The sequence below is a fragment of the Xenopus laevis genome, chromosome 7L, assembly GCF_017654675.1.
Source record: "Xenopus laevis strain J_2021 chromosome 7L, Xenopus_laevis_v10.1, whole genome shotgun sequence".
Classification (NCBI taxonomy): domain Eukaryota; kingdom Metazoa; phylum Chordata; class Amphibia; order Anura; family Pipidae; genus Xenopus; species Xenopus laevis.
In genome coordinates this window covers 124,008,604-124,080,692 of record NC_054383.1, presented here as the reverse complement: position 1 = coordinate 124,080,692, position 72,089 = coordinate 124,008,604, and the positions used below count along the sequence as shown (strand labels likewise).

Below are 72,089 nucleotides of genomic sequence, written 5' to 3'. Positions count from 1 at the left end.
TTGTTCAGTGCTGGGAAACTGGGCTTTAATCTTCCAACTCCAATTACAGGAACAAATAACAGGGAGTCAGATTTATACAGATCAGCTGGGATTCTCATTGGAGGATTATTTTGTATTTTAATTATGCCGCAGGCCCTGGAGAGCTGGGGGAAATTTTTTATTTAGCTATATTACTTCAATGGACCAGTAACATAAAAAAATTAAAAAAAATTTGTTTCTACGTAACGAAAAAAAGACACAAGACACGTTTAACTTTAAATTCACAAAATCTTTATTAAGAAATAACTCACGGATTCTCCGCTTGCCCTCCTCTTCAGAAAAGGCGACAGGGCGACAATCCATCATGCGGTGCGCGATTTCTCCTCCCTGCCTTCTATAGGAGATAGTAGAAATTAATTTTTTAAAAAAAATGTTTTATGTTACTTTAAAATGCCTTTCTAATATGTTACATTATTCTGGGATTTGTAGTCCAGCAACAACTGAGTAAAGTGTGGTTGAGCAGTGCAGCAGGGTTTAGTGTCCCTTTAAGACTAAGTTGAGGTGTGGCATTTTTTTTCCACTAGTGTATTGGTGGCTACAAAAAAATAAAACTGGTGACAATATAGCATTACCATGTCTTTAAATGCAACTAAAAAACTAGAAAGTGTGTCAGTAGAAATGGTTGCAGTTCTAAAATGGTGAGATTATTGGAAAGTAACTCAGTGGGGAGGGAGAACATTGGTGGGTGGATCATGGGCAGAGTTTGGGATAATTGGGCAGTGGATCAGCAACAGTTTTTTTCATATGGGGCCCATTTTACTTGTTGGCAGAACCCACCACCTAGGGGTCCCTGGTGACCCGTGGGTGAATTACCAGCCCACTGAGAAGCCCCTAATAATGAACTGCTGGAAGGCTGCTGCTTACATAAGGGAGAGCTTTGTTTTTTTTTTTTTAAAGGAACATGGGGAGCACTGAACAAATTGCAATTGGAAGGGGAGTTCCGGGAGCCCAACTTTCCAACCACACTTCATGGCAAAACAGAGCTTGATCTTTCTGTAAACTGAAGGCCGACATACAGTTGTAACATGTTTGTTTAAGCTGTTATAAGGGCAGGATAATTCCCAGGAGAGCAAATAAGCACCCCATATCTTACCCTCATTTGCCAAGCCCCACACTTCAGGAGCTGACAGTGATTAGGAGGGTATTTCTAGTATAACGTGCCAGTACAAGTACTAGGGGGTCACTGTTGTGCCTATAGAAGTGCTGGAGGTCACAGAAGAGAAAAAGAAGAGTCGGTATCTCATTTGCATTCAGCATTTATTTATTAGACTCACACACACACCTGAATAAAATAGAGACTAAGACATTTTCTTTATAAAGTGCAAAAATAGGGTCTTTTTCATCATTACATAAGAACGAATGCGTCAACTACCAACCAGAGCAAAACAAAGTAGGGATGCACCGAATCCAGGATTCGAATCCGAATTTGCATATGCAAATTAGGGGCAGGGAGGGAAGTAACAAGGAAGTAAAAAATGTTTTCCCATTCCTAATTTGCATATGGAAATTAGGATTCGGTTCGGTATTCGTCCGAATCTTTCGTGAAGGATTCAGGAGTTCGGCCGAATCCAGAATATTGGATTCGGTGCATCCCTAAAACAAAGTCAAATAAACGATGCCTTACAATAAATCCAAAACAAAAACCTTCCTGCGTATTGCACCTGCATTAGGGATGGGGGAACAATCAGAAAGCAGGCTGGAAAAACAAAAAACCTTATTGGCAGATCTTTCTAAATGAAGTGAAACAATAGGGCTCCCTGGGGACGGCCAGCAGGGGGCACAGCTTTTCCTGCACAATTAACGGCTGCTCCAGTTGAATTCTGGGTACTTGCTAAATACTAATGTCCCTGCAATACTGTGCCCTAGCTCAGCAATCAAACCTGAATCCTGTAAAGCTGTAATTTGCTGGTCTAATCACAACCCCATGTTGCACCGTTTTTTGTATTTTTTTTCTTTAAGGTTGCACATTTATAGATCAACCTATGTTTATATGTAGCATCAGATTCACTAACGCTGTATTGTTTGCAAATATTCATATTCCCTGAAAGCAAAGGAATTGTCTTCCCAGGCAGTGCAATTACAATTTAAATAATATTAACCACAATAAGGAAAAAAATGGCAGAAATAATAATAATAACAATAATAATAATACAAATTAAATTAATGGAAATAATAATAATAATATAAATAAACAGGATGAAATAAATTAACAATAATGAACTGGTTTATCTCTGTTGGTCGTCATTGCTGGCTCTATACACGCTCCGTATCAGGAACTATGGTTGAACTTTTGTCTGGCCACTAGGGGGCGTGAGAGAGAAGTGCTTTGTACCCTGCTCAGCGGCACATATTCTGGGGTAGCACCATGGCCTCGGCACAGAAGGTTCCTATTGAGAAGGCCACATTGCCCGCTGAAGATTGCATGGCGGGTAAGGAAGCCGTCAGGAATGGCTATGGACAGACTGGGGAGAGTAGCCGTTACAAGTCAATGTCCAGGACATCAGTCGGGGTGCTGGATCTCTCTGGCTCATCCACAGATTTGGACTCGGAGATCCTGTTCCTCTGCGCCTGCTGCAGACTGGACTCAAGTGACATTTCAATCTGCTCCTGACAAGTTCTGAGAAGACTCTGAAATAGAAACAAGCAGGTCATATTTATGGTCATCTCTTCTGCATACAAAAAAGAAACGCATACAGAATGAGACGAAATTGCAATGTCCCTATCCCGCCCACATACATATTAAACATACTTCCAAACAAACATAAACTGTGTTAAAAAATCCAAAACATATTTCAGTATACACTCTCAAGCCAAGAATTTATAAATACAATAAAAGCCATTTTTCTAACTGCCACTCATTTTTAACACAAGAGTATTTCTTTATTTTTTTGTGCAATAGTTGTGCCTGATTGTGCCTGATATAAGGTTATATAGGGGCTCACTTTGGTACATAAGTCGTGCCAATCTATAACCTGTGCCAAATAGTACAGCCAGATAAGCTTCATGGAGTGGCTGGATTGAGGTGCATTTACATTAATCTCAGCCTGAATACACAAATGTCATTTTACCGGGTCACAGCGGATGGCATGTGCAAGGTAGGTTATGGTAGCCACGCTGGAGTTGCTCATTCCTGGACTTTGAAGCTGGAGGCCGGTCACTGCTGCGACTACACTGGCTGCAGCCACCATGGAAGGGGGGAGTGCAATAAATGTACAGTCTGTAGAGAATGAGAGGAACAATAAGATCAAAGGGGGTGCAGGGGTAATTTAGAATTCCAGTGGCTATTCAGCCTGTATATGTAAATCCCTCTGCAAATTCTAATATCCTTATAGCTTACAGTAGGGGGTACATTATCCCTTATAATACATGAGTGATACTCAGAGTTCCCTGTATAACTCAGCCTGCAGCCTTGTGCCTTTATATGGTCACAGAAACCCTCAGTGATTTCTAATATCCTTATCATTTACAGTAGGGGGTACATTATCCCTTATAATACATGAGTGATACTCACAGTTCCCTGTATAACTCAGCCTGCAGCCTTGTGCCTTTATATGGTCACAGAACCCCTCAATGACTTCTAATATCCTTATCATTTACAGTAGGAGGTACATTATCCCTTATAATACATGAGTGATACTCAGAGTTCCCTGTATAACTCAGCCTGCAGCCTTGTGCCTTTATATGGTCACAGAACAATCCCTCAGTGACTTCTAATATCCTTATCATTTACAGTAGGGGGTACATTATCCCTTATAATACATGAGTGATACTCAGAGTTCCCTGTATAACTCAGCCTGCAGCCTTGTGCCTTTATATGGTCACAGAACAATCCCTCAGTGACTTCTAATATCCTTATCATTTACAGTAGGGGGTACATTATCCCTTATAATACATGAGTGATACTCAGAGTTCCCTGTATAACTCAGCCTGCAGCCTTGTGTCTTTATATGGTCACAGAAACCCTCAGTGATTTCTAATATCCTTGTTTACAGTAGGGGGTACATTATCCCTTATAATACCTGAGTGATACTCAGAGTTCCCTGTATAACGCAGCCTTGTGCCTTTATATGGTCACAGAACCCCTCTGTGATTTCTAATATCCTTATCATTTACAGTAGGGGGTACACTATCCCTTATAATACATGAGTGATACTCAGAGTTCCCTGTATAACTCAGCCTGCAGCCTTGTGCCTTTATATGGTCACAGAACCCCTCAATGACTTCTAATATCCTTATCATTTACAGTAGGAGGTACATTATCCCTTATAATACATGAGTGATACTCAGAGTTCCCTGTATAACTCAGCCTGCAGCCTTGTGCCTTTATATGGTCACAGAACAACCCCTCAGTGATTTCTAATATCCTTATCATTTACAGTAGGGGGTATATTATCCCTTATAATACATGAGTGATACTCAGAGTTCCCTGTATAACTCAGCCTGCAGCCTTGTGCCTTTATATGGTCACAGAACAACCCCTCAGTGATTTCTAATATCCTTATCATTTACAGTAGGGGGTACATTATCCCTTATAATACATGAGTGATACTCAGAGTTCCCTGTATAACTCAGCCTGCAGCCTTGTGTCTTTATATGGTCACAGAACAACCCCCTCAGTGACTTCTAATAGCCTTATCATTTACAGTAGAGGGTACATTATCCCTTATAATAAATGAGTGATACTCAGAGTTCCTTGTATAACTCAGCCTGCAGCCTTGTGCCTTTATATGGTCACAGCCCACCTTTGGGACATCTACTATCCCGATCATTTAAGTAGCGGGTGCATTTACACCAATATACACAACTTTGAGAGAAAAAAATATACCATTTATTTGCTATGTGACCTCCTGGAAATCAACAGCACTTCATCACTGCCTAGTTAATAGCAGGTAATGACAGCGGTTTTGTTTAGGGTTTTCTTAACCAAGTTATGGCAGCTCCCACACATACTTATTAACATAACTTGCAGATTATTATTAATAATAATAAGAGTTGATGTCATTTGTGCAGGGACACTTACCGGTGGTGCACAGAGCAATGAAGGTCTCCGAGTGCTTCCTGACCTGACGTCTCTTCTCCGTAGGGAGACCCAACAGTTCCAAAAAGTGCGGCAGGAACTCCCGGGGGGTCACCGCTTCTATGTCCCACTTCAGCTTGTTCAGCACCAGCAGCTCCATTGCCTTTAGGATAACAGAGTAAACTTAGAGTCTGTAATGTGACTGGCACAGGCCTGGACTGGGAGTCAAAATAGGCCCTGCCATTCCAAGTACACAGAGGCCCAAATAGCCCCCTACCAGCCCACTATATGGTAACTTTCTATGGAACCATACAGCAGCCCCTCTGGCATTTGCCAGAACCCACAGATTGCCAGTCCGGGCCTGGACTGGCACACAGGGCCGAGGAATTTTGGAATCCGGATGAGACTGGTTTACTAGAGTATTACTAGAGTACCAGAGAATCTCCCAGTAGGTTCCAGACCCTATTGGGCCTTTGCCACTGAGAACTCCCATCAGTCCATCCTTATTTCCAACACGGGCCTATATAGAAACCTACCACATCTCTCATCTCCCAATTAATTCTGATATTGCCCATTCCCACACCTTATGTCTTATTCCCATCCCTTTAGATTGTAAGCTCTTTTACACAGGGCCTTCCTCGCCTTTTGTACCGGTATTGGTTGTGGCTCTATGTATGTAATTCATCTGATTTAGTTGTATAAACACATTTATTTTACAGCGCTGCACAATATGATGGCGCTTTATAAATACATGTTAATAATAATACTATTTGCAATAAGAGCAATAAGTAAGGACGCTGGATGATGTAGACTTACCAGCAGTTCTTTGTCAGTGAAACAGTAGTCGGAGTACATGCACAGGCTCTCGGCAGTCATGGGGGTGGTTTCCCTCAGTTTGGAGGCAAGAAAGAGGCACGTTGAGCCCAGAAGCTGCAGTCGTCTCTTCTCTACTGGCACCAGGGACAAGAACCTGTCCAGACAGTTGACAGCCAGAGGGAACACGTCTTCTCCGCACTTCTGGTCTTCACACACCTGAGAAAGGAACATACATTGGTGAAAGTGAGGAATAAACAGCAGAGGATCTGTACATCTGGTATATGGGAATTCCATGGTTACCCTGGTGCTAATATAAAGGCAAACTTCTCTTTTGGTATTACATGTCCTTTAAGCAGGGAGTCACAAACTAGTAATTAGATCTCATTTTCCCTCTGCCTATTGAGTCTTTTGTCCCTTTATCCCTATCTAAGCCATTATTATAATGTTCTCATGAATTCACCTATTCAGAAAAAGGTGATTATCAGCTTTCCACCCAACTGTTCCCATATAAAGTGACCTCCTCCTGGAGAGAGAAAGCGGGTCTCAGGCTTTGATCTTAGAGATACCAACATTTGGGCCCTGTGGGTATCACATAACAGCCCTCAGCACTGCTTCACTTCTCATCTTCATTACTTGGAATACAAGACAACACTACAAGATATTCTGCTGTGATGTAACAGTTCCTTATTGCAATTAGAATATATATATATATAAATATATATATATATATCCATGAAGGCATTACAGCATTACAAGCAAGCCAAAAGTACTGTAAAGGGTTTCGGCTTTAAGTCAACTGTTAGTATTTCATAGAATGGCTAATTCAAAGTAACTTTTCAATTATTTGTCTTCTGATTCCAGATTCTAAAAAATAAATGCTCTGTAAGGCTACAAACAGATTGTTATTGCTGCTTTTTATTACTCCTTTTTTTTCTTTACAGACCTCTCCTATTCATATTCCAGTCTCTTCTTCAAATCAATGTATGGTTGCTAGGGTAATTTGCACCCTAGCAACCAGATTGTTGAAACTGCAAATCGGAGAGCTGCTGAATAAAAAGCAAAATAACACAAAAAAACACAAATAATAAGAAATGAAAATCAATTGCAAGTAGTCTCAGAATACCATTCTCTACGTCATACTAAGGGGCCCGTTTACTTAGCTCGATTGAAGGAATAGAGGAAAAAAACTTCGAATTTCGAATGTTTTTTTTGGCTACTTCAACCATTGAATGGGCTACTTCGACCTTCGACTTCGATTTGAACTAAAAATTGTTTGACTATTCGACCATTCGATAGTCGAAGTACTGTCTCTTTAAAAAATTCTTCGACCCCCTAGTTCGCCACCTAAAACCTACCGAGGCCAATGTTAGACTATGGGGAAGGTCCCCATAGGCTTCCTAACAATTTTATGATCAAAGGATAATCCTTCGATCGATGGATTAAAATCCTTCGATTCGAAGGATTTAATCGTTCGAACAAATGATTATTCCTTCGATCATAGGAATAGCGCTAATTCCTTTGACTTCGATATTCGAAGTCGAAGGATTTCAATTTGGCAGTCGAATATCGAGGGTTAATTAACCCTCGATATTCGACCCTAGGTAAATTTGCCCCTAAAAGTTAAATTTAAAGGTGAACAACCCCTTCAAAAGGGGCAAAATGATCTATATGGGGGAGCGGGGAGAAAAAGGAAAAGCGAAGTTGATTATAGATGAGATGGGGAGACAGATAGATGTCCTTCATTCCATGATGGTGATGATGATGACAGACAGATGGATAGATAACAATAAATGATGAGGATAGATGGATATAGCAATAAAGGATGAGGATAAATAAATAGATAAACAGATAGATATATAGCTATATATGATGAAGATGATTTATAGATAGACAGACAGACAAAAAGATGACGATAAATAGATAGATGATAAAAAGATGTATAGATAGCAATAAATGATGAGGATAGATATAGAGAGAGAGAGAGAGAGAGAGAGAGAGAGAGAGAGAGATGGATAGATAGATAGATAGATAGATAGATAGATAGATAGATAGATAGATAGATAGATAGATAGATAGAGAGAGATAGAAGGAGATGAGAGAGAGAGAGAGAGAGAGAGAGAGAGAGAGAGATGTATAATGAACTAATGGTCCCTTCTATACCTCGAGCATCCAGCTAGTGAGCATGCGCCGCATGTAGGGCTGCAGGTGAGTCTGGACACAGTAGAAGTAAGAAGCAGACGGGATGTATCTCTCCTCTAATTCCAGCAGCTTCATCAGCACTCGGCTCTGCAGCAACACCGGGTCGGACTGGGCCCTCAGCTCTGTCTCGGGCTCCCAGCACAGCAGATTTCCCTCCATGTTTTTCAGTCTTTCGGTTCTGCTCCGCCTGCTAAAAAGGAATGAGTCGCCGGTCCCTTTAAACTTTGTATAGTTTGTCCCTTTAAACTCAGCATCTTATAGTCAGAGTGGAAGCGAAGCCCCGCCCACAACTCATTGATTGGCGCGTTCCAGCCAATGGCAGATGGATCCCTGAAAAGAAGTCTGGCGCACCTTGGGGAGAGCAGAGGGGAGTTGGGTTCCTAATACACAGTCGTTTACAATTGTCCTTCAATTTCTATTGTATCATATTAAACGCTTAGACTATTCCATGACTAGTCCTTTCAGCATTGCTGTGGCCAATTTAGTAGTCTCTTTCTATTGGATCTTACATCAGCCCCTCTGGTATTTGTCAGAACCAACAGATTGTCAGTCCAGCCCTGTAAAGCTCATGTGTCTGTATTGTATGTCTGTGTGACTGTATTATATGTCTGTGTGTCTGTATTGTATGTCTGTGTGTCTGTATTATATGTCTGTGTGTCTGTATTGTATGTCTGTGTGTCTGTATTGTATGTCTGTGTCTGTGTGTCTGTATTGTATGTCTGTGTGTCTGTATTATATGTCTGTGTGTCTGTATTGTATGTCTGTGTGTCTGTATTATATGTCTGTGTGTCTGTATTGTATGTCTGTGTCTGTGTGTCTGTATTGTATGTCTGTGTGTCTGTATTATATGTCTGTGTGTCTGTATTGTATGTCTGTGTGTCTGTATTGTATGTCTGTGTGTCTGTATTATATGTCTGTGTGTCTGTATGTCTGTGTCTGTGTGTCTATATTGTATGTCTGTGTGTCTGTATTGTATGTCTGTGTGTCTGTATTGTATGTCTGTGTCTGTGTGTCTGTATTGTATGTCTGTGTGTCTGTATTATATGTCTGTGTGTCTGTATTGTATGTCTGTGTGTCTGTATTATATGTCTGTGTGTCTGTATTATATGTCTGTGTGTCTGTATTGTATGTCTGTGTCTGTGTGTCTGTATTGTATGTCTGTGTGTCTGTATTATATGTCTGTGTGTCTGTATTGTATGTCTGTGTGTCTGTATTGTATGTCTGTGTGACTGTATTATATGTCTGTGTGTCTATATTGTATGTCTGTGTGTCTGTATTATATGTCTGTGTGTCTGTATTATATGTCTGTGTGTCTGTATTGTATGTCTGTATGTCTGTATTGTATGTCTGTGTGTCTGTATTAAATGTCTGTGTCTGTATGTCTGTGTGTCTGTATGTCTGTATTGTATGTCTGTGTGTCTGTATTATATGTCTGTGTGTCTGTATTGTATGTATGTGTCTGTATGTCTGTGTGTCTGTATTGTATGTATTGCTATATTATATATCTCTGTGTCTGTATTATATGTCTGTGTGTCTGTATTGTATGTCTGTATGTCTGTATTGTATGTCTGTGTGTCTGTATTGTATGTCTGCCATTGCTACTTTGCCTGGGACCCACTTTCTCTTCTGTCTCTGAGGCCACACTTTGGTCCCTATATATGTAATGTATGGGCCGCTGCTCCCAGCTTAGACTTATATACTCATTAAAGGGTCTTTCACCTTCCTTTAAATTAACTTTTAGTATGATGTGACTGAGAGTGATATCATGTGACACTTGTTTCTCATTTTGCATCATTTGTGGTTTTCGAGTTAATGAGCTTTTTATTCAGCAGCTCTCCAGTTTGCAATTTTAAGCACTCCAGTTGCTACGGTCCAGATTCCCCTAGCAACCATGCATTGGTTTGAATAAGAGACTGGAATATGAATAGGAAAGGCCTGAATAAAAAGAGGAGTAATAAAAAGTAGCAATAACAATACATGTGTAGCCTTACAGAGCATTTGTTTTTAGCTGGGGTCAGTGACCCCCATTTGAAAGATGGAAAGAGTCAGAAGAAGAAGGCAAATTATTGAAAAAACTATAAAAAAAGATAAAACGAAGACCATTTGAAAAGTTGCTTAGAATTGGCCATTCTATAACATACTAAAAGTTAACTTAATCCACCCCTTTAAAACATTAACCCACAACTGGGGGAGCAGATGATTTTGGGGATCAGCTTGTGATATCACTCCCTCTCCATGCTGCTGAATGTACTGACCCAAAGGATTGGCAGTGCCCATGTTCCCTGGTTCTAGGTACCTGGCGACCCAGTGTTTAGGGATCAAATTGTTTTGGACTATAAAAGGGAAACATCATCAAAGACCTCGGGACCATGTCCAAGTTATTTGGAGCTTTGCCATAGACACAAGTGTGATAAGTTCACACCCCTCGTATGCGCAGGAATGGAACAGTCAACTCCTTAGTGGCACAGGGCAGCATGGCAGCAGCGTTGGCATAATCTGTGTAGTTGCTAGTGATGGGCCAATTAATTCGGCTGGTACAAATTCGCTGTGAATTCCTGCGTTTCGCTGGCGGCAAATAAATTCACGAAACTCTGACGAAAATTCGCCGGCATCAAAAAAATTTGGAAACGCATTCCAAAAGTCACATGTGTCAAAACCTCCGCGCGTCAACACTATTCGGACTACCATTGACTTTAACGCTGGCGTCAAAATTGATGCCGGGGTCAATTTTTGAGTTCCGCAAATTTTTTACCCTTTTCCCGCAAAACAGTAGAAAGTAGTTGCCCCTTAATATCCACGAGTGAAACTGTCCCTTTTCGCTTTGCCGATAAATTGCCAAAACTACAGGAAAATTCACAAAACAGCAAAAAATTCACTGAACACATTATAAAGTCTGTACAAGGGTTACAAATAAAACATTGTTTTCCTTACTTTCAAGTCTTGTTGAGTGCTGAGCAAATCTGTTTTGTTAAAATTTGCTGAATTGCATTGGAATCAATGGGAAGGTAAAATCACATGATTTTTTGGCTCAGTGTTCTGCTACACACAAGCCCTACAACAGGAAAAAAAGGCTCTTGTGTTGCCAATTTCTTAAAAAAATGTCTCTGATTTTTGACATTACCTCTGGTCGACCAGTTATGGTATCTACTACTACACTAGAGTAAAAAGTACCCTCTGTAGTTAATATAGTCACTTTAATGCAAATCCCTGTTCTGTGTGTTATTCTGTGGTTCTCTATCCGGAAACTCTGCTGCTCACGAATTTCATATAAGAAACAATTATGGAAATCAGATGGAACCCACACTGCAAAATGTGCTTACTGCTTTTGGTTTATTTAGATCTCCAAGCAACTTTTCGGGGGATAAAACAACTTTCTCAAGTGTTCATGGAGCAGCAATTTGGGGTGAGTTGGGGACAATAGTGGGAGCAGTTGTTGCATTGTAAGTTTCTCTGCCTTTGCCCATAGGGGGTTCTGGGTAATGTAGTCCCACTGTAGCTGCAGGATGATGAATCAAAACTGCTATTTTCATGCAAATAATGGGATCCACAAAATCTGGTTTTCCACGGAACCCTCCGTTAGTAAAGCGAGCAATGAAAATAACACTAAAATTGGAATAAATAAATAATACATTTCCGTTAATATAATGGATGTTTATAAATGTCAGTAGCGCAGGGGCCCTCATTTTATTTGCCACTCATTTTATTTGCAAAATATTTCGAAGCTGCCGTTCATTTTGGAACAACTTGTCTTGGCTTTTTATTTCTTTAGAAAAGTTTCCTTGGAGCTGGTGACACCAGGGCTGATCTGCAACCAAATCAGGTACAAAATTGTGCTCCTTAGGGTCCGTACCCTCTGCACCTTGCACTGGGGTTTAAAGGAGAACTAAAGCTTAACTAAAGAAGTAGCTAGAAACGTTGTACATTATGTTTTGTGCTTCTGTACCAGCCCAAGGCAACCACAGCCCTTTAGCAGTAAAGATCTGTGTCTCCAAAGATGCCCCAGTAGCTCCCCATCTTCTTTTCTGCTGATTCACTGCACATGCTCTGTGCTGCTGTCACTTACTGAGCTTAGGGACCCACTCACAATATACAGTACACATAGAATACAAATGTCACAATATAAGGCTGATTAGTAATTAATACAGATAATTACTACATGGCAGCACAGAAACCAGTGCAATTAGCATCAGAATTTAATAATCAGCAAACCTGTAGCATCAGCTTATATTACGAGCCCTAAGCTTAGCTTCTCAACAGCCAATCAGAGCCCACTGAGCATGTGAGTGTCACAGACACTTTCCAAGATGGTGACCCCCTGTGACAAGTTTGAAGTCCTGGATCATTGCTGCTATTGACAAGCTGACACTTTTGACTGGTGCAATAAGTTCACTATATAAAATATGACATTTTTACCCACATTAATTTTTAGGATTTAGTTCCCTTTTAAAAGGCACATGGGCAGAAAGAAGCTCAGTACCCTACACCTGCATTAGAAACAGGGTCCATCAGTGCCACGTGTCCCCCGGTGCTCCCCACTTGCAATCTGCCAATCAAAGTGAAGTGCAACTCTTTGCCTCTATTCTTCAAGCGCATGGAGTTGCAGTGCAGCCCCCTATCCCTGACATAAAGCTGTGAGGTCACTATGGGGCATATCTGGTGAATTAATGGCTGGTGCTGGTTGCACAGATCACATCTGTTCCATATGTAACAAAAAAATTCCTTTACAATTCTTATTGTATGAGTTAATATTCAGCAGAATCCCTGGGAATGTGGAGTTTTCTCAGGTTCCTGCTCCTCACAGCCAGGCACCAGCTGGCCCAGCAGATCCCTTTATTCCCCGGGATTCTTTCTTCTTCTTTGGCAGAAGCTGAGTTTTGTTTCACTGGTGGAAGGAATGGGAAAAATGATCAGGGAAGAACCACCGGTGACAGCTCCAAGGGGGAAACAATGTCGCCTTTTCTCTTGTCTCCCTTGTTGCCTTTGTTTCCCCCTGTCCCTCCTTGTGGTCTGTCCCCCCTCCGCATTCATTGTCCCTTCATGAAAACTATTTAAGGAAGTTTTAGCAAAGAGGGATTTCCTTTAAACAAAACCCCGTGCGACCCCCTGGCTATTTGTTATTTTCCAGTGCAGTGAAAGAGGGTCAGGGCAATAAATTGTCCATTGTGGGAAGAATAGGGAAGAAGCATATTTATGGCAGAGGGATAACATGTGGCATTAAAGGTGCAAGTGGAGAAGTTCTATGGGGAGAGATGACGGGGAGTTGCCCTCGAGCTTTGTCAGTTTCTGGGATCAATTAACCTCTGTGGTTGTTGTTGGGGGGTAACCCCAAGTGTGCGCTCCACACGCTCCATTTGTAAAGCAGCTCCCATTACACCCTCAGATCATTTGTAGCCCTGGAGGCAAAACAAATCTGTAACTTTCCTTTCTCAATGAAGGGAAATCAGTGTCAGCAGCAGCTGCAGGGAAGGGATTTATTCCATATTAAACACGTTATCTGCATTAATCTTCCTTTCTTTATGCAATTATGCTGCATTTTACAGGGACTATTTAATCAGTCCCTGGTTCTGTGGAGCTTGCAATCTAAATATTCGCAAACACACATAAACTAGGGTCAGTTTAATCAAGAGCCATTACACCAACTGAAAGAGGTAGTTACCCTTTAGGTTAACATTTAGTATGTTGTATGGCTAATGCTAAGCAACTTTTCAATTGGTCTGCCTGTTATCTTTTTTTATAGTTTTTTAATGATTTGCCTTTTTTTCTGACTCAGTGGGGGTCGCTGACCCCATCTAAAAAACTAATGCTCTGTAAGGGCAGGGGCACACGGGCAGATTCGGGGGGAGATTTCGTCGTCTGGCGACTAATCGCTTCTTCTTCATGGCGACAATCTCCCCAAACTGCCTTCCCCCTGCCTTCTGCCGGCTAAAATGTAAAATCGACTTCGGCAAATGCACTCACGGCGCTTCGATTTCCAAAGTCGCCCGAAGGCAACTTCGGGCGACATCAGAAATCGAAGTGTCGCGACTGCCATTACGCTGGGATTTTCTCATTATAGCAGGCGGAAGGCAGGGGGAAGGCAGTTCGGGGAGATTGTTGCCACGAAGAAGAAGCGATTAGTCGCCAGACGACGAAATCTCCCCCCGAATCTGCCCGTGTGCCCCTGCCCTTACAGAGCATTGGTTTTTTAGATGGGGTCAGCGACCCCCACTGAGTCAGAAAAAAAGGCAAATCATTAAAAAACTATAAAAAAAGACGACTAAATCTTCCCGAATATGCCAAGGTGCAGATTTCCATGTTCCACAACATTTTACTACTTTATGATCCTTTACTGTGTTCATTTGAATCTGTTGATGTCCCAGTAGAGCTTACAATCTAATTGCACATTCACAGTCGGGGGGCCCTTTCATAAGGAGCCAATCAACTTGCACAAATGTTTTTAAGCTCTTTCCATTGGTAGATTGGCAAAATTGTCCAACCAGGATATAAGATTCTTGCCTAGGGTAGTCGAGTCAAAGTCAGCAACAAGTTGCTGGAATATTTTAGTAACTGTGCTACTGTTTAGGCACAAAAAATTCACAAGCTGTGCAAATTGCATGAGCGTCATTGTGAGGTTATGTGGGCAGGGGGTGGGCATTCCCTTAATGTGCCCAAGTCTGCCTAGAGTTGTGCTTGCATCGAGTACATGAGACCATTGCATTATTTAAAGGAACGGTAACACCAAAACATTATAGCGTATTTAAGTAATGAAAATTTAATGCAATGTTGCCCTGCACTGGTAAAAATAATAGTTTATATAAAAAACTGCTGTGTAGCCATGGGGGCAGCCATTCAAAGCTGAAAAGGGAGAAAAGACTCAGGATACACAGCGGATAACTGATATGCTCTGTAGTGTACAATGGGATTCTGCAGTACTTGACTCACTGAATGGCTGCCCCCATATATATATATATATATATAGTTGTGTTTCTGAAACATACATACCCGTTTAACAGGGTAACAGTACATTATATTGTCCACATATTGAAGCCATCTGAAGGCAGTTTTGATTTAGTGAGTGTACGAGGCACCAATAACCCACTGGGCATCAGATAAAATCGTCCAGCCATTCTGAGGCCAATTGGGTGATCACATATATACTATATACAGTAAAATCTCAATCTTACATTCCCCTAAGTTTTCCCTTATTTTACATCGGTTTTTGTGGTCCCACCTATATATTATACATAATACGTTCCCTGATTTTACAGCATTTTTTCTGGTCTTGAGTGCCTGAACCATTGGATCTCAGGTCACCTTTCCAACATAAGTGTCTCTGTAACATAGTAGTTAAAGGGGTAGTTCACCTTTAAATTAACTTTTGGTATGTCATAAAATGGCCAATTCCAAGCAACTTTTCAATAGGCCTTCATTTTCTTTTTTACAGTAATTATTTGCCTTCTTCTTCTGACTCATCCCAGCTTTCAAATAGGGGTCACTGAAGTTATCGGAAAACAAATGCTCTCCTATTCATATTCCAGTCTCTTATTCAAATCAGTGTATTGGTTTGCTAGGGTAATTTGGACCCCAGCAACCTGATTGCTGAAATTGCAAACTGGAGAGATGCTGAATAAAAAGCTAAATCACTCAAAAACCACAAATAATACAAAAATGGAAACCAATTGCAGATTGTCTCAGAATATCACTCTCTACATCATACTAAACGTTCAATCAAAGGTGAACAACCCCTTTAAAGGAGAACTAAAGCCTAACTAAAGAAATACCTATGTTTTGGGCTTCTGTACCAGCCCAGGGCAACCACATCCCTTTAGCAGTAAAGATCTGTGTCTCCAAAGATGCCCCAGTAGCTCCCCATCTTCTTTTCTGCTGATTCACTGCACATGCTCTGTGCTGCTGTCACTTACTGAGCTTAGGGACCCACTCACAATATACAGTACACATAGAATAGAAATATCACAATATAAGGCTGATTAGTAATTAATACAGATAATTACTACATGGCAGCACAGAAACCAGTGCAATTAGCATCAGAATTTAATAATCAGCAAACCTGTAGCATCAGCTTATATTACAGGGGAAGCTCATTTTCTGCTGGATAATTAGTGACGAGCCCTAAGCTTAGCTTCTCAACAGCCAATCAGAGCCCACTGAGCATGTGAGTGTCACAGACACTTTCCAAGATGGTGACCCCCTGTGACAAGTTTGAAGTCCTGGATCATTGCTGCTATTGACAAGCTGAAACTTTAGCCTCGTGCATTAAGTTCACTATATAAGATATGGCATTTTTAACCACATTCATGTTTAGGGTTTAGTCCTTTAAAATTGAATACGTCAATCCTTATGTGGCCAGGGATCTGGAGTTGCTAGATCTGACTTTATTGTACCTCTCATTAATTCTCATGATCTCGGGCACTATCTCAGGCACTATGTAACTGACACCCTTTATTAAAATATCAGCTAAACCTTATGCTGTAACAGTTGGACTTTGGTCTGGAATTCAGTTGAGTTTGGTTCAGCCTGGCTCTCAGCTCATGGTAAGTGACACTCTCTGTTTGGTAAGTATAACTCATGGGTTTTTAATAACAGATGAGCAGAAACCCTCAATTTGTCTGCAATTCCTGCACAACAGGAGGCTTTTTGTTGCCCTGTCCACTTAACACAAAACACAACAATGGCTGCCTCCGCATGGAGCAGGTCACATTAGGAATGCGCTGGGAATGAGCCTTTAGCTGTTGAGTCTTAAAAGCAACTTTAGACAGACATAAAGGAAGAGAAAGAAATCAATACGACACTGTGAGAAATTTATCCTTAAAGGGAGTCGGGGGACAGACCCTGTTTCTGTAGGAGGCAGAATAAGCGAAGAGATGAAGCTGAGATGTGAATATTTGCATAAAGATTGACAAACATTCCACAACATGCTAAACTACAACTCCCAGTATAGCTGACAGCTACTGACTGGCACCACCGCCAGCACCCAGTCAGTCACTACTACTTTATACCCACCAGCACCCAGTCACTACTATGCCTGCCCTTTATTCCCACCAGCACAGACAGAACAGCAGTCACCCTCACTACTTATACTGCCATAGGAATAATAAACCCATATCTCTGCATTAAAAGAGTGGTTTAGGTTAAGAGTGGTTTAGGTTAAGTTAACCTTTACTATGTCATAGAGTGACTATACTTTTCAATTGGTCTTCATTATTTATTTATTTTTATAGTTTTTTTTTTAAATGATTTCCCTTCTTCTTCTGACTCTTTCCAACTTTCAAATGGGAGTCACTGCCCCTATTTAAAAAAACAAATGCTCCGTTATGTTACAGATGTACCGTCAGGCCCGGACTGGCAATATGTGGGTTCTGGCAAGTGCCAGAGGGGCTGCTGTAAGACCCCCTTCGGGGGAAATGAGTCGCCCGAAGAAGAAGCGATTTGTCACCAGGTGAACAAATGTCTCTGAATCTTAGTGTGTGCCCTTACCCTTAAACATAGCATAAAACAACGTCTCAAAAAGACCCAGAGTGGATCATTATCTCCTTTATGACATGGGGTTGGTTGATGTTTCTGCTACAGAGGGCAACAGTGAGCTGGCTTCCCCCGCAAAAAAATTTTTTTGGAAGGGCCCAGGCACACAGCAAAACCCTACACAATTCTCCCAATACTCGCCCACCCGCTTGTGACCGCTGCTCCCCAGCCGCTCATAAGGTAAGAAAGAGACTGGGGAGAGGGGATTTCATAGAGGAGACCCCACAGTCTGAGCAGTTGTCACTAAACAGAAAATTGCTCCAACTGCGCATGCGCCGCTGTGCCGGTCTCATTCCGAAGACTACCGAAGAGAAGAAGATGGCTGCCATGAACTTCGCTGGACAGAATCTGCACGGAGGGGTAAGTAAGGAGTTAGGGGCATTTGCCCGGGGTAACACTAAAGGCCCCCCATACACAGGGTGATAAAAGCTACCGACATACGGAGTCGGCAGCATATTGGCCCGTGTGGGGCCATCCGACAGGCTTTCCCTATCGATATCTGGCCAAAAGTCGGGCAGATCATGATTGGGCAGGTTAAAAAATCCCATCGTATCGCGGCCGCATCTGTGCCTTTATGCGGTTCCGTGTTACGACTGCTGTTCCGGATGCATTATGATCCGATCGTTGGGCTCTAGGGCCCAGGAATGTGGGCATATCGGGGAGAGATCTGCGGATTTCTACGTCTATGGCCACCTTTAGACTGGTGGGAGGAGGGAGGGGGGTCTATGTAGGGTAGGGGGGTAGGGTTTTTTTAACTTTTGGGTTTGCTTCTCCTTTGAGGTGGGAAATATTGGGCTGGGCCAGGAATTTCTGCTATGCCAGCGGTCAGACTGAGGACCTCACCAACAAGCTGATACAGATCTTGATCTGATGAGAACATTAAACCTGTCCAATCAACATCTGCCTGAGTTTTGGGCAGATATCCATCAGATGGGCCCATTGGACGGCTCCGTACACTAAATTTTATCTTATATTTGCCTGTGTATGAATACCTTAAGTCTCTTAGTAAATGATTTCTGATTGGAATGTGCTGATAATATGCAGTTCCCCTGGCCCACTTACACTTTCCTTTCATCACTGGGATAATAGTGTCCCTACTCCAGTTAGTAGCTCCATGACATACATAGAGACCCCATGCCACTCTCTTTGCTGTTAGGATAGTGAAAGAGAACAATGAACGATTTCATATCTAGTTAAACATTATTTACTACTTTTTTAATGAAGGAAAAACATTGCTGGTTAAAAAAACGAGACCCCCCCATGATATCTGTATGTTTTCTTATTCATAGCCTCGTCAATAAAAAACGATTCAGAGACACCAGTTTCCTCGATCCACCCCTTTCATTTCTACGGCATATGTTTTTTTGGGTGTGTCATCATCATAAATAACCCTTTACATCTCCCTCAAGCCATTAAAGGGGATAATATGTCTAATCAAAACATATCATAACATAAACTACTAAGCCTCTACAACTAATAGCCCCCAAAGGACAAAGAGACCCTCGTCATTACAAAGCAGTTAAACACCCTCAACCTGTGGAACATACGGTTGACCCCGGCAAAGATCTCCATGAACATATGTCTGGGAGCCACTAAAACTCAAGAGACACATGACCCAGTCAACCTAACATAGTTGGTCACGGTTCAGCGGCTCTTTTGTTCCGGCCAGCCTTATTGGTTGAAAGTATTTATACGCACTATTTAGGAAGAAGGCCTTTCACTTAAACTCTCTTTGTGCCTGACTATAGAGGAGGGAAGATGGTTTAAGGGCAGAGAGGGTGGGCGGAGAGCCATGAATACTAAACGGTTCAGTTTAGCTGAGGTCCCATCCTGCCCCTTTCCATTCAGACATTATTTCAGGCTAGTGAACTTGAAGTAAGGAGAACCCTGGAGGCCTATAACTGTGGGCCCCATGTTTTTATCCCTGCTTGAATGCAGCCAAATAAATGAGCAATATGTATAGCTGGTGGTAGGAGGGAGACCCCACACACTCTATCATAGTAGTACAGACGGTGCTTGAAGGAAACCACAAGAAACCAGTCTGTAACCTTTTGTATATTTTGTTTAATGGAAGACTGGCAGCTGGTGCGCAAGTGTCAGCCGTGTGCTTCCATGGCATGCATCGTGGGACGGGGGGACTTGGGGTGAATGGGGAGACCAGAGTGAAATGAGACAGAATCAGCAGGTGGTAGCATTGTGCATCTCCTGACAATTATCATTGCTCATTGTCAAGTTTTGTGCTTCCTTCCCTTGTTCTTCCCTCGCTTTCCTTTTTGGAAGTTCTGCTCACAAGTTTCTACCACAGCAGGCAAAGAAAAGAGCAATCAGCCAAGCACGGAAAAGCGATTTGCCCTTAATACTCCGCAGATGGTGCTCAGTGTCAGATTGCTGACTGGGCCCTACTTGGTCCAACTCTAAAGCAAGTCAACAACAGTGTTGCCTTAAAGATACATGCTGCCCTATCTGCCCTATCTAGCCCCAAGGCCAAATCCTGCCTTTGATGTTCCACTTAGATCTTATCTTATACTCACAGGGCAATGAACTTAATGGTTTAAGTGTAAAAGAGAATAGGACTTTCCTTTCTTCCTAGAATCAAAGGGTTCCTATACCTTAATTACAAGTAGAGGGTTGTGTTTCCACAAATGTTCATCTGCAGAGGGAATCTTCTATAACCTCGTGTTTGTTTTTACTGGCAGGAGTAAAAGCTGCCCTAAATGAGGTTGAATGAAATATTATCCATAGACTCTTATGTTCAAGCTGTTGTTATATGAAATATGGTAGAACATGACTTGGTTTTCTCAACTATGACCTTTGAGAATGAAGTCCCATTCTGTAGCCACAGGTTAGAAGAGATAATGATGATTTCTGGTTGGACATTTTTGGATAGGTTTTCTTCATATATTTATTCTGATACATGATATAATATGTTGATAATACACAAAGCAATGAATGTCTTGTAAATTATATCCTTTTAAATGGTGAGTAATGATGTCATCAGTTAAAACGGTGAGTAGTGATGTCATTTGTGCCACATGACTCACTAAAACTTGTGTATTATAACAAATAAAGTATCCCCTGTTATCTCGGAGTTCGATGACCTGTATAAAAACACTCAGACTTTGGCCTCGTGTTTTTATATGGTCATGAAACTCCTCGGTAACTTATAATATCCTTACAATTTACAAGAGGTGGTACTTTATTCACAGGTGCAACATATAGAAACTATGGTCCAGCTGACCTATTATTGTGTGTTATGTTATGCAGAAAGCTTCTAATTGCAGGATGGCCCTTTCCTATAGACTTCATTTGAATAAAATAATTCAGATTTTTAAAAATTATTTCCTTTTTCTCTGTAATAATAAAACAGTAGCTTGTACTTGATCCCAACTAAGATATAATTAATCCTTATTGGAAGCAAAACCAGCCTATTAGGCTTATTTAAGAGGCAACTTTTGGCGACTTTGGAAATCCGAAGCGATTCATATGCCACCCCACCGGCGATTCATATATATATACGGCCATTCCGTAATATGGAGCATTTGCATGCCACTAAAATGCATTCCCTTGCACCAATAAAAAATAAACTTGTCCTGCATCCCGGGAATTTGCTGTTTGTTTGCAGTGAGAGAATGATAATGTGATTGTCGGTGTGGCCTGTCAGATACCCACACATCTCAATGGAGAAGCGACGCTTCCTCAGCTCCATCAATTAACTGCTGGAAGTCTTGTCACTTGGTAGAAGTTTGTGATAAAAGGCTGCACTGTCAGTTGGATCCTACTACACAGATCAGTACATTGGAACTGCCACCTATTGATAGCTGTTGAAGTTGGATGAGGGTTTAAGACCATAACATGTTGTGTTTTCAGCCCCAGATTCTTGTACCATGATGTTCTGATTAGGGATCCACCAAATCCAGGATTGGGTTTGGGTTTTCGCTGAATCCTCGTGCCTGGCTGAAACAAAAAACAAAATCCTAATTTGCATATGCAAATTAAGGACTTTTTTGTCACAAAACAAGTAAAACATTTTTTTCCACTTTTTCCCTTCCCCGTCCCCAATTTGCATATGCAAATTAGGATTCTGTTCTGTATCTTTCATGAAGCATTCAGGGATTCGGCTAAATCCCAAATAGTGGATTTGGCACAACTCTAGTTCTTATAGTCCAGGTTGAACTGAGCATTGCAAAATTGCTTCCAGTTTCAATAGATGTCGTTTGGTGAGAGATCTTAAGTACAGACTCATACAACAGGGTGGAGGTCCTGAACCTTTTTAGCCATGAGCCACATTCAGCTGTAAAAAGAGTTGGGGAGCAACACAAGCATGAAAACCGTTCCTGAGGGTGCCAAATAGAGGCTGTGATTGGCTATTTGGTAGCCCCTATGTGGACTGGCAGCCTACAGGAGACTCTGTTTGGCAGGACATTTGTTTTTTATACAACCAAAACCTGCCTCCAAGCCTGGAATTCAAAAATAAGCCCCTGCTTTGAGGCCACTGAGAGCAACAATCAAGGGGTTGGTGAGCAACATGTTGCACTGGGTGGGGATCACTGGACTAGAGTGTGGCTTGGTCATGTTTTACTCTGGATAAAAGATAAAACACAAGTAACATATCTTCCATGCAATGTTTTTGGTTTCTGGTTCCCTTTTCATACGACATGAGCTTGAGATAGGGTGCCAAACACCAAAAACATTTCACTGTTCCCCAGCTCTAATCAGCCATGAGACTTGACTAAAGGCTTGTCTTTTTTTTGTTTTGTTTTTCTGGCCTAGATATCTGGAACTAGTTGAAGAGTATGATCCAAATATAATTACACAAGGGCATGTGGAGCCGGGGGGTGCTTGATTGACACATTAATAGCCAGAAGGGAAACTAGGATATAGGATGGAACTGCATTGAAGACATTGAGGTGCCTCCTACCAAAATAATTAAACCAACTTTGTCCTGAGACAGACTTTGTAGTTCAGGTTTTACTGTTTCATTCGGAAATTCCACTGTATATTCAAGTCATCACAGACCGATCATTGTAATAAAATTACCTGGTGGTCTAGTGGTGCGGCGGCATGGATGGCCGCAACGCCTGCTCCATTTGTACCGTGACCTTCGGCCCAAAAGACTATCTACCTGCCGTGCCCCTCTGCTAGCCAGAACATCTCGCCTTGTACCTCTCGTTAAGTCCAGGTGGCACCCAAGTAAGCTGAGGGCTCCTCCCGAAGCCCAACGGTGGTCACACTACTGGTGAAGCCGAGCTGAGACCAGGGTACTTGGCACCTGTTCTGGTATTGGGTGCCAGCCGTGACAGTCATGTAATCAACTTGGCTTTTTTCCCATGGACATGTGGAGTAGAGTAGAGGAACGTCATATTTAGTGGGGGAGGGAAGGGGGAGCAGTTGTACAGCTGCAGCATTGTGATCCACCTTATCTTGGCACTGTACCAAAAACATGGAATAAGTTCAATTAACTACTAATTGGGGATCTTCTATGGAATGTTACATTTGCCGGTTCTCGGTCTGTTTCTCTCGTTTCCAAGCAGATTTTCCTGAATGGACTCGGTGGCTGACAATTGCATGTGGGGAGGTTTAGCCAGTTGAATGCAGTGTTGCAGGTGATGCCTTGTGTGATATACTTCAATTTGCTATGCACAGCTTAGCTTTCCCTGTCAGTTATTTATAATGTAGTCTAAACCTAGCTGATGGAACAAAGATAATCTCTGATGTGTTGGAAATGAGCTACATAATTATATACTTGGGGTTCAGTACCCACTTCCCGTTACTGCACTTGAGGTGTTGGAAACCACTGCATCTCACTGGATTTCATTTGCGTCACTTATATGGAGTCTTCCCACTGCCTCTTACTGTATAATACCCACTTACATTCATTCATTGCTGATTTGAGAAAGAACTGGTGCCAGAAACGTTGCCTGGTGTTTTGCACAGATAAACATTAGTTGGAGCACTGCGGTGTGTTTACTTTGCTCTTTCATTGGATGTATAATGTTTTTGAAGTGAAGGAACCACAGCTCTTATCATATAATATGATGTTGATGGAGATACCCAATTTTCATGATCTATAATATACTGGAAATAACATTTCTAAATATTCTTTTTTTTTTTTTTTTTTTTAAATTATTCTATTTGTATAATGTAGGGCAGTATCTTGGATTTTATCAGAATTTGGATTTGGCCAAATTGAAGAGCCTGACTAAACTAAACCCAAACCAGCTTTTTCCGATTGTACATATAACAACATTACATTTCCCCATGAGGGTTCATATCTGGTACAGTATTTACCCGAATCCATACCCAGCAATTCAGGGATTTGCCTGAACCCTAGTATTGTGGTTCTGTTGCCTCTTGCTCTCACTGTATAATGGTGTTTTCCATGCTATTACCTATTGCTCAAACTGTATCATTCCTAGATATGCCATTGGCTATTGCTTTCACTGTATAACGTTCTTAAAGGAGAAGGAAAGTCGTTTACCACTAGGGGGTTCCAAATGTTAGTCACCCCCAAATGAATGGATTTACTTACCTGAAACCCCGGGCTGGTGCTCCTATCAGCAGAAAACTGCACCGGCCCGGGGTTATTCCAGTGAGCACCACGTTGTGATCCTCTTCCGGCTTCTTCTTTCTTCAGATTTCTCAGGGCAGACGCATGCGCAGTTGAATGAAATAGTCGGCTTTTTCGTTAAACTTCTGCTTTTCACTCTAATACACATGCGCAGCCGTGCGAAGAAAAAAGAATCCGGAAGAGAATCTGGAATCTAGAATAACCCCGGGCCTGCTGATAGGAGCATCGGCCCAGGGTTCCAGGTAAGTAAATACATTCACTTGGGGGTGCCTAACATTTGGCACCCCCAAGTGGTAAACGACTTTCCTTCTCCTTTAACATGCTATTACCTATTGTACTCACTGTATAATGTCTTATAGATGCCATTGGCTATTGTTTTCACTGTATAATGTGCTTTCAATGCTATTACCTATTGCTCTAACAGTATAATGTCCTAGAGATGCCATTGCCTATTACTCTCACGGTATAATGTGGTCTAGAGATGCCATAATCCACTGTCTTCACTGTATAATGTGCTGCCATTACTCTACAATTACCCTCACTCTCAATGTATTCTGAATTCCTCCAGAAATCCATGACTTCAGGAGTTTGGGCTGACTCCTGGCTCAGACTTGTGTCAGTCCATGAAGCTCACATCTGTATTTTTCTACTAGCGGATCTGTTGTATCTGATATCTGTGTTGTACCCACTTCCAAATTACAAAGCTACGCCCCTTGTCCTGGCCTCTGGAGTGTAACACACGGGTACATGTCTCATTGTGACTAATATGTCATTAGCTAAACCAGCCCCTGAAAACATATGCACTGGGGCAATTAGGAGGTTTACATTATATAGGGCTGCTGTATGTAGGTTGCAGTACTACACTAGTTCTTTACATTGATACAAGAATTCCCCAGGGCTTTTATTCCTTGTCATTGGGTGACTGCTCCTAATACTTCTATGTCTGGATTGCATTTCCCTTTATAAAATGTAATAACACAATCTAAAAGATGGCAGCTCACATCCGGAATTTGTCCTTTCCGTGGCACACGCCACGAGCCCCTGTTTGAATACAAATACGAGTGGAAAAGTAACTATAAAAGTTCTCATCCCAATGAAGCGTTAACCAATTCCCCATTCACTGAAATAACAAACCCCTCGAATTGTGCAGGGAGATGCCCTGTGTGCTAATTGCTGGGTGCCCATAGGAGGCAGCTGCATTTCACCGCTGACCCCATCACCTTTCATAGTGCACTACATAATGGGGCTGCTCCCAACCCAGCAGGTGGCCATATTGCTCAACTCTCATTACAAGCCGTTTACAACACGGAGCTGCTGTTCAGGGGTAGCCGGGCGTGTGATGTGTGTGAATATGAGGGGGGAACTGGCAGAGAGAGGAAACTAAAGGCCACATCTATTCTTGTCAGTGAAAAAGTGCAGTGGGATTTTAATTCGGATTTTACAAGCTTTAGTAAAGGGCAAGTTTTTACAAGTAAGGAGGAGGAATACTGAGTTAAGTCCACAGTTTATTCATTAACCACTAAGACCACCGGTATAACAGAGAGAACATAGAAAGTCACTTACTAACTGTCAATAAATAAATGCCAGCTCGCTTTCATTTTACACACAGGTTTCATTACAGATGAGGATCTCTGCCAATAAAAACAACTCTTACAAAGTTGTACAAAAAAGGGGATGGACAGCAGCACTGCATTCCAATTAAAAATAGACTTCGCATATAAAATGAAGGCCAAGGCCCTACACGTTTCAGGCGATTCTTCTCTTTGTCATAGGCACTTTTAGAAGCAACTTTCTGTGGGTTAATTTGCATAGATCTGTGGCTAAAGTGCAAGATTAAGCCCCAATTAAAAATAGACTTTATTTGCTCGCATAAAAATGAAAGACAAGGCCTTACGCGTTTCAGACGATTCTGCCCTATGTCATAAGCACTTTTAGAATCAACTCTCTGGGGGTCATTTCCATAGATCCTGGGCTAAAGTGCAAGATTTAGCCCCAATTAAAAATAGACTTTATTTGCTCGCATAAAAATGAAATACAAGGCCTTACGCGTTTCAGATGATTCTGCCCTTTGTCATAAGCACTTTTAGAATTAACTCTCTGGGGTCATTTCCATAGATCTGGGGCTAAAGTGCAAGATTTAGCCCCAATTAAAAATAGACTTTATTTGCTCGCATAAAAATGAAAGACAAGGCCTTACGCGTTTCAGACGATTCTGCCCTATGTCATAAGCACTTTTAGAATCAACTCTCTGGGGGTCATTTCCATAGATCCTGGGCTAAAGTGCAAGATTTAGCCCCAATTAAAAATAGACTTTATTTGCTCGCATAAAAATGAAATACAAGGCCTTACGCGTTTCAGACGATTCTGCCCTTTGTCATAAGCACTTTTAGAAGCAACTCTCTGGGCATCATTTCCATAGATCTGGGACTAAAGTGCAAGAGCTCTAAGGCAAACAAGGTAATGCCCCATAGTGCTTATTGATGGAGTTCTTCTGCCCCAGGTCTGTCTGGGCTTTGCATCTTGCGCCAAACACAGGCATCGCTGTATTCATGGGGCAGGTATTCTTTGGCACATTCTGCTCTACTCAGAACCTGTCCCTATACTGTTCAGCTAATATATACCAACATTTTTAAAAGTTTGTTGGGAGGAGACTGAGTACCCTGAGGGAACTAACACTGTGGGGCTTATTTATCAACACTTGGCTAATTTGCCCGTGAGCAGTAACCCAATGCAACCAATCGATACTTGGCTTTTTACAGGTAGATCAATGAATGCAGCAATTTGATTGGGTAACTGCCCACAGGCAATTATGCCCAGTGTTGATAAGTGACCCCCAGTATGCTCGAGGGTTTCCCCCATTCCATCTAAAAATGACCAGTGCCACAATGTGGTGGGGTATTGTTGTGCCATAGGTGGGTTTGGGGTGGAACATGGCACAACTTGGGGGAGAGAGAGGGGGAAGAGGGTTTTGTATGTCGTGTGATATTGGTCATTAATGGGGTGGACCAGGGGTGCAACTGGGCTGGTGTTGTAGTTGCGGATAAATATTTAATACCAGTTCAGGCTAGGCCTGCGAACTACTGCCAGATGCAACCAACCTACTGACATTTGCAGCAGGATCTGGTGGAGAGAAAGGGGTGCCCCATACCTACTGGCTCCATGTTAGATAGTTATGTCACTGCTATGGGGCCTATCTACTAACAATTGAATTTCTGTATAAATAACTGGTTCCAAGCTTTTACGTGCCTTCTGCCCTGCCTTTGTCCCTAAATGGCAAATATATTAGTATAAGTGAAGTAGAGCCAGGCACTTGCAGATTTACTGCAAAAAGTTTGCACTTGCTAAAGAGCTTTGCCCGAAACATGTTGTGAAATAAAACTTTTTGCAGTAAATCTGTAAGTGCCTGGCTCTACTTCACTTATACTTCTAACATTTGAAGTTCTATTATGTGTTTGTGCACATAGTTTGTTTCTCAAAAAAATCATGTTACGACTTTTTCCAATTACTTTCTATTTTCTATGTGTCACTGTTTTTCTAATATTGAAGCGTAAAGTGTCTAAAGTGTAAGGGCAAGGCCAGACATGACGTTGTTACGTTGCATTTTTAAAAAAGCTCAGTAATAAATACGCTACTAAAATCACACGCAACCGGCAACATGAGTTTTTCATGCGTTTTTCAGCACGTAGGTTTCTTTTCCCAACATGCACTTCTCATTGTTCTCGTTCCCCATAATTCCGCTGGCTGGAAATAGAAAAGCTATTTAGAAATAACAAAGCTATTTACATGCAAAATGAAGCAGGAATGATCATCAATATGCAACGTAATTACGCCACCGGTCGTTAAAACTTATATACGTCATTTATCGCGAGAATTTGGACGACATATTTAAAATACGCTGCGTATTTACGTAAAGTGTGGTTTCAAACTTACAGATCCCATAGAGTCTATTGATTTGGTAGTTTCTGGACGTATTGGCGTTTCAGCTAAAAAAAACGCCAATACTGGGGTCCTGTGGCGGATTTCAGCTTGCAAGCGCCCTATGAGAATTGCTATAGTGCGATTTCCATTAGTTTCAGTGGTAGTGCAGTTTATGCGTATTTACGCCTGAAAGGAGCTTTTTTAAAATGCAACATAAAAACGCCACCTTTGGCTTTGCCCTTAAGCAGCTCTGGGAGAGGGGGTCACCGACCCTGTAAACTGTTCTAAATTGATACATTTAGTTGATACATTTTTTTCTTTGTCCCTGCTGAGCAGAATCCCTGGGTTTCATTACAGGCAGCTGTTAGAATTGATACAATAGTTGCTGATACTCCAGAGATGCTGCTGAGAAATGTTGCAAAATTGTAACAGTTCGGAATCTGCATCTGAATTACTGAGCTGCCAGACTCAAACACCAGAGACAGAAATATTAAACTTCGAACTTGGATTTTGGAAAAACAATAAAAAATAAATAATGGAAAGTAATTAAAAAAAAATCTTTATTTCTGGGGAACAATCTGAAAACAAATTAACTTAAAAAAGTGTGTAAGAAGGTGAACAACCCCTTTAAGTTTAAGAACCACAAAAAACTCGAATACAAAATTTCACGTAAAAGTAAATATGGTCGAGGCCCTACAGCAGTAAATGGGAGCTGCGCTGATCATATTTGTTTGCTTGTAATTGTTTGAAAAAACCCAAATTTTTGAAGGTTTTCATATTTTTTACAGCATCATTTATTTTCATTTGTGCTTTTTATATTCGGATCTTTGAATAAATTCCACGGCATTCGTGGTTTTAGAGACAATAGGAGTAATGTAATTAAAACTATAACAAACAGGGGAAAGTTGTGCTCATGACTATTTTTTAAAACCATTAGGCGGGGGTGCAATGAGGCTGTGACCACAAAATACATATAGACAAATACAAGAGTCCTCTGCACTCAACCCATTATCAATATATTTAAGACAGCGACATTTTGTGCATACTGCTACTGAAAAATGCCTTACCCTTTAAACAAAACAGGGATTGTTTGTCCATATATTGCAATATATTTAAGCTGGCCAACTACGTCGAAGTCATCCCATATCTGGCCAGTCCTACGCTCAATTTTCATCTGATTCATTAAGAATTAATGCAAATAAAAGTCACACGCGTTATTTAAAATGGCGTCTTTGCGAAAGTTTAGCACTGCTCGCTATGTAAAATCAGTCGCTGGCGTATATTACATTGCACATTTTTGCTAAGCAAAGGTTTAGCGTCAAAAATGGAACTAGAGGGGGGCAGGCCCTGGCGCAGGACGCGCAGCCGGGCCCCCGCCCCCCTCCGTAAACCCGGAACTGGCCGCCGAACATGCGGCGGGCGGACTGCCGGGGGGCCCTGAGGGGGTGCGGGCCCTGGCCTGCTCGCACCCCCTGCTCCCCCGGTAGTTCCGCCCCTGTTTAGCGTTAACACCTGGTCTGGAGTATCGTTAAATATTTTCTCTAAAAAGCCTTTACGCTTGTGAAAATTAATCACATGTGAGGCGAATGTTTAAAACTTTGCAATGAAGTTCTTGAGGTCTTTAATAGTTTTTGTTGTTTTTTTTTGCTCTAGCGAAACATATAACATTCCCCCCAATGAATTTATTTATGGTTTCAAAAACCTCTAAAACCGTCAAAATGAGATAAACGGGCCTCTCCGTGTCTGAGTAAGTCTCCATTGGATGTTAGGAAAGTTTTTAAGGGCACGCAGCTCTAATTCTGGTGGGGGCACCTTTATAAATAGGGCACAAAGCTTTCCCACATGTGGCTACGTAGGCAGGGCCATATCACCTGGAAATAGTGTATGATGTGGAAACAAGCATGACAACATCTGAAGCTTCCAAACAACTCGTGAAAGTGTTGCGCTTAAAGTGATTTCATGATTGCTTTATATGTCTTTATACCCTCCATTGAACAGACACGCGTAGGTCCTTAGAGAATGAATGGCCTTCACACGCCAACAGCTGTCTAAACTGTCTCGCCTCATGCTCTCTCCCCAGCGCGCGGCCTGCAGGTTGACAAAACCCTATCCATAAACTGGCACAAGTTTTAAGAAGTGAACAGAGTTCTTGTTTACCCCATGGGACTGAGTTTCTATGGCTCATTGTCTCTCAAGTCTGCTGTTCCCCACTTGTCCTCGTGCCAAGTTCAGTGGCCTGAAGTAATTCCTGAAGGGTGGGCGGCTTACAGATAGGGGAGCTAACAGGGTTGCAGTTGGCTGAACAATGCCGGGACTTCGACTCCCTGCGCTTTCCTCACTTGGACATTTTCTTTCAAACTTTTTCTCCTCCTCCTCAATCTGTTTCCAACCTAAACGACATATTGCTATTCTCTTGTGAAATGCTCCACCCTGGGGATTATGCTTTAAAATGGGAGTAAATCCTCAAACAGCTGGTACCATTTAATATAAGGCTACCTGTTCTGTACCCTCATGAAAAAGGCCAACTATAACCAAACTTTCCCCTATTACATCTCTCAGACCCTAAACTTCCATCTAAACTCTTTAAAGACCTACTAGTGTCCATTTAAGAAGTAGATAATGGAATTTCTAAGTAACCTCTATGTCAGGGACTTTTCAGATTGTGCCGTCCAGCTGTGAAATAATAAGTGATGTCTGGAACTATAGAAAAAGTTTAAGTGCCACATTCAATGAATCACTGTTGCAGTATTTCTTCTTTAACTAGTGTTCAGGATTCACCAGAATGTCCACAGCCTCCCTTTTATACCCAAGAAATAGCTATATACCTTGTATTTGCTCAATAGGGCATTTTGTATTAACCTTCAACCTTCAGAGAAAGAAGTTCATTTGGGTAAAGGGATACTGTCATGGGAAAAAAAAATTTCAAAATGAATCAGTTAATAGTGCTGCTCCAGCAGAATTCTGCACTGAAATCCATTTCTCAAAAGAGCAAACAGATTTTTTTATATTCAATTTTGAAATCTGACATGGGGCTAGACATATTGTCAATTTCCCAGCTGCCCCAAGTCATGTGACTTGTGCTCTGATAAACTTCAATCACTCTTTACTGCTGTACTGCAAGTTGGAGTGATATCACCCCCCTCCCCCCCCCAGCAGCCAAACAAAAGAACAATGGGAAGGTAACCAGATAACAGCTCCCTAACACAAGATAACAGCTGCCTGGTAGATCTAAGAACAACACTCAATAGTAAAAACCCATGTCTTACTGAGACACATTCAGTTACATTGAGAAGGAAAAACAGCAGCCTGCCAGAAAGCATTTCTCTCCTAAAGTGCAGGCACAAGTCACATGACCAGGGGCAGCTGGGAAATTGACAAAATGTCTAGCCCCATGTCAGAATTCAAAATTGAATATAAAAAAATCTGTTTGCTCTTTTAAAAAATGGATTTCAGTGCAGAATTCTGCTGGAGTAGCACTATTAACTGATTCATTTTGAAAAGATTTTTTTTTCCCATGACAGTATCCCTTTAAAAAAGTTTGTTGACTCCACCCTTAATTCAGAATTCATCATAAAGTCCACAGCCTCACTTTTCTGCCCAAGGAATGTCTATATACCTTGTATTTGCTCAATAGAGAGGTAGGGCATTTTGTCATAACCTGAAACTAGAGTGAAAAAAGCTAATTTGGTTTCTTAATAAAGTTTACTGACTCCACCCTTAGTTCAGGTCCCCAGTTGAAGTGTAGCAGAAGTCTACCTGTCCAAAGTCTCTGTAGAATATCTGACTTTATGGTAAACTTCCGTGTTGCTCATTCTCCTGCTTAGAGCGTTGGTTTCGGTTTAAGCCTTGTGCTTGGCATCCCAATACTCAAGTGTTGATATGGAATTCTAAGAGGCGATTTATTTTTAGGTAGCGTCATTCTCAATTCACACTTGTGAATACTGAATTTTTCACATTTTGTAGAGTTCAGATTCAGTTTGATCAGGTTCTTCCAGGCAGTTGAATTCTGCTGGAAAAGGTTCGGATTTGTCCAAAACCCGAACTGAATCCTTGATTCGGTGCATCCCAACTTTCATTTGGCTTTTTGTAGTGACCATGGTTTTGAGTTCGAGGATAGAATTCTTGTTTATGTAGAAACAGCTTACGGAATCATCTTATGGAGTCCTTTCCACTCTGTTAGTCCTAGTGCTGAATACAGAATGAAGCCCCCCCAAGCTCTGATTAAGCAACAAGGGTCCCCCTATAGAAAACTTAAATTTCCATATGCAGCAACCTCTTGAGTAAGTGACTGCCATAGAGCTGGTAATAAGTATAGAGCCTGGTATTCATGGATTCGGCTGTAGGCCAGCAGTAATCCATTTAGGCTTGAAGGCAGAGAGCAAAGTGCTAAAAAATATCTCATTGCACCAATTGGTGTGAATTGCTTCACCACTTCAATGTTGATAAATGCAGGTTATGCACTTTGGCAAAAATAATATAAATGCAAGTTATACACTAAATGGCAGTGTGTTGGGAGTTTCCTTAAATGAGAAGGATCTTGGGGTTTTTGTAGATAAGAAGTTGTTTAATTCTGGGCAGTGTCATTCTGTGGCTACTAAAGCAAATAAAGTTCTGTCTTGCATAAAAAAGGGCATTAACTCAAGGGATGAAAACATAATTATGCCTCTTTATAGGTCCCTGGTGAGGCCTCATCTGGAGTATGGGGGCAGTTTTGGACTCCAGTCCTTAAGAGGGATATAAATGAGCTGGAGAGAGTGCAGAGACTAAGTGCAACTAAACTGGTTAGAGGGACTGAAGACTTAAATTATGAGGGTAGACTGTCAAGGTTGGGGTTGTTTTCTCTGGAAAAAAAGCGCTTGTGAGGGGACATGATTACACTTTACAAGTACATTAGAGGACATTATAGACAAATAGCAGGGGACCTTTTTACCCATAAAGTGGATCACCGTACCAGAGGCCTCCCCTTTAGACTAGAAGAAAAGAACTTTCATTTGAAGCAACGTAGGGGGTTCTTCACAGTCAGGACAGTGAGGTTGTGGAATGCACTGCCGGGTGATGTTGTGATGCTGATTCAGTTAATGACTATAAGAATGGCTTGGATGATTTCTTGGACAGACATAATATCAAAGGCTATTGTGATACTAAACTCTATAGTTAGTATAGGTATGGGTAAATAGAATTTGATTAAAAGTAGGGAGGGGTGTGTGTATGGATGCTGGGTTTTCATTTGGAGGGGTTGAACTTGATGGACTTTGTCTTTTTTCACCCCAATTTAACTATGTAACTATGTAACTATGTAACTTCAGCTGGAGGTCACAAAGAGAAGATGCTGTTGCTGTCTATGGAGAAAGCCTCAGAACATACAGCCATATTGTACTTCTCACTCTTCTTTTGTAAGATGAAATCCACCCAAAATGCTAAAAGTCAGACTTGCTTGTTTTCAGTTAGAAACTTCTATTGACCAGTTGTGGATGCGCAGAAAAGACATGAAACTAAGGAGACCACAATCACATTTATTATTGAATTCTTAAAGACTTTTAACATCTGACAAAAAATAAATAAATAAATCCTTCAGTATGCAGATTAAATGACAAATTCCTTTGTGTAGGAAAAGATTGAAACATTTGCTGACTGGATTGACCACGGGTCACTCACTTCTCCTGGTGAGCGCTTGCTTACTTACTAAGTGTCTCAGTACTGGAGACGGAGAAAAGGTCCCATTTCAGCTTCTTTTTATTGGCTGGTCTGACAACTCAAGGTGTTGACACCAACATAGTTAATGGATCTAGATGATGGACGAGAATGCATATTGTGTTTTCTGGCACATTCTGGTCTCCTTTAAAGGGATTCTGTCATGATTTTTATAGTGTCGTTTTTATTTCTAAATGACACTGTTTATATTGCAAATAATTCACTCTACAATATACAATTTCATTCCTGAACCAACAAGTTTTTTTTTTAGTTGTAATATTGGTGTGTAGGTGCATCTCAGGTCATTTTGCCTGGTCATGTGATTTCAGAAAGAGCCAGCACTTTAGGATGGACCTGCTTTCTGGCAGGCTGTTGTTTCTCCTAATCAATGTAACTGAATGTGTCAAAGTAGGACCTGGATTTTACTATTGAGTGATGTTCTTAGATCTACCAGGCAGCTGTTATCTTGTTTTAAGGAGCTGTTATCTGGTTACCTTCCCATTGTTCTTTTGTTAGGCTGCTGGGGAGGACAGGGAGGGGGTGATATCACTCCAACTTGCAGTACAGCAGTAAAGAGTGACTGAAGTTTATAAGAGCACAAGTCACATGACTGGGGGCAGCTGGGAAATTGACAATATGTCTAGCCCCATGTCAGATTTCAACACTAAATATAAAAAAATCAGTTTACTTTTTTGAGAAACAGATTTCAGTGCAGAATTCTGCTGGAGCAGCACTAACTGATCCATTTTCATTTTTTTCCCCATGACAGTATCCCTTTAAATATCATAATATGCTGCATAATTTGCAGAGGTTCCCCAAGGCAAGCAGCACCTACTAAGGTGAAATCTTCGCATCTCAAACCAAGCGACCTATATCAAAGCTGTTAGCAAGGATGCTGGAAACCTCACTTTATGTTTTGGTGAGTGATCAGGAGATCTTTATTTACCTAGGAGGTAGAAGATGCTAGAAAGAACAGAATGAATTAGGTGGTGTTAGGTGACAATCTGGCTGACAATTAGCAAAGTACAATATTAAGTGTTCATTTGATTGTGGAGTTGGGTAGAGAAAACTAGAACCCCCTCAAATGCCAGTAGGTGCCACCACCCGCCCATCAAACCTTGACTTGACAGGATTGCCTCAAAGAGGAAAGAAAGAGGTTTAGGTCCATCAGGTGGTCAGTCCATGTTTGACGTTTGTCTTTTAAATGTGAGAAATATCAGAGTCTGCTTATCCAAAGTACTCATATAAATTACATTTGGTGCCTGGCGGTCTGTTCCAGGGCACATTTATTCAAATATCTGGGCGACAGACCTGGGGGGAGAAACAGATACTTCTCAATACAAATTAAGGGAGAAATTTCTGTAAGTGTATATGTCAATATGTTTAATAGATAGACAGATAGATAAATAGATAGACAGACAGACAGATAGACATATATATATTGTTTGATAGATGATAGACTGATTGATAGATAGATAGATAGATAGATAGATAGATAGATAGATAGATAGATAGATGATAGATAGATAGATAGATAGATAGATGATAGATAGATAGATAGATAGATAGATAGATAGATAGACTGATATATATATATATATATATATATATATGCACTCTCAAATGAACCAAAGAGTGCATATGTGATACTTTAACCGTGCAACTGGGTGAAGTTGAGAATACATCCTAATACTATATATATATATATATATATATATATATATATATAACAGATATATATATATATATATAACAGATGCACCCAGGCAATGTGAGGATCATTTATCGTGAGTGCTGGGATTTTGGGGAAGTGTATATATATATATTGTTTGATAGATTGATTGATTGATAGAGAGAAATAAAGATAATAGACAAACAGATAAATATTAATATTATATTGATAGATAGACAAGTACATAGATAAATAGATAACATATTGATAGATAAGTGAGAATAGACAGAAAAAGAAAGAAAGAACAATAATATAATAATATATGATTTATATTATATTGATAGATATACGAGTAGATAGATAGATAGATAGACAGATAGATAGATAGATAGATAGATGATAGATAGATAGATAGATAGATAGATAGATAGATAGATAGATAGATAGATAGATAGATCGATGATAGATTTGCTGCTTACTGACTGGTTCCATGCTAATGGCCTACTTAAAAGAGCAATTATTCTGTGCCAGTAATTTATGGCCAGGAAAGTGACAGATCTATAGCCCAGAGTGTTATTGCCCTCAGCAAATGTGGTTTTGTTATCAGTTAACAGGGCTGAGAGTGAAGTGACCCACGGAAGGTGAAGTACCAGAGAGAGGGGAATACACCATAAACCTGCACTTCTCCTGTGATAGTTGAAAAGCTTTATTGCCCTGGCTACTTGGGTGCTTGCCACTTAGAGTGCCTGACAGGGTCTGTGGGTTTCAGTGTACTGACCCATTTACCTCCATATATGAAAAAAAACCTGTCATTTTACAGAACATGAAATTTGATGACATGAGCGGGCAGTAAATCTGAGTTCCCCTGGACACCCGACACTCTAACTGCTTTTTACCAATTCAGGTGAATTCATCTCACTGGCTGCTGGAATGTTGTGTTGCCACATTTTTATAAATTCCCCATTGCACTGATAATAAATGAGAATTGAAAGGAACTTACTGATACAGAGATCCTGACAGTTCATCTACGTAGCTCCCTGGAAGAAGGAAAAAGGGGGGTCATCAGATGAGTTTTCTGGACATGGGTCAAAACACTTGGAGCCGTGGCATTGGGCTGCCTGCTGGCATGACTGGACCCTATTCCTACTGACATATATGGACCCTCTATTGGCAGGTAGGAGAAGCATTAGGCTACTGGCACACTAGACCTGTGTAAGGCAGGCTGAGAAAAGGCTGATCCAATGGTTTTGACACAAAAATACACATTTCCATATAATGTTTTCATGCCGAGAACATGAAAAAGGAAATCTGTGGATCTGCCCTTTCTCCCTCAGTGTGCCACTGACCTTAGATTAGAGACCTGCACCCAGACTCACACCCCTGACTCACTGACCCACAACCTGCACCCAGACTCACACCCCTGACTCACTGACCCACAACCTGCACCCAGACTCACACCCCTGACTCACTGACCCACAACCTGCACCAGACACACACCCCTGACTCACTGATCCACAACCTGCACCAGACACACCCCTGACTCACTGACCCACAACCTGCACCAGATACACCCCTGACTCACTGACCCACAACCTGCACCACACACACACACCTGACTCACTGACCCACAACCTGCACCAGACACACACCCCTGACTCACTGACCCACAACCTGCACCAGACACACCCCTGACTCACTGACCCACAACCTGCACCACACACACACCCCTGACTCACTGACCCACAACCTGCACCCAGATATACACACCTGACTCACTGACCCACAACCTGCACCCAGATATACACCCCTGACTCACTGACCCACAACCTGCACCAGACACACACCCCTGACTCACTGACCCACAACCTGCACCAGACACACCCCTGACTCACTGACCCACAACCTGCACCACACACACACCCCTGACTCACTGACCCACAACCTGCACCAGACACACCCCTGACTCACTGACCCACAACCTGCACCACACACACACCCCTGACTCACTGATCCACAACCTGCACCAGACACACCCCTGACTCACTGACCCACAACCTGCACCAGACACAAACCCCTGACTCACTGACCCACAACCTGCACCAGACACACACCCCTGACTCACTGTCCCACAACCTGCACCAGACACACACCCCTGACTCACTGACCCACAACCTGCACCAGACACACCCCTGACTCACTGACCCACAACCTGCACCACACACACACACCCCTGACTCACTGACCCACAACCTGCACCCAGATATACACACCTGACTCACTGACCCACAACCTGCACCAGACACACCCCTGACTCACTGACCCACAACCTGCACCAGACACACCCCTGACTCACTGACCCATACCTTTCCAACACTGGACACATGTAGTGTAGAAAATGGTTTGACTACGCCCATTTGTGGGCACGCCTCCTTAAATTCCATGTCCATTTTACAAAATTTGGCAGATTATGGAAAGTTTGGACACATTTCTGGGGGTGTTAGAGACATGTTTTGGGTGTTATTACAAAAAAAAAGGTGAAAAAAGGTGAAATTGCCCTGAGAGTCTCAGTTCTCCCAAGAGACCTGTTTATGTTATTAGTTACAATTATATCTAAGTGCAGGTGCTGAGCATCCTGGCCTCTCTGCCAAAAGCCTCTTATTTAATTAAGTTTCAGAAACATATCTTTTTCTGGCTTTTAGTACAGGAGATCAAAGAGAAACGGAACATTTTAATAAAGATCTAGGACTGTGGGCTGAGCTGCCAAAATCTGGACTGTCCTGTGAAAAGTCGGCAGGTATGAGACCCACACCCCTGACTGCAATGAGCTGCATTTTTACCCACTCAAACCCACACCCTAGTATCGCCAATAACACCTTTATCCACAACCTGTTTGCGACTTCCTCAGGATCAGCTGGCAGTTAAGCTGGCCATAGACGCAAAGATCTGATCATACGAATGGAGGATTCGTACCATTTTTTAACCGTGTGTGGAGAGTCCCGACATTTTTCGTCCGGCGGAGATCGGTCGTTTGGTCGACAGGACAGGTTAAAAGGTTTCTGTCGGCTGCGGGTAATATCTCTGCATGTATTGCCGATCGTACGATTTTCAGTGGGAGACTGTCACCAGCTTTTGTCGGACATAACTTTCGTATGATTGGTGTCAGGTGCAGAACATCAGCTGATCTGTTCTTTTACTACTTTATTTGATCGGAATGGTTAATGGCAGGTCTGTGGATGGGGAAGTCCGATCGTTCGAGGATTCATATGATCGGATCTTTGCGTCTATGGCCAGCTTTATGCATGTTTTACCTAGACTAAAGTGCAGAACCTGATGGGTGTACAGTTGGGTAACTAAGTTAAGTCCTAATAAATAATCAATTTCAAGAAATAGACAGAACCTTTTCTGGCTTTGTATCTGTTTGTATTGCTGTTGCAAAATAAACAATTTCAACCGAAAAATCTCTTATTATGTGGGAAAGAAAAGCATCTTCTAAGAAGCCCCCACTCCAATGGGCAACAATCATTTCCACTCAAGGCCAATAAATTACAGATATAAGGGGAAATTGCCAACTGCTATAAGTGGATTTATTCGCCATACGACTTGTCCTGTTTTGCAGCTGGTAAATCACTTAATAAAAGAGGAGCAATTCAATTGGCTCCCATTAAATAGCAAGCTGTTTGTCAGTGGGAAATTAAAGGCCTTGTTTTGTGTGAGTTCCTGTGTGTGCTATGAATGTTAATGGTGCCAGTTCACAACAGTGAGCATCAAGCGACAAAGGTTAATCATTATTTCCCTGTTTATCTCACACCAGCATTACAATCTCTTTATCCAGAAGCAGATTTTCATTTGAAGAGGCAAAGACTTGCCAGTGCCACGTATAATCTGCGTAGTAGCATGAGGGCAAGCTGTGTGCTGGAATCTGTACCAGTTATAGAGACGGACAATATACAAACCTATCACCAAGAGTTAAGATATATATATATATATATATATATATATATATATATATATATATATATATATATATATATATATATATATATAAGCAGGGAAAAAAAGAAACAGACATTCAAAAGGGTCCCCCACAAAAGGGTCCCCCCAGTTCTGCTGATTGTGCCCCAATTATGGCGCTATTCTACTGGCTATGCCCCCATTATGGCCCTGTTCTGCTGATTGTGTCCCAATTATGGCCCTATTCTGCTGGCTGTCCCCCAATTATGGCCATGTTCTGCTGGCTGTGCCCAATTATGACCCTATTCTGCTGGCTATGCCCCAATTATGGCCCTATTCTGCTGACTGTGCCCCAATTATTGATATGTTCTGCTTGCTGTGCCCAATTATGACCCTATGCTGCAGGCTATGCCCCATTTATGGCCCTATTCAGCTGGCTGTGCCCCAATTATGGCCCTATTCTGCTGGCTGTGCCCAATTATGGCCCTATCCTGCTGGCTGTGCTCCAATTATGGCCCTATTCTGCTGGCTATTCCCAAATTATGCCTTTATTCTGCTGGCTATGCCCCAATTATGGCCCTATCCTGCTGGCTGTGCTCCAAATATGGCCCTATTCTGCTGGCTGTGCCCCAATTATGGCCATGTTCTGCTGACTGTGCCCAATTATGACCCTATTCTGCTGGCTATGCCACAATGATGGCCCTGTTCTGATGGCTGTGTTCCAATTATGGCCATTGGTGGCCATAATTGGTGACCATTGGGGATCTGTAGCAAACCTTGTGCCTTTTATTACTTAACCTCCATAGCGTTTAATACTAAGTCAAGGACCAAAGTTTCTGAGTTGGGTAACTGAGAGCAACCAATCAGATCTTTGCTTTTCAGCTCTGAATAACTTGCTGGCTCTATATATAGAAATGACACTCATGGGTTACAAGATCACATGCAAACTTTGTATTAGTGTAATGTAAGCCTGGTCTAGTAACTCCTAGTAACCAACCAGTGGGTTGTATTTACTGGTCAGCTGCGTGAAAACAAACACCTGATTGGATTCTATAGGTTAATAGACTGGAGGCATTTTGTGCATTTTATTACATAACCACAAAGTGTGAAAATGCAGCTGTTTCCAGTCTAAAAAAAAAAAAACACAAAGCAGCACTGTATTCTTCATGGAGGCACAGGTGCTTACTCTCTATTCAGCAAGGCCATGCTACAAAAAAATTCAGCTGTGAATGTTTTGCACTTTGCACCCTGCCCTGCTGTGAGTTGTTATTGACCTTTTTGTGTTTTATTATTTTACCAATTGGCATGTCTGTTCTGTTTCTCTGTGTTATAACACTACAAAGCCACTAGAGGGTGCAAATGCATCATAGTATAGACTGTAGGGTTATATTTATCTATTTTCTAAATTCTCTTAGACTTGTCTAGTAAGGTGTATTTAGGAAATTTCTGTTTTACTGACCCATATGTAGTATCATTTCATAAAAGAGAAATGTATTGTAATCTGGGTCATTTTGTTTTTGTCTACAGTTTTTTTTTTTTGCTGTAAGTTGTTTATTAATAAACATAGGCAACATTACAAAAGATCAGCTTGCCATTTCCTTATTTTTGCAAACCACAGAGAAACAATGACACAAAACCTGATATCAGATAAAGGCTGATTGTTCAACAAATCAATATGAGATGCAGAAGGATGCAGAATCCATGTAAAAACAAATGCTCTGTAAGGCTACAAATTTATTGTTATTGCTACTTTTTATTACTAAACGTAATATTTATTTTCCAGTCTCCCATTCAAATAAATGCTTGAGGATGAGTATAAGTTCAACACTGTTGTGCTCAGCCTTGGACTGGCAATCTGTGGGTTCTGGCAAATGCCAGAAGGGTTGCTTTAAGATGCCATAGAAAGTTACAATTTATTGGGCTGGTGGGAGGCTGGTTGGGCCTTTGGTGTACCTGAAATGCCAGGGCATATTTTGATTCTCAGTCCAGACCTGGCCATGCTCAAATGCGTTAGCCTTAAGGACTATGGCACATGGCAGTTCTCTAGCGTATGTATCAGCTGGTACTCACCTGGTTTGCAGGCTGTCTCGCATATGACTGGGCAAACATAACAGAACTTGCAGTACTGCAAAGAGAAAAGACAAAAAAAATCAATTTATTCTTGTTGGGAACTGGATAGGTGGTGCTCATGGCAACTGAAACAAAAACATTAGGCTGTAAGTACATCAGTGGCATAACTAGATGTTACTGGGCCCCACAGCAAATTCATTTTATGGCCCCCAACATAACCACATGTTGCCCTTTTTTACCAATATATATTGAAATTGCTCATTAATTAGGGCCTCATGGGGCCCCTATACCTCCTGGGCCCCCCTGCAGCCGCAGGGTCTGCTTCCTCTGTAGTTACGCCCCTGAAGTACATTACAGAGACCATAAATAGACTGGGCGGACAGTCTGGTATATGTTACGCTGAGATGTGCACTACTAAAAGCGGCATGTTTGTGCAGGTGAACTTCTAAGGTGAATGCATATAAACCTACTGTAGCTATGTACCAGTGTAGTTGTGTAATAAATAAAGACACTACCTGACCCCTTGAACTGCACATATTACACATGGCTAATTAGTCATTCATTTAAAAGCAATTATGCATTGCTCTGACCCAGCCATGTCAGACATGTGGGTAAAGCAAAAATCAAACATTTGTCAGGCAGCATTTCCAATGAGTAACTGCATGACCTGTGGTCACAGTGAGAGTCAAGAGCATTTCCCATGTATATTTTTGAAGAACATTTTGGCTTCTGCCTGGCAAGCTGAAAACCAGACAGAGGACTTTAATATGGGCTGCAGGGTTCTGTGTATCACTCACCTCGCAGTTCTTGCAGTGTTCGCTCTTATCCTTCTCCTCACAGGGGCATTTGTCACACTCATCGCAGTGCTGGGTGGGGGAAATAAAGAAAATGATGTAGGATAGGTATAGTAGGATATAAAATGCAGCCTCACTGACTGTGGAAGGCATGTGAGATTACAAAGCAGTTGAAGGGGTCATATTTAGTTTTGGAGAGCCGTGGGCGCAACAGCAGAGAAGATCATAGGTGTCTCTCTTCTTTCCATCACGGACATTTACAACACTCGCTGCATCCGTAAAGCCACCAGCATTGTGGCTGATCCAACACACCCCTCACACTCACTGTTCACACTCCTGCCATCTGGAAAAAGGTACCGAAGCTTTAGGGCCCTCACTACCAGACTGTGTAACAGTTTCTTCCCCCAAGCCATAAGGCTCCTGAATACTCAGGGACCAGACAGATCCCTCTCACACACACACTCCATCTGACCTTACTATATACCACACGTTACACAGCCACTGTACGCCATTGTATGGATGAATAGCCATTGGATACAGTTGTTCCCTATGAGCACATCTGTACTTTGTCATGATCTTTATCATGTTCTTGCTACTGTCATGTCACAATGATACACCCATCATGTCTGACGTTTAGCATTATTTACTTAACATGTTACATTTGCTGAGTGTGCACTGTATTGTCCTGTCCCTGCACTGTGCTGACCTCTCTTGCAGGAGTTACATATTTTTGCACTTGCACTTTTTGTCTGTTGTCCGGTACATCTATGTTGTGTGTAGCACCATGGTCCTAGAGGAACATTGTATCGTTTCACTGTATACTGTACAAACGTATATATATGGATGAAATGACAATAAACTCACTCTTGACTCTCTTGACTCTTGAACAGAAGGAGTTGATATATAATCTTGTTATAGGTGGACCCAGTGAGGAATGAAGTCACCTGAAACGGTTGACTTTGTCATCCATCAATTTATATAAAAAAGGCCTGTCCCATGTCCCCAGATGTTTTGGGACTTAAAACCCAACCAGCACTGTCAGTGTTGGTTTTAGGTGCTACACAACTGTGCTGTTGCCTTCTTGACCCATTGTTGACATCTTGCCAAACTATTGCTATCTTGTTCTACTTCTGCCATTTTGCCCCAGTGTTGTTATCTTGTTCTAATATACCCACTACCTATAGCTGCTCTGTGGGGACCCAATGTGTAAAGAGCCAGGCAGTTGCCCCTGTTGGGACCTCCTAGTGGCAGCTTTGTTTTAACAGACCTGATGTTGAGGAAATCAATTGCCTAGCAAAGTTGGAGATCTAGATGAACAACATCTATAATGACAAAGAGCATCTGTCCCTGAAGTAAATCCGTAAATACAACATTATTACATAATTATTCTTATGTGGTATGGCCTGGGGAAAACAGATTTTGCAGGGCCCTGTTATTTTTGCATAAAGTAGGACTGTCCAATTAATGGCCCTTCAACTATTATTGGACTACAACCCCTAAAATACTTTGATTATTGCTGGGTGCTGGGAATTGGATTTCATCACCAAGTTGAGGGACCACAGATTCTGCAATATTCAGATTCTGTATTCAGAATCTTATCATCTTCTAGGGTTGCCACCTGACCAGTAAGAAATGTGACACCAATGTTATCTATAGGGAAGAAGGTTAAAATATAGAAAGGATGGCATTTTTCCTGATAAGGTGACAACCCTACCATCATGCCCTGCTGTTGCCATCTTGCTCTGCTGTACCTACTGTGACTCCCTAAACACATATCCTGTTCTTCAGGATGAAATTATGTGTGGGGAAGGATAATCCCCCTCTATTGAATTGCTGTTACTATGTGCCCCCTGCTGTATTTCTGTTTCTCTGCTAGATTCTTTAGGTGCACAATGCCCAGAATGCTTGAGTGCTGCTTAATAGGAGGAACATTAGAAGGAAGAAGCAAATACACAGCAGAATTCTCTGAGGATATCATTCCACTGGGGAAAGCTTATGAGGAGAAATAGTAGGAGCTGAATGTGTTACGTCCAGCACTGACATAACCATGGCTGCAAATGGAAACTATACCTTGCAGAAGGAACAGTATTTGCAGAGGGAGCCCTCTTTGTACTCTTCATCATCATCTAGAGAAACAAAAAATGGAAACACAGTGACTCGTAACCCCTGAATTCTTACAACAGCTGAATGTTTTCCACTCACCTGTTCATCAAATGGCCACATCTTAGACCTACCCCCCCTAGATTGTGAGCTGTTGGTGCATGGGTCCTCCGGTGTCTGGCATTTACAGTATTTTACATTGGGCACAATATAAAAACTCCTGTACATTTGTACACACTCCTTCCCCTTTATAGATTGCCAATCCCTGCATTCAGTGACTTATTTTGTGGGATATTTCTCCTGTTGGATGGAGGATAAAGTGGACTTATATTTTATTTGTGGCACCTACAGGTTGTTAAATGGCTAACCAGTAAATTATTATTTATAAAGGAAAATGGTCCCTATGGGAATCTGGGACCCTGTGCATTAACCAGACAGAAATCCAATGGACTGTAATAGCTCTGATGAGACCCCAGCAGTAAAAAAGTGAAATGTTTCTTATGAACTCCCTACAGTAAATGCTACGTATAGGGTATATGTTCTCTTTTTAATATTTAATACATGGGGATTTGTTAGGTGTAATAAGTGCTTTAGTTATTTTCTGTTAAATGTGGCACAAGCAAAAGTTTGCAGAATCCTAATATTCATAAGTCCTGCCAGCAGAACTGTAAAGGGCTAAATGATCCCCTTCTTAACTCATAGGTTCCCACTGGTCCCAAATAGATGTTGGACTGGCCTAAAATCAAAATTGGGTGGGAAATGTGAGGTGAATTCATATCTGCAGACAGTACATACACATGGGTGGCACACATAGCAGCTAAGTATCCCTGGCTATGTATGGATGACACCAACTGTACTGGAAGGGTGACGGATGGAAGCAACTGCTGAGCTGAAGGCTTGTATTTCCTCACTGTGAGTGTGAGAGATGCTGATATATGCCACTAAAGGGAAAATCTATACTGTTTATTGCTGGGGGGCCATGTTCACTACATTATTAAAAAATGTAGAAATCTGTTATTCTGCACATGTTGGCTTAGCTGTACATTTGTATTTCTTAATATCTGTAGGAGCCGCCATACAGCTATGCGGCCAAGATAAAATTGAATATCAGGTACTTTTATCAATCTGCAACTTGGATATCAAAGCACACTAAGAGCATATTCAGTCAGTCAGTCAGTCAGTATATTGATGGCACATGCAGCACATGGATAACACATTTAGCACACAAAGAACCCATTTGGCGCACATAAAGCACAGTCAGCACTGGCTGTCCTATCCATAGATAGCTTTTCCAGCACATAGATAGCACAGTCAACCCATGGATAGTACAGTCAGGGCATGAGTAGCACATTCAGCTTCTGTTATAGTGCAGTCAGTGCATGTATAAGGCCCAGTGAACCCATCAATAGCACATAGATTGCCTAGTAAGTAAATCAGCACAATCAGTGTATGCATAGTACCATTGTCCTGTTGATAGCAGCGTCTGTGCAGGGATACCACAGTCAGCCCATTGAAAGGCTATTATATATCCTACTTGTATCTGAATAAAGATCAACAGTTATTCTACAATGCCTGTTCGTGTGATTCTGTGAGTGCCTATGAAGAATCCTTGATGGTGTAATTTCTCTCCTTGAGCTGCAGCTCTGAGTGCATCCAGTCCCCATTTTAAAACTGGCAAGGTCCACTTTATGAGCACACACTAAAATACCTTGTTTCATGTCCAGTCGATAGATAGTACCATCAGCACATGGAAAACACTGTCGTATACAGGCAGGTCCCCAACCTGCCGCCATATTGTCAGGACAGAGCTAGAACTAAGATGATGGGTCCTGGGTAATGAAAGAAACCTTGGCACCCAAGATCAGGACAAGTGATACTATATCAGAATGTAGTATCTATAGAGGAAGCTCAGGGCCTGTGGTACTTCTAGTTAAGCCTCTGTCCCTGGTATAAATAATAAAATATTAAATGATATATATATTATATCATTTTATAGCATGACATATAATGAATTGGCGTTTGTACATTCTCTTGTGGTGTTTTCCAGCTGGCAAAGAAGTGTCAGAACCTGTTTGAGAAACCAGGCATTAATTGAGTCTACTTGACTGACACCAGTGGAGAGAGGTAGATATTGGTTGCACGGCCAGGTTTGCTAGATGTAAAGTGTCAGCAGAAAAGACACCTTGTGTGCCATGAGCCTTACAGCTGAACTTCCTGTTTGAAGCAGGAAGTTTACAGCTGTGGGAGAGCATAGTGCTAGGCAATCAGGGACATGTCTGGGGCCTGTACTTCCTGTCCAGACCTGCCTGTAGTTATGCACACACTGTAGGGCTGCTGCTAGGGTTGCCACCTGGCTGGTAAAAATGTAGCTTGATGTCAATGTTATTAATGGGGAAAAAACCACAAAAATATAGGCCGGTATTTTTTTCCAGAAAAGGTGGCAACCCTAGCTGCTGCTGGTACCATGTCCCTGTGGTGGGTGACCCCAGACATGTTGACTGATTGTTCAGGAGTCATTCAGTCACCTGCAGTAGCTGCCCAATCACAAGCTCCCTGTAATTTGTGCCTAGGGTTGTCATCTGTTGCTTGATGCCAATGTTGTTTATAGGGAAAAACCACAACAATAGAGGAAGGCCGGTATTTTTTCCCCGAAGGTGACAACCTTATTTGTGCCTGGATTTCAGTAAATTAAAAAACATTGAAACGCACCAAATTACCTCAGAAAACAGGTTGGACTGAGCTGGGGGCGTAATTATATTTTCTTACCTTGCGCTGTGCCGTGATCTCCAGCGGGGCCCCGAGGGGGAGCGGGCCCTGGTACAATTGCACCTCCTGCTCCCCCAGTAGTTACGCCACTGCAAATTATGGAAATTACCCACTGTGGGGGACCCCAGAAAGTATAACCCATAATGCATTTCCCACCAGGCTTTGCTGTATTCTGATATGTACAAATGTACTGTAATGTGACTGGGATTTGCATATCACTTATACTAGTGCAGTGTAGTAGTGCCTTACTATACACACTTTTCCACTTTTACATCCCATTCCCCTGATACCATTTTGCATTATTTTATACACTGGTCCACTGTTACAATCCTGACCATTGTGCCTTAGTATACTCCATTCAAATAGAAGCTCCTCTCGCACTCCCTGGCCCATGCTTGATAAAGGGGCCTGACCCCGAAACGGTCGCATTTTCTGCTAATAAAACGCAAGGGACTGTCCCTGCTTGCACCTGCCCTTTGAAGACAGTGACTTCTTACCTACTTAGTATACTCCATCCCATTGTTACAGCCCTTTTCTCCAGCACCATCTGGTCTTAAAATACACAAGATTCCACAGCTGCAGCCCCTTCCAAGAAGAGATGGTGTGTCTTTACTTTGGCAGAGCAAATAACTCCTGCTCTTCAAAGGGTCTACTTGCACCCCCCAAAAGCAGCACAGTCTGGACCCTGCTATCTGCACTTAGACGAGCCAAGGAGAGAGCAGCTTGTATATACACACCCATAGGAGTTAGTGTAAAAATACACTGAGAAATGTCTCTATACTTGATCATTAGTCTGTTAAGACTGTTGCACCCCCAAACTCCAATACAAAACAAACTGAAGATTGTTGGTCAGCGCTTCAACTGGTAGTTAAATAAGTGTCCTTATTCCATGCATAGGCCAATGCTACAAGAATTGTGCCATGCATTCCCCTGCCCCTTGCAGCTGGTCCCACTCACAGACACAATTACACACAGAACAACAGGTTACTCAGTGAAGCATTTATTCAAATGGTCAGTGACGATGGCTGTAACAGTTGTGTTCAGGTTACCTTGTAGGAACAAGTGCAAGGGTACACTTGACATCTGAGTTAACCCTCATTTATCACCAAAGAAGCATCAGTGTGTTCTAAACTCCTGGCACCTATTTGTGTCTAAGTCACAGTTGCAAGAAAACCAATATTTAATTACCTGTCAACACACTTTTCCATTTTTAAAGGGGATGTCAACTCAATCATAACATTTAGAAAATGTCATTCACAGCAGCTTTCTTGTGATTGTTACTGCACTGAAAAGCATTAGTTGTGTCTCTTTCTGCACTGCTGGTTCTGGCTCTTCAACAAAGTAGCAAACACCAAACTTTACTTGCTTCTTCACAGCTCTACTAATCAGCCGGCTTCTGCTACATTGTTTCTAAAGTCAGAATAGCAGTTATGCGTACGAATGACCAAATAACCATTTAAAAAATGGTGATAGTGGAAAAGTTGCTTTGACCTTTCAGAATCAGTGTTACAGAGCAGTTGCTTGATAAGCAAAGCTGATATTTATGGTACAGACAGGCAGAAAGGCTCAGACTGGTACAAGGAAAGATTATATAAATAGAGCAGAGTCTCGTTTTATCTGTAGACTCTCTGGCTTTTGCCTTCATTTGGAGATAAGTTAAGTGTGGCATAACATTAACAGCAAGACCTTCTGACTTCTCATGCCATTAGGCTCGTGGCACATGGGGAGGAGTGCACAGACCCAACTATGGGACCTGTCAGCCAGTGGAGAATCTCCCAAACCTGATTGTGCAGCCTGTTATTTGCTTTAATGGAAACAACAGGTTGCATGGTCAGATTTGGGCATTTCTCCACTGACAGAGTATATGCCACGTGTGTCATGAGCCTTAAAATTCACATATTTGTACCCATTAAGAATGCTTTGTCCATCCCTATATTTACAGCATACAGAATCTGAATAGAGCTGCATTAAAGAGAAACCAAACTGACCAGCAATGGCATTTAAAACACAATATCTTCATCGTCATAATCATCATTTATTTATGTACCTTGTACGTTTTTCTTTAATAACAGTTAAGGCTGATAAATTATTATTCACAATCCACCAGGGGGCACCATTTCACCCAAAGCTATTGATGAGGTTTTAGAATTCTGTGTAACCCTGGTAAACATGGCAGCTTTATTCTTAAAATAATACAGATCTGCAGATCAGTAAGACTCTATGCACAGGATAACCTGTGTCCATATTTGTATTCAAAGAAAATATTGTAAATGTAAACCTTACTTGCAGTTACCCTTTAAGAGAAATGCCACACATTTGCATTGAATAAAGTGAGAAACATGTTAAAGACAATAGGGGTGTAGCAATATAAAGAGATGGAAATTGCAGAAGGGGCCTAGGGATATAGGAGGCCCAAAGTGGGGTATGGGCTGGTATTTTTTTAAACAATTATTCTTGCCATAGGCTTAGGCCCTGTCACACGGAACATTTTGTTAGCCGCACCTAATTAAAGACACAGTGGCTCTCTATAACATTTTGCTTTGGGGCAGTTATACCGCTGAAGACCAACATACATAATGTTAACACCAGAAAGATGCATGAAGCTGGCAGCATTGGCAGCAGTATATAAGCATTGCCAGGATTAAATTACATGAACAATTTCATTTTGTAAGCAAAATAAATGAATAAAATCATCATATTTTAATTATATCATTTATCTAATGCAATCCCATCTGATTTTATCCATTTGTAGACCTTGAAAGCCAGCAGTCTTTAATAGCAACATGAAATATGCTGTTACAGGCTACAAGGCAACCCCTATAACTGTTTTGAACTACAACTCCCAGCATCCCTCCTGTGTCCTTGCCTGGCGCAGGAATGCTAAGAGATGTATTCCAACAAACAGCTGGGGGGCCAAGAGTTGCAAAAGCCCATTACAAAAGGTTAAAGGCAGAACGCGGTGGCGCACTTGGTATAGAACAGCAATGGAAGCAGCAATTCAGATGCGACAGAGAGTGAATTCAGACTTGACAGCACTTGGAAATTCTCTGTCTACTGGTGAATTGGTTAATCTGGCCAGATCAGTATCAGATTCACTCTGTGCGATATTCATAAAGATGTAAATAGCCCAGAATCTTATATATTTACATATTTGGATACGATCCTTAAGGCAACGGTCGTTGTCTCCCAGCTTTGTGCCAATGGAAAACCAGTTCATTCCAGTAGTACTTCAGTCCAGTCCTTATCAATGTCCCATTGGTATTGCGTACAGATTAAGAAAAGCAGGGAGGACACAGGACATAGGTGCAAAAGGCTCAATGCAAATCTTTAGGGTTTCTTGTTCATGCCATCAGCCACACGTTAAGTAAAGCCAGGTCATCTACTGCACTGTATAGGGCCGGGGCTAGGTTACACTAACCAGTTCACTGACATGTTCTTTTTAACAAGGTAGAAAAATAATGATGCTACTTTTCCACTAGTGTAAATATTTATAATGGAAAGAGCTGTTCCCTACTTCCTTTATACACTATGAAACAGTTTAGGTTTATTTACCTTCATCATCATCATCATCATCATCATCATCATCATCATCATCATCATCGTCATCATCATCGTCATCATCATCGTCGTCGTCGTCATCATCATCGTCGTCATCGTCGTCGTCATCATCATCTTTCTTGTCATCATCATCGTCGTCATCGTCGTCATCGTCGTCATCGTCGTCATCGTCGTCATCGTCGTCATCATCATCATCGTCATCATCATCATCGTCGTCATCCTTTTTTACATCATCATCATCATCGTCGTCATCGTCGTCGTCGTCATCATCGTCGTCGTCATCATCGTCTTTATCATCATCGTCGTCGTCATCATCATCTTTATCATCGTCGTCATCATCATCGTCGTCATCATTGTCATCATCATCGTCATCATCATCATCATCGTCGTCATCATCGTCGTCATCATCATCGTCATCATCATCGTCATCATCGTCATCTTTATCATCATCATCATCATCATCGTCGTCATCTACTGGAGCTTTGACATTGACATCGTCATCATCATCATCATCGTCCGCAGCCTCAGCCTGCACTTTGGGTATTAAGTTTACTTGGAAGGAGCAAATGAAAGTAATCAGCAGGCAGAAGAGCCACACTCTCTGTGAGGCCATTGTGGAGCAAATGAAATGTCAGACTCTGTATCTCCTCTCCGGTTCAAGTTCCTTTGGGTCCCGCAGGCTTCCCACAACCACCACAAGGCAAAGCAATATTGTCACCAGGCGAAGTGAGACAAATCCTGTATGGGAAAAGTCCAGTCGGCAGCAACCCGTAGCAAATCCAATAAAGAAGCCTCTGGATGTGAGCAGGTGAAGAGGACGTCAGCACAGAAAGACAAAACTGAAGAATGGAAGTGTCTTATGAAAAGTAGAGCAGTACCCAGGGCTGGTGTGACTGATAGCAACAGATGCAAAACATGAACTTGCCGTCTCTCAGCCAATCACTTCAAGGGAACATTTTTTTTTCCAGCTCCACTGAGCCGCTAATATAGAAAGAGATGATGGCACATACCCCCTTCATGACCATATTTGTGTTCCACACTGTGCAAAAGGTCACTGAGGGCAGCACTAAGGCAAGTCACTAGTAATCCACAAATTCCTCAATTGGAAGTCTATAATTAGGACGTATCTGCCTTTCCTTGTGCTTATCATTGCAATGAGAATATTAAACCTAATTCTCATTTAGCTTTATACTTAATAGTGTCTTGGAACTGCTATAACATGATCTATTTATAAATATCATAGCAAACGTAGATGAAACAGACCCTGCTAGTGGGCCCCAGAGTATTAGGCAGCCCAATGGGGCACTAACTGACTAACATTTCTGATATTTACTAAAAAAAAGCCTTATACAGTAAAAACATTCTGATATTGTGGAACTACAGCTCCCAGCAACATCCAATGGCTTCTGCCTGGTCATACTTGCCTCATACCTATAGACGCTTGCCCACTTTCACACAATGATGATTTGCAGAATGGGCCCTGCAACGCTAACAGCAGAGAACTGTATAAATGTTCAGCTTTCTTTTAAAATGTGTATATTATATAGGGCTGCTTGTGTACAGAGCACTGTACAGCATAAAGAAATCAAGATGTCATATTGCTTACCCTCAATGTGCCACACAACTTAAGGTGGCCCTACATGGCATACTTCATTGTGTTTTAAGCATAATCCAATATCTACTTATCGATAAATAGATTTTTCAGCATGGAGCGATGAAATTGGTCAGCGGATGGGACAATCAGATAACCATCTTTAAATCAATGCTCTCTGTCAGGGCTGGATTTACATAGTGGGCGCCCCTAGGCCCACTGCAGTTCATCTCCCCTGTCCCCTCCCCTTTATTCGTGCAAATTTTCATTATCTGGACTGGAGCAACGGGGATTGTTAAAAATGATTGTATCTCCAGAGCATCCCCAGTGTTTTTGAACCAATGTGGTTGTGGTTGAGCAGCATGCCGAAAATCCTGCAACCCTAGGCCGGGGCCTAGGTGGCCTTTCCACAAATCCGGGCCTGCTCTCTGTGCATGCCTTTTGTGAAATATAACAAAGGATAATCATCAGCAGGTCCAGTATTTCAGTTCGGTATTTTGGTCCGGTGCCCTTTCTCCACACGTGCATTACAAAAGTGACAATGCCTATATGGTAAATACGCCCCTGGACATTGGTTAATATGTAGTAGATCTTGCAGCTAATATGAAAAAGATACTACAAAAAAAATTGTCCACTGAGTGGCGACAAAATCTGCCTGTGTATGGCCACTATTGTGCTCAGGGTCAGACTGGCCTGTCCGGGGCCTACTGGGACTGCGACTGAAGGGCCCTCTTCCAGGCACCCAGCATTGAACCTAACCCCTCACCAACCTCAAGTGCCACTTACCTCCGCCAAAATTTGCTGCTACTGGATTTGGGTGGGAGAGAGGCTACGTACTGGGCAGTGGAGCTGGCTGGGTCACCATGGGCCCTTCATTGGGGCCCATGAAAGCTAGGACCCACTGGGTTTTTTCCCAGCGACCCAGTCTGACACTGGTAGTGCTGCATGTTTATTGCCAATATCAAAAGGTCCAGACATACAGAGAGTTAGACTAGTGTGTGTGTATGGTAAGTATGGTAAGTTACCATGGACTTCCATGACAATATGGTGGGGCAAGGATATAAGGTAAGTGCTTTCACACAGGTCATAGATTTCTGTGTTGACTTCTTATATTCTCACATTTTAAAGGGATTGTTCACTTTCCAACAGTTTTTTTTTTCAGTTCAGTTGTTTTCAGGTAGTTTGCCAATTCATTTTTCCAATTACTTTCTCTTATTTATTTGTGACAGTTTTTCTAATATTGAAGTTTAAACTTTCATTTTTCATCTCTTTATGTTTTTCTAAAGCAGCTCTGGGAAGGGGGTTGCTGACTCTGTAACTGTTCTAAATTGATACATTCGTAGTTGATCCATTTTTTTTTCTATCTTTGTCCCTGCTGAGCAGAATCCCTGAGTTTCATTAAAGGCAGCTGTTAATTTGAATTGAATTGATACAATAGTTGCTAATGTTCTACAGATGCTGCTGAGAAATGTATCAACTAATGGAGCAAATTGTAACAGCTCAGAATCTGCATCCGAATTACTGAGCTGCCAAACTGAAACACCACAGACAGGGACATAAAATATTGAACTTTTTAAAAAATAAAAAATGGAAAGTAATTGAAAATGTCTGAAAACAACTGAACTGGAAAAAGTGTTTGACATCACTAAGCACCATTTATAACTGATGACATCACTAAGCACCATTTATAACTGATGACATCACTAAGCACCATTTATAACTGATGACATCACTAAGCACTGTGTATTTTAATATACATTTTTTTGGGTATTGATGGCTCTTGTGTATAATTAACCTAAATACAGAATATAACACACAACACAGCCATCAATATCCTATGCTTTTAAACAATGCTAATTGGGGCTCAGTGCATATAACAGATAGAAGAGTATTTTGTGGAATGTTTGTCTGTTCTGGCACTGCTGTACCCTGTGTAAAGGGGTACTTCACAGTGCATCATGGGAAATGTAGTCTTTCTTGACATAAGCTTGAAAAAACGAACTATAGTACACTGGTGTCAACGTGAGCCATTTGAAAGTTTAAGCTACAAATTTGCACCTGGGCAGTAACCCATAGAAACCAATCAGTGATAGGCTTTTTTCAGCCAGCTGCAGGTTGAACTCTAAAAGCAATCATCTGATTGGTTGCCCAAGTGCAAATGTGCCCAGTCTTTATAAATCACCCCACTGGGGGTCATTTATCAACACTGGGCAAATTTGCACTTGGGCAGTAACCAATAGCAGCCAATCAAATAGCTGCATTCATTGTTATACTTGCAGCTGGCTTTAAAAAGCTAATCACTGACTGGTTTCCATAGGTAACTGCCCTTGGGCAAATTTGCCCAGTGTTGATAAATGAGCCCCACTGTCTTCCTGCGGGCAAAAACTTTACAGTGCAGCATGGGACATGTAGTCTTTTTACATGCCAGCACTACAAAATGTTGGTAGGAGGGTATAAAGAGCCAACTGGGACATTTAAGCGGCTTTTTTATTTTACTATTTATATAGTAATTTGTGGTATAAATTATAATGCCCCCAAACTCATATGCAGAATGCCTATAGCTTGTATATGCTTACAAAGTACAACATTTATAACTATATATCTTTTATATATATATATATATATATATATATATATATATATATATATATATATATATATATATATATATATATATATATATATGTATATAAAGATGGGATGGATAAATAGACAACAAATAGTGATTGGGTATATGTGCTGTAACCATAGCTGCAGTTACATATATGTATATATGTATAATTACTATAGGACGGGAACATTTACAGAAATGTGCTGATCTGAGCTTTGTGCCTTAGAAAAGAGTCTTGGAGAAAACTGCTGCCCACTTGTAACTGGAGCCCAGCGTATGCTGTCAGCCCTGCATTCCACCCAGTCGCTGTTCTATAAATACCCCATGATCCCTTGCTCTCGCTCTGTAATGACCAGGGAGCGGTCACAGGGGCAGCCTGCTGGGGGTTTTAGGTTTCCGCCTTAGCAGGGTTTCAAGTGCACAGTGCTGAAAATCTGCAGAGCTCCAACAGTTTTTTAAATCTCTCTCTCCCCATAGAAGCCATAATTAGCACCAGGGTGCTGTTTAACCATGGAAGTAATATATATATATATATATATATATATATATATATATATATATATATATATATATATATATGTATCCTTCCCTTTCTGTTTAGATTTTAAGCTCTTTTGCACAGGGCCTTCCTCACTTTTCTGTACTGTTTGTTATGTATGTAACTCTGTATGTTATAATTATGTGATTTCTTTGTATAAGCACATTCATTTTACAGGGCTGCGCAATATGTTGGTGCTCTAAAAATACATGTTAATAATAATAATAATAATAATAATAATACATTGATTATTTAACTACTTTACCAGGTAAAGGTATCACACACACCTATAGGGGGCACTGTGCTGCCCTGCGCTTATGGCATACTGAGTGCTGATCGACGCTTAGGAAGATCTACACCAAAGCGACAATGTTAGGGTTATTCCCTGCTGATATTTAGGTATAAACTGAGCATTTAGTGGCATATACAGGTTCCATATTGGAAAATACATTCTCACTGTAACACAACGAATGCAGTATCAGATGCAGCGATTCAGTAAGAAAAGTACCACTAGACCAGTGACTTATGTCCCAATATTTCAAAAATGTAAAGAGGGACAAAAAGCAATGCCATGAAACGTTTATGGCCACACCTCCTAAATATCATGTCCATTCAAGTTTGAACACATTTCTGAGAGTTTTAGGGTCATGTTTTATGTGTTATAACAGTGTTGCTAATGAAGGTAAATTGCCCTTTTAGCCAAGCCTCAGTTCTCTCTAGAGACCGGGTTAGGCCACACTGGGCGTTTTGGGGTGATTTGGTCGCCTGGCGACTAATCGCCTCGTCTTTGCGGCGACCAAATCTCTCCAAAACGCCCAGTGTGGCCTCACCCTAAAGAGATACCGACACCAGAAATTAAACTCTTTTTTACATCTATCATAATATTGGCTTTGAAAGCAACTTATAACTTTGCCACAAAGTATTTGCTCAATGCTTTTACATTACCTGTCTGATGCCCCATGTTCCTGTATGAGTGCGCTGCCATATTTGTGAAGCAGGAGTCCATTAGCATTAGAAACTCTGACGGCTGAGATGGGACAGTCAGGTTGGCAAAACAGTCAGGTTTAGAAACTTAAACTAACAATTACAAAAACAAACCTCTCAGCAAAAAACGAACAACAGGACCTACAGGTGACTTTTAGGGGCAGATTTACTAAGGGTCAAAGTGAATTCGAGGGAATTTTCTAAGTAAAAAAATACTACGACTTCGAATTTACTTCGACTTCGATTTGAAGTAAAAATCATTCGAATATTCAACCATTCGATAATTGAAGTACTGTCTCTTTAAAAAAAACTTTGACTTCAATACTTCGCCAAATTAAACATGCCGAAGTGCTATGTTAGCCTATGAGGACCTTCTACAGCATTTAAGTCTTTACACATCGAATAAAAATCATTAGATCGATGGCTAAAATCGTTCGAACGATTTTTATTCGACCAGATTTGTTGAAAAATTTCTACGTTTTTTGTACTTCGAAATTCGACCCTTGATAAATCTGCCCCTTAATGTACATTCATATTTTAAAAAGTTTTTTTTTTTAGTGTCAGTATCACTTTAAATAGTTATAATTGTATCTTTGCTTACCTTAAATTGTTACAAATATATCAAAGTGCAGGCTTTCGATTGTTCTGGGCTCTCTGCCAAGACCCTCTTAAGTAATTAAATATTAGGAACTTTGTATCTTTATCTGGCTGTTCAGTACAATTTTCAGACATTTCAGTAACAATCTGGGACTGTGGGTGGAGCTGTCAAAATCTGGACTGTTCCGTGAAAAAACGGGACAGTTGGGAGGTGATTTATAGACTGAGGTACATACATTATATTAGCTGTCTAATTGGTCCTCCAGACCAGGTTAGAAGCTTATTGGCCTGTGTAATTAAAGGGGTTTTTCAACTGAGTCAACTTTTAGTATCTGATATTCCGAGACAATTTGCAGTTGGTTTTTATTTTTTATTATTTGTGTTGTTCGTGTTATTTACATTTTTATTCAGCAGCTCTCCAGTTTGCAATTTTAGCAATTTGGTTGCTGGGGTCTACATTACCCTAGAAACCATGCATTGATTTGAATGAAAGACTGGAATCTGAATAGGAGAGGGCCTAAATATAAAGAAATAATGGTGCATTGTGAGTAGAAAGCAATATTGCAATTTCCACTAGCTTTGTACAATGTAAACAAGCCATATAGTGTATTGCTGAATGTGTTTAGCTCATACATCAAGAGGGTGTCCAGCTTGTTACCATCCAGCTTCTGTAGAACTATAGTCCCGGGGCCGGAGATATGCACTGTCTGTTGTCTCTGTAGATACATTCTCTGCCATGTTTGAAAAATTTCATAAAGGGCTTATGGGATCCATTATCTGGAAACCCGATATCCAGAAAGCTCTGAATAATGGGAAGGCCATCTCCCATAGACTCGATTTTAATCAATCAAATAATTCAAAATCTAAAAAATTATTTTGTTTTTCTCTGTAGTAATAAAACAGTCAAAAACCAAGCGTATATATGTTCCCAGAGGGATATATATAAGAGAAGAGATCAGCGCCTGTGGCAACAGAAATTAAAAACAAGCATAGCGTAATACGTTCCAAATAGGTAATATCACCCTGTGCATGCACTTAGTATTAAGTCCGTGTTTTCTCCCCTTTTTCCCTTAGATAGCTGTTAGTGGGGGGGGGGGGGTGATAGGGTAACAATAGAGGTGATAGGAAGATGATGGCTTCCCTGCGAAGAGTTAAATATACTCCAGGAGTGCTTCCACCTTCTATAAAAATGCCTACTTACAAACCACAGCAGTGGTGTTATGCATGTAACAGAAAGCTCTTTTCTGGTCCCTCCTTTGGGTCACGATATTCCTTCCAGGTTCCAATGCCAGAGATAAAAACCAGTGATAGTGTAATACCGTTTTATTAAAAACAACTTAAAATCAATTAAAAAATTACACTCACATTTACCCTGACAGGGTTTTGCGCATTCAGTCCAATAAAAAGTCCATATGGGGTTGCGAGTAGTAGTTCTGCTTACTCACTGCCAGACTCCCTCGTGGTGCCTTGCTTCTGGGCTCTGGTGTCCCCCAAATTGTGCCTAACGCGTTTCGCTGTACGTGGTCAGCTTCCTCAGAGGCGTAGTTTCCATTAATGTTTGCTCTGCTGCTTTTTAAAACTCATTCTGGCGCGCTCGCCTGGTTTCCGCCGTCACTTCCGGTTTATGCGTTCCAATTGATGCGTTCCAGCGCATTCACTTCCTGTTTGGCGCATGAAATCCCCGGTTTTCCTTCTTTCAGTGTATTACAGTAGGGACAGCCTCTCTCCCCTTAATACTACATACAATTTAAACTTCAATGGCCTCACATCCTATCCACTTGTTTGTAGCCTATTCAATACAACAAATATACATGTGCAGGGGTACATGCTTTTTTAACAACATATACATACAATGAGTTACGGGGGATCATGGGAAATGTAGTTTTCCCTTATTTTTTGTAAAGACAATGTTTTAAATTAACAAATTCTTTTCTTATATTCCATATATATAGTTACCTTGTGCTATTCCTTTATCTTTCTATTTCCTATCTGTGTGGAAAAAACTTTACAGCTATTGCCTTGTGATGTGTCCATAAATAAAGCTGAATTGTGTTTTGTGTTTATAAAAAGGCTCTTAGGTTTATATCTATATTTAACCCCTGTGGTATAAAAGTGTGCATTTTATAAATCCATCTGCTTTCTTCTTGTAATGTTTTCTTTGTTAAATCCCCTCCTCTCCATTCTTTCTGTACTATACTTATACCCCAAAATTTTAAATCTTTGGCTTTCTGATTGTGATAATCTTTAAAGTGTTTTGACACACTGTGATTCGTGATTCCCTTCTCTATATTTCTTACGTGTTCATTAATTCTTTCCCTTAATTTCCTATTGGTTTTCCCAATGTATTGGAGGCCACAAGGACATTCTAGGCAGTATATCACATTTTGTGTTGTGCATTTAATGCACTGTTCAATATTATATTGCTTTTTTGTAACATTTGATGTAAATTGCGTCCCTTTCCTTCCGTACCTACAGGCTTTGCAAAGTGCACAGGGAAAAAAACCTTTCCATTCATCTTTTTGCTTTTTGGTTTGTGTTCTCTCTGTGGGGATGAAGTTACGCACTATCATTTGGCCTAGGTTGTTTGCTCTTTTGTATATGACTTTGGGTTTTTGAGGAATTTTTCCTTTTAGGAGTTCATCTCCTTCTAGGATATTCCAGTGTCGATTCAAAATCTTTTTTATTTCTTGGGCCCCTGGGGTATATGAAGTAATAAATGATAGGCCCAGTTGTTCATTGGTTGTTTCCTTTTTTATCTTTTCTTTTATTAAGTCTGCTCTATCTATTTCTTTTACTCGTTTCCTTGCATTTTGAATGATTTCATTTTTATACCCTCTTTGTTTGAACCGCTCTGACACATGGTTCAGTTGGGTTTCTAACTCTATAGGGCTAGAACAATTTTTCTTTAAGCGGCAAAATTGTCCATATGGGATGTTTTTTAGCCATATAGGGTTATGATTGCTAGTACTTAATACATAATTGCAGACATCCACCTTCTTAAAATAGGTTTTAAAATCTAAGAAGTCATTATTTTTGTTCTTTCTTATTTCTAGGTCTAAGAAATTTATTGTTTCCTGGCTGTAAGTGGAGGTGAATTCCAGATTCTGATCATTTTTATTTAAATCATTGACAAATTTTAGCATTTCTGCTTCGGTTCCCTGCCACAAAAAGACTATGTCATCTATGAAGCGTCGCCATAGGACGAGATCGCCCCCAAGCTTAGGTGTTATATTATGTTGCTCCCAGTATCCCAGGAACAAATTTGCATAGCTGGGGGCGAATCTCGTTCCCATGGCGGTGCCCCACACCTGCAAATAATACTTATCCTCGAACCAAAAATAGTTATGGTTTAATATATATGTAATAGCCTCTATTATGAATTCCTTTTGATTTGTTGGCATGGATTGGTCTTTTTCCAAATAGTGTGATACTGCTCTTATTCCCAATTCATGTTGAATTGAAGTGTACAATGATTTGACATCCAAGGTGCACAAAAAGGTTTCTTGCTTTAATTTTACTTTTTGTAAGTCTCTGATTACTTGAGTTGAATCTTTTAAATAGCTGGGCAGACTAACTACATAGTTTTGTAGTATTTTATCTACATATTCTGACATAATGCATGAAATTGAATTGATACCAGACACAATCGGTCTGCCTGGCGGATTTTTTATATCTTTGTGTATTTTCGGCAGACAGTAGAGAACCGGGATCTTGGGGTTTTTCATATATAGATATTCCTTCTCCTTCTGATCCAGGATCTCTTCTTGTGCTGCCTTATCAATTAATGTTTTTATTTTTTTGTTGAAAGTATCTGTGGGGTCCCCCGGTAGTGGTCGGTATGTGTTATTATCTGTGATTAGATTTAGACACATTGTTTTATAATTTCCTGTGTCCATCACTACCAAACCGCCCCCCTTGTCCGCCGGCTTGATAGTGATGTTACTGTTATCCTGTAGTCCCTTTAGGGCTTTTTTTTCTTTTTTTGTAATGTTATGTTTCATTGGTTTTTTTGCCCACTTTTTTTGCAGCCTATTTAGATCTTTTTTTACCAACTCTTCATACATTTGGATATAGGGGCCCTTTTCATCCTTTGGGATGTATTCTGACTTCCTTTTTAAACCTGTATGGTAGTATCGGGGTTCTTCTTGTATGTTTTGTGTAAGGGGGTTTCTATTTATAATCTCACTGTTTTTGAAGGCTCTCTTCAATCTCAGTTTTCTAATATGTTTTTCTGCATCCACGAATAGGTCAAACCCATTAAGCCGATTCGTGGGTGCAAACGTTAGTCCCTTACTCAATACATTCTGTTCAGAGTCTGATAATTTTGTACTACTTAAATTAAATATTCCTAATGGTTTTCCTTCCTTGCTTCCTTTCTTGAATTTTTTTGATTTGGTGCCCCCCTTCTTTCCTCTCCTCCTTGTCTCGGCCTCCATATTTCCCTTTCTTGATAAATTTGTGTTCCCCACTCCTCTAGATCCTCCCCCCTCCTGAATCTCTGTGTTTCCCATGAATTTCCCCGGTGTCTGTCCTTTCCCATCCCCCATATTTCTTGTGGTTGTCTGTGATTCTGTTCCTTCCTTAGTGTCTGGTTTTTCCTCTCCCAAGGTGCTTGTGCATTCGGGTGTGTTTTTCTTTTTGTAACTAATTCCCACTTCCCTTGATTTTGTGACGTCCCTTTCTTTTCTTTGTTTTCTTTCCCCATTGTGCCATTTTCGTTGTGATATAATTTGTTCTTGGTGTCTCTCTCTCTGGTGTATCCTAAAAAATGTTTCTCCCTAGGTGTTTGATTCACCCTTCTTGTGTCTCTTTCTACATCAATGCCTCCTTTTTGTGACCATACCCTTATTTGTCCACTATTATAGTCCTGCTTATCCCTTTTAAACTTGTGTTGTTTAATTCCTATTATCTTTTTCTCTTCTTCACATAATTTCTTCACTATCCCTTGTTCTAACATTTCATATTCACGTGTATTTTCATATGCATTCATTTTCTTTTGTAATTCACCAATCTCTTTATCATATTTAGTCAGTTCCAAGTTCCTTTGTTTAACAATAAGTTTGATTAAATTATTGGTGCAGTTCTCCAAAATCTCCTCCCACTCTCTTTGGAACTCTATGTTGTCTGTTCCAAAGGTGGCGTTCTTTTTAATACGTAAACCCCTTGGGGTGATTTTGTGTTCCAAATATTTTTGTAAGGTGGTTTTATCCCACCAAGACCGATTGTGTCTGGTATCAATTCAATTTCATGCAATATGTCAGAATATGTAGATAAAATACTACAAAACTATGTAGTTAGTCTGCCCAGCTATTTAAAAGATTCAACTCAAGTAATCAGAGACTTACAAAAAGTAAAATTAAAGCAAGAAACCTTTTTGTGCACCTTGGATGTCAAATCATTGTACACTTCAATTCAACATGAATTGGGAATAAGAGCAGTATCACACTATTTGGAAAAAGACCAATCCATGCCAACAAATCAAAAGGAATTCATAATAGAGGCTATTACATATATATTAAACCATAACTATTTTTGGTTCGAGGATAAGTATTATTTGCAGGTGTGGGGCACCGCCATGGGAACGAGATTCGCCCCCAGCTATGCAAATTTGTTCCTGGGATACTGGGAGCAACATAATATAACACCTAAGCTTGGGGGCGATCTCGTCCTATGGCGACGCTTCATAGATGACATAGTCTTTTTGTGGCAGGGAACCGAAGCAGAAATGCTAAAATTTGTCAATGATTTAAATAAAAATGATCAGAATCTGGAATTCACCTCCACTTACAGCCAGGAAACAATAAATTTCTTAGACCTAGAAATAAGAAAGAACAAAAATAATGACTTCTTAGATTTTAAAACCTATTTTAAGAAGGTGGATGTCTGCAATTATGTATTAAGTACTAGCAATCATAACCCTATATGGCTAAAAAACATCCCATATGGACAATTTTGCCGCTTAAAGAAAAATTGTTCTAGCCCTATAGAGTTAGAAACCCAACTGAACCATGTGTCAGAGCGGTTCAAACAAAGAGGGTATAAAAATGAAATCATTCAAAATGCAAGGAAACGAGTAAAAGAAATAGATAGAGCAGACTTAATAAAAGAAAAGATAAAAAAGGAAACAACCAATGAACAACTGGGCCTATCATTTATTACTTCATATACCCCAGGGGCCCAAGAAATAAAAAAGATTTTGAATCGACACTGGAATATCCTAGAAGGAGATGAACTCCTAAAAGGAAAAATTCCTCAAAAACCCAAAGTCATATACAAAAGAGCAAACAACCTAGGCCAAATGATAGTGCGTAACTTCATCCCCACAGAGAGAACACAAACCAAAAAGCAAAAAGATGAATGGAAAGGTTTTTTTCCCTGTGCACTTTGCAAAGCCTGTAGGTACGGAAGGAAAGGGACGCAATTTACATCAAATGTTACAAAAAAGCAATATAATATTGAACAGTGCATTAAATGCACAACACAAAATGTGATATACTGCCTAGAATGTCCTTGTGGCCTCCAATACATTGGGAAAACCAATAGGAAATTAAGGGAAAGAATTAATGAACACGTAAGAAATATAGAGAAGGGAATCACGAATCACAGTGTGTCAAAACACTTTAAAGATTATCACAATCAGAAAGCCAAAGATTTAAAATTTTGGGGTATAAGTATAGTACAGAAAGAATGGAGAGGAGGGGATTTAACAAAGAAAACATTACAAGAAGAAAGCAGATGGATTTATAAAATGCACACTTTTATACCACAGGGGTTAAATATAGATATAAACCTAAGAGCCTTTTTATAAACACAAAACACAATTCAGCTTTATTTATGGACACATCACAAGGCAATAGCTGTAAAGTTTTTTCCACACAGATAGGAAATAGAAAGATAAAGGAATAGCACAAGGTAACTATATATATGGAATATAAGAAAAGAATTTGTTAATTTAAAACATTGTCTTTACAAAAAATAAGGGAAAACTACATTTCCCATGATCCCCCGTAACTCATTGTATGTATATGTTGTTAAAAAAGCATGTACCCCTGCACATGTATATTTGTTGTATTGAATAGGCTACAAACAAGTGGATAGGATGTGAGGCCATTGAAGTTTAAATTGTATGTAGTATTAAGGGGAGAGAGGCTGTCCCTACTGTAATACACTGAAAGAAGGAAAACCGGGGATTTCATGCGCCAAACAGGAAGTGCATGCGCTGGAACGCATCAATTGGAACGCATAAACCGGAAGTGACGGCGGAAACCAGGCGAGCGCGCCAGAATGAGTTTTAAAAAGCAGCAGAGCAAACATTAATGGAAACTACGCCTCTGAGGAAGCTGACCACGTACAGCGAAACGCGTTAGGCACAATTTGGGGAACACCAGAGCCCAGAAGCAAGGCACCACGAGGGAGTCTGGCAGTGAGTAAGCAGAACTACTACTCGCAACCCCATATGGACTTTTTATTGGACTGAATGCGCAAAACCCTGTCAGGGTAAATGTGAGTGTAATTTTTTAATTGATTTTAAGTTGTTTTTAATAAAACGGTATTACACTATCACTGGTTTTTATCTCTGGCATTGGAACCTGGAAGGAATATCGTGACCCAAAGGAGGGACCAGAAAAGAGCTTTCTGTTACATGCATAACACCACTGCTGTGGTTTGTAAGTAGGCATTTTTATAGAAGGTGGAAGCACTCCTGGAGTATATTTAACTCTTCGCAGGGAAGCCATCATCTTCCTATCACCTCTATTGTTACCCTATCACCCCCCCCCCCACTAACAGCTATCTAAGGGAAAAAGGGGAGAAAACACGGACTTAATACTAAGTGCATGCACAGGGTGATATTACCTATTTGGAACGTATTACGCTATGCTTGTTTTTAATTTCTGTTGCCACAGGCGCTGATCTCTTCTCTTATATATATCCCTCTGGGAACATATATACGCTTGGTTTTGGATTTACATACAGTTGAGAGACTGTGAAGGGGTCGGCAAGAAATTATCTAAAAGACTGACATTTTTTATTGGCTGCATTTGTAAGCTGTATATTGTTTTTATCAGTAATAAAACAGTACCTGTTTTATTGGGGGCAGCACCATCCTTTTGGGTTCATTTAATGTTTAAGTTAATTTTTAGTAGAGTTCAGTATTCCCCAGCCAGTAGCCCATGCGCAACATGTTGCTCACCAACCCCTTGGATGTTGCTCCCAGTGGCCTCAAAGCAGGTGCTTATTTTTGAAATTCCAGACTTAGAGGTAAATTTTGGTTGTATAAAAACCAGGTGTACTGCCAAACAGAGTCTCCTATAGGCTGCCAGTCCACACAGGGGCTACCAAATAACCAATCACAGCCCTTATTTGGCACCCAGGAAACATTTTCGTGCTTGTGTTGCTCCCCAACTCTTTTTACATTTGAATGTAAAAAAGGTTTGGGATCCCTGAGTTAAAGTATGGAGATCCAAATTACTTAACGATCCCTTATCTGGATAATAGATCTATGTATGGGGTCTATGTAGGGTAGGGGCGTATGGGTTTTTATTAAGGGTTTGTTTCTCCTTTAAGGTATGGAGATCCAAATTACAGAGAGAGATCCACAGGTCTGGAGCATTCTGGATAACAGATCCCATACCTGTAATAGTTCCGATATGGGGACAAACTTACTAACGGGCGTGACGTCATTTTGGAACTTCGCAGATTTACCAACGGTTGCTGGCGTAACTTTGCTAGCGAAGGAGATAAACTCTAGCGGTACTTCGCTTATGCCCTTACTCCTGGCAAATTTGCGCTCTGGCGAATGGACATAACTACGCAATTCACTAAGATGCAGATTTTAATGAACGTTACCTCTTGCGCCAGACTTGCCGAATCTATGCCTGGCGAAGTGTTACCATGTGAACAACCAATTAGCCTTTCAATGCCTGTAGACTGGGTAGGAAGGAAAGAGCATACCATGTATATTAAGACATAACAGTGCACTATTATTCATGTCTGGCTCCCTCATGTTTGTAAGGGCATTTGTGGTTGTTTTGGCACACAGGTAGGCTCCAAAAACCAGGTTCTACCTGAAGACTTGTAATTAATGACTAATAGTTTGGCAGATGCTCCACTATGTTACAAAGAGCACACACACTTGCTGACACAGCTCATGCCTTACTTCACAGTGCTTCCTCAGAGAGATAAAGTTGTATATCAATCACCAAACAGCTTTTATGCTTTGAGGAAGTGCCATGAAGTAAGGCATGAAACGCGTCAGCTGCGCACTTTGACCCGTAGTGGTGTAACTGCCAAAATACAGTATTAATAAAGTTTGAATTGATTTGAACATTGGCATTACTGTTTAAAAAAATATGAATAAAAGGATGTTATTCAAACATATGTATCGAATAAGCAGGTATTGTTTAATTCCAATCATTTGCTTTCATGAATAAAGCCATAACCTTTAATAAGCAGGGTCTGCTTTGTCTCCTGTATTGGTAAGAATTTATAGGTGGGGGCACCCTTCTATTGCACAGCACTGCGGAATAGTGTAGGACTTTATAAATATATAATAATATAACAAAGGGGTAAGTGGCAGAGATTTACTGTTAAAACGTCAGACGCTATAGTGGTGAAAATCGAAGTCAATTTATAATCTCCTGGACCTACTGTTTCTATAGCTTCGCTATTATATAAGAAATTAAGATGAGAGCACTAAATAGTCAATAAATAAATGGTAATATTCCTTACCATCTGGTACTTTGGTACCTTCTGGTACCTTCTAGATAAAGGTCTACAGAAGGTTTATTGCAAGATGTGACATTAACCCTATGCTTTGTTATTGTAAATGCAGCTGCCAGGATGTTCTGACAACAAAACCTACCCAAACTGTAGCTTTTTACAGGTATGTGACCTGTTATCCAGAATGCTTGGGACCTGGGGTGTTCTGGATAATCGATCTTTCAATAATTTGGATCTTTATACCTTAAGTCTACTAGAAAATCGTGAAAACATTAAATAAACCAAACAGGCTGGTTTTGCTTCCAATAAGGATTAATTTTATCTTAGTTGGGATCAAGTACAAGCTACTGTTTTATTATTACTAGGGATGCACCGAATCCACTATCCCCGAATCCTTTCACAAAAGATTTGGCCGAATAACGAACTGAATCTGAATCCTAATTTGCATATGCAAATTTTTAAAAAATATTAAAATATATTTGGATATAATGGAGTCTATGGGAGACAGCTTTTCTGTAATTCAGAGCTTTCTGGATAACAGGGTTCCGGATAACGGATCCCATACCTGTAGTTGGTATCCACACACACTGGACACCTCTTTTTTGTGCCATTTGCCATTTGCTCAGGGACCACAGGTAGACTCCATTCTGCCCCATCTGCAGTGTCAGTTCTGTAAAATGTCCTTTATATACTGTATTGTCAAACACAACATCTCATTCTAAAACCAAGACTTGGTCATCTCATTGTTGCTAAAATAACTGCTACCCTCAAAACATCTGGGAGGGTTTCCATTGGATGTTTGAACTGCTTTGGTGGGATTTGATTCCATTCAGCCCAAGAGCATTAGCGAGGTTGGTTATAGAGGTAGGGGATCAGTAAACATAGTAACATAGTAAGATAGTAAGTAAGGTTGAAAAAAGACACACGTCCATCAAGTTCAACCATTTTTTTTTTTTTCTTTATTATATCTGCCTAACTGCCAGTTGATCCAGAGGAAGGCAAAAAACCCATCTGAAGCCTCTCCAATTTGCCTCAAAGGGGTAAAAAATTCCTTCCTGACTCCAAAATGGCAATGGGACCAGTCCCTGGATCAACTTGGACTATGAGCTATCTCCCATAACCCTGTATTCCCTCACTTGCTAAACACCATCCAACCCCTTCTTAAAGCTATCTAATGTATCAGCCTGTACCACTGATTCAGGGAGACAATTCCACATCTTCACAGCTCTCACTGTAACAAACCCCTTCCCAATATTTAGGCGGAACCTCTTTTCTTCTAATCGGAATGGGTGACCTTGTGTCAGCTGGAAAGACCTACTGGTAAATAAAGCATTAGAGAGATTATTATATGGTCCCCTTATATATTTATACATAGTTATCATGGTGCACCCTAATCATGAACTCGTATCGTACAATTATTTTAAGTTCAAGTGAGAGCAAAAGCTCAGAGACTGAATGGGTGGGGTGCTATGTACTGTGCATACAACAGATCAAAGATGTCTGCGCTTAGAAAAGAGAACAAGGTACAATAAATATAAGAGCTTTGGCTCCAAATAAAACTTTTTTACAAGCGCTGGACAGGAATAACCGGTATGTGTGTTTTGGTGTTATCTCTGATAACTTACTCAGCAAGAGAAAGGAAATATCCTCAGCTCATGTATCCATGCCCCGGGCGAGATGACAGCAAATATGCTATGTAAGAATGTAGGTGGGGAGTCAGCAAACTTGGGAGCAGATGTATGACCACAGACAGCATTTTAAGGATGAATGTCCCTTTAAAACAAAAATAGAGCTGAAATGCAGATGCAGGTAAAATTTCCTGCACACACAAACACATACACACAAGACACGTACACAGAGTTATAAAAAAGTACTAAATGAGCAATTAGGTGCAGACTTCCTTTTAATTTTATGTCCCATATAAACACTTCCATAAAAAACATGGGCTGAAAAACTGAAGAAGATTTGGGAAAGGAACCAATATTCACAAGCATTGATTCAGCAACAAAGGGAAAATAAAGTTTACCAATTGTTAAATATGCCCATAAAAAGTGAGTAGGGTTCACCGTGGTGGACTCTTAATAGCTTTTATCCATACCTGCTATCACACAGCTACACTCCCTTACCAGATACTATTATCCCACTGTTACTATAGTGTCAAGGAGCCGGGAGCTCCCTCCAGGGAGGTTGTCTGGATCAAGGAGGAAGCCCTCTTGAGGGAACAAGGTCGCGGTATCCAAAGGGTTAAACGGAGAATAGTCAGGATCAGGCAAGAGTTCACAGGCAGGCAGAATACAATCAAAGTCCAAAGTCCAGGCAAAGGGTCAGGATACAAGGCAGGAACAATATTAGGCAATAAGGCACACAGGAAACCCAGGATATGCTTCAGGAAAGTAATCCTATTCTTGGGCGCCATTCTGGCGTCTAGTTGGAGTTTTTATATTCAAATTTGGCGCCATTCTGACGTCATTGACGCTCTTGCGCCGACGTCGGCGCGCTGACGTCATCGCCCGGCGCCGCTACCCACGTGGCGGCCATGGGCGCCGCCATTTTGGGAGCGACGCCGGCGAAGATGGACGCGCCGCCCGGAGCTCCTGGGCCTGCTCCGGGCGGCGATCGTTACAGTACCCCCCCCCTCACGGGGGGCCTCTGGACCACCAGGACTTGGCTTCTGGGGAAACTTGGAATGGAACTCCCTCACCAGACGAGGAGCGTGAACATCACGGTGTCCTTCCCAGGAGCATTCTTCAGGGCCAAAGCCCTTCCACTGAATGAGGTACTGAAGGGACCCTCTGGAGATTCTGGAGTCTAGGATTTTCTCCACCTCGTACTCGAGTTGACCCTCCACTGAGATGGCAGGAGGAGGAGACTGACCGCCAGAGAACCGGTTGGTGATGGCGGGTTTCACCAGAGACACGTGGAACACGTTGGGGATTCTCATCTCTGGTGGAAGCTGGAGTCTGACAGCCACAGGGTTGATTATCTCCAAGATGGGAAATGGTCCCACGAATTTTGGACCCAACTTGGGAGATGGTATCTTCAACCGGATATTCCTGGAAGAGAGCCAGACATTATCACCCACCTTGTAGAGAGGAGAGGATCTTCGACGACGATCCGCGAAAGTCTTATGAACAAGAGCACTCTTCTCTAGGTTCAACTTGGTCGCAGCCCAAATAGCAGACATATGGGCTGCGGAGTCGTCAGCAGCCGGGACGTCAGATAGCACAAAGTCTTGGGGAAAAGCTTGAGGATGCTGACCATACACCGACATGAACGGAGACCTTCCTGTAGAGGAATGACAAGCATTATTATGAGCGAATTCCGCCCATGGGAGGAGATCAGACCAGTCATCCTGGCAGAGGGATACGTGGTTCCTCAGGAACTGCTCCAGGGCTTGGTTGACACGTTCAGCTGCCCCATTCGTTTGCGGGTGGTATGCAGATGAAAACTGAAGAACAATTCCCAGGTCTTTGCATAAGGAACGCCAGAACTTGGCAGTAAACTGGGTGCCTCTATCGGAGACGATCTCCATCGGGAATCGAGAACTCTTGGCAGTCAAGCTGGCCCAAGAATAATGTCAAGGAGCCGGGAGCTCCCTCCAGGGAGGTTGTCTGGATCAAGGAGGAAGCCCTCTTGAGGGAACAAGGTCGCGGTATCCAAAGGGTTAAACGGAGAATAGTCAGGATCAGGCAAGAGTTCACAGGCAGGCAGAATACAATCAAAGTCCAAAGTCCAGGCAAAGGGTCAGGATACAAGGCAGGAACAATATTAGGCAATAAGGCACACAGGAAACCCAGGATATGCTTCAGGAAAGTAATCCTATTCTTGGGCGCCATTCTGGCGTCTAGTTGGAGTTTTTATATTCAAATTTGGCGCCATTCTGACGTCATTGACGCTCTTGCACCGACGTCGGCGCGCTGACGTCATCGCCCGGCGCCGCTACCCACGTGGCGGCCATGGGCGCCGCCATTTTGGGAGCGACGCCGGCGAAGATGGACGCGCCGCCCGGAGCTCCTGGGCCTGCTCCGGGCGGCGATCGTTACATATAGGCACCATCTCTCCCTACTATACCTGCTATCCCACAGTCACACTCCCTTCCCAGAGACTATTATCCACTGTTACTATAGGCACCATCTCTCCCTACTATACCTGCTATCCCACAGTCACACTCCCTTCCCAGAGACTATTATCCACTGTTACTATAGGCACCATCTCTCCCTACTATACCTGCTATCCCACAGTCACACTCCCTTCCCAGAGACTATTATCCACTGTTACTATAGGCACCATCTCTCCCTACTATACCTGCTATCCCACAGTCACACTCCCTTCCCAGAGACTATTATCCACTGTTACTATAGGCACCATCTCTCCCTACTATACCTGCTATCCCACAGTTACACTCCCTTCCCAGAGACTATTATCCACTGTTACTATAGGCACCATCTCTCCCTACTATACCTGCTATCCCACAGTCACACTCCCTTCCCAGAGACTATTATCCACTGTTACTATAGGCACCATCTCTCCCTACTATACCTGCTATCCCACAGTCACACTCCCTTCCCAGAGACTATTATCCACTGTTACTATAGGCACCATCTCTCCCTACTATACCTGCTATCCCACAGTTACACTCCCTTCCCAGAGACTATTATCCACTGTTACTATAGGCACCATCTCTCCCTACTATACCTGCTATCCCACAGTCACACTCCCTTCCCAGAGACTATTATCCACTGTTACTATAGCACCATCTCTCCCTACTATACCTGCTATCCCACAGTCACACTCCCTTCCCAGAGACTATTATCCCACTGTTACTATAGGCACAATCTCTCCCTACTATACCTGATATCCCACAGTCACACTCCCTTCCCAGAGACTATTATCCACTGTTACTATAGGCACCATCTCTCCCTACTATACCTGCTATCCCACAGTCACACTCCATTCCCAGAGACTATTATCCACTGTTACTATAAGCACCATCTCTCCCTACTATACCTGCTATCCCACAGTCACACTCCATTCCCAGAGACTATTATCCCACTGTTACTATAGGCACCATCTCTCCCTACTATACCTGCTTTCCCACAGTCACACTCCCTTCCCAGAGACTATTATCCACTGTTACTATAGGCACCATCTCTCCCTACTATACCTGCTATCCCACAGTCACACTCCCTTCCCAGAGACTATTATCCCACTGTTACTATAGGCACAATCTCTCCCTACTATACCTGATATCCCACAGTCACACTCCCTTCCCAGAGACTATTATCCACTGTTACTATAGGCACCATCTCTCCCTACTATACCTGCTATCCCACAGTCACACTCCATTCCCAGAGACTATTATCCCACTGT

General features: G+C 41.4%; 1 protein-coding gene and 2 long non-coding RNA genes across 3 annotated transcripts; all 3 read right to left on the bottom strand.

Moving 5' to 3' along the window:
• Positions 1 to 1,282: 1,282 nt before the first annotated feature.
• On the bottom strand, positions 1,283 to 8,311 carry ccndx.L (cyclin Dx L homeolog). The gene is made up of 5 exons (XM_018224568.2): positions 8,033 to 8,311; positions 5,873 to 6,088; positions 5,060 to 5,219; positions 3,108 to 3,256; positions 1,283 to 2,667 (listed from the first exon to the last, which is right to left on the bottom strand). The coding sequence occupies exons 1-5, from the start codon at positions 8,228 to 8,230 to the stop codon at positions 2,518 to 2,520; spliced, it is 873 nt and encodes a 290-aa protein (XP_018080057.1). The 5' UTR covers positions 8,231 to 8,311; the 3' UTR covers positions 1,283 to 2,517.
• A 26,364-nt stretch (positions 8,312 to 34,675) lies between these two features.
• Positions 34,676 to 50,710, bottom strand: LOC108696794. Its single transcript, XR_005962608.1, has 6 exons — positions 50,673 to 50,710; positions 44,325 to 44,380; positions 42,258 to 42,326; positions 41,461 to 41,515; positions 36,440 to 36,476; positions 34,676 to 35,078 (listed from the first exon to the last, which is right to left on the bottom strand). It is a non-coding gene; the product is annotated as an uncharacterized LOC108696794 (long non-coding RNA).
• Positions 50,711 to 57,918: 7,208 nt separating this feature from the next.
• On the bottom strand, positions 57,919 to 65,021 carry LOC121395639. Its single transcript, XR_005962607.1, has 3 exons — positions 64,983 to 65,021; positions 61,107 to 61,109; positions 57,919 to 58,477 (listed from the first exon to the last, which is right to left on the bottom strand). It is a non-coding gene; the product is annotated as an uncharacterized LOC121395639 (long non-coding RNA).
• Between the last annotated feature and the right edge of the window lie 7,068 nt (positions 65,022 to 72,089).

What these genes read in the sequence shown, in the direction of transcription:
- ccndx.L (XM_018224568.2), bottom strand. Translation starts at nt 8,230, where the DNA reads ATGGAGGGAAATCTGCTGTGCTGGGAGCCCGAGACAGAGCTGAGGGCC. An exon ending in TCACTAGCTGGATGCTCGAG is followed by an intron (nt 6,089 to 8,032) that starts GTATAGAAGGGA and finishes TTCCTTTCTCAG; the next exon opens with GTGTGTGAAGACCAGAAGTG. An exon ending in CATTGCTCTGTGCACCACCG is followed by an intron (nt 3,257 to 5,059) that starts GTAAGTGTCCCT and finishes CATTCTCTACAG; the next exon opens with ACTGTACATTTATTGCACTC.